At 37.4% G+C, this 72089-nt stretch overlaps 4 protein-coding genes across 4 annotated transcripts; 3 read left to right on the top strand and 1 right to left on the bottom strand.

Annotated features, from left to right (window-relative positions):
- Nucleotides 1–7247: 7247 nt before the first annotated feature.
- On the top strand, nt 7248–19872 carry LOC113064667 (calcium/calmodulin-dependent protein kinase type 1D-like). Its single transcript, XM_026235535.1, has 14 exons — nt 7248–9205; nt 9610–9738; nt 10935–11036; nt 13621–13746; nt 16582–16656; nt 16744–16882; nt 16960–17083; nt 17169–17244; nt 17323–17435; nt 17617–17695; nt 18404–18491; nt 18566–18873; nt 19165–19268; nt 19350–19872. Exons 3-13 carry the CDS (start codon nt 10951–10953, stop codon nt 19235–19237), a joined length of 1287 nt encoding a protein of 428 aa, XP_026091320.1. The 5' UTR covers nt 7248–9205; nt 9610–9738; nt 10935–10950; the 3' UTR covers nt 19238–19268; nt 19350–19872.
- A 10904-nt stretch (nt 19873–30776) lies between these two features.
- On the bottom strand, nt 30777–37576 carry LOC113064525 (formin-like protein 7; the record flags this gene model as incomplete). Its single annotated transcript, XM_026235387.1, has 4 exons — nt 37408–37576; nt 35659–35747; nt 32906–32993; nt 30777–32728 (listed from the first exon to the last, which is right to left on the bottom strand). Coding segments are annotated over exons 1-4 (2208 nt in total), but the record flags the coding sequence as incomplete, so codon positions are not given.
- A 1848-nt stretch (nt 37577–39424) lies between these two features.
- Nucleotides 39425–44330, top strand: LOC113064679 (guanylyl cyclase-activating protein 1-like). Its single transcript, XM_026235555.1, has 6 exons — nt 39425–39698; nt 39777–39994; nt 41231–41594; nt 43320–43469; nt 43769–43859; nt 43941–44330. The coding sequence occupies exons 3-6, from the start codon at nt 41397–41399 to the stop codon at nt 44078–44080; spliced, it is 579 nt and encodes a 192-aa protein (XP_026091340.1). The 5' UTR covers nt 39425–39698; nt 39777–39994; nt 41231–41396; the 3' UTR covers nt 44081–44330.
- Nucleotides 44331–46799: 2469 nt separating this feature from the next.
- LOC113064657 (GTPase IMAP family member 8-like) lies at nt 46800–62168 on the top strand. Its single transcript, XM_026235520.1, has 6 exons — nt 46800–46832; nt 47334–47381; nt 52121–52810; nt 54049–54720; nt 57899–58531; nt 60723–62168. Exons 1-6 carry the CDS (start codon nt 46823–46825, stop codon nt 61850–61852), a joined length of 3183 nt encoding a protein of 1060 aa, XP_026091305.1. The 5' UTR covers nt 46800–46822; the 3' UTR covers nt 61853–62168.
- Nucleotides 62169–72089: the final 9921 nt, after the last annotated feature.

The raw sequence follows: 72089 nt of genomic DNA, 5'->3' as shown, positions 1-72089 counted from the left end.
AGCTATTGTTTTACTCGTTTAAAGAAATGTTACAATTATAAAAAAATGAAAGGAAAACTGTGAAGGGAACATAATTACATTTTAAAACCGACTTCTAATTTTTTCACAAACATTTGGTTATTTCTGAACTTTTCCACCATTTTAAAGATTTTTCTAAATACAAATTCAGACACAAATAATTCTGAGATTACTACAGATATTGGCTCCTTTGCACACCTCTATTATTACTCTTACCTTCATGATTCTGCCAGTCGACCCTAGTCGTCTGATCTGATTGATTTTTTTAAAGATGGAGTCTCATGAACCGAATAACATCCCTCTTGCCTGGTGTTAAAGGGTTTATTACTCACCCTCATGTCGTTCTACACCTGTAAGACCTTCGTTCATCCTCGGAACACAGATTAAGACATTTTAGATTAAATCCGATGGCTCAGAGGCCTCTATAGACAGCAACGTCACTGAACTTGAATCTTTTGTTTCGAATCAGTGATTCGGAGCACCAAGGTCATGTGATTTCAGCAGTTTGGCATTTTGACACGCGATTCAAATCACTGATTTAAAACAAAAGATTTGAAGCAGTGTTTTGAAATCGCCCATCACTAAATATTGTAAAAGTCGTTATTGTATTTTTTTAGGCGCACAAAAAGATTAATTCGTCGCTCTACATTATTACGTTTGAACCACTGAACTCACATGAACTGTTTTAAATGTTTTAATACCTTTATGGATCTTGAGAAGTTCAGTGACGTTGCTGTCTATAGAGCCCTCACTGAGCCATCGGATTTAATCAAAAATAACTTATGTTTTCCGAAGATGATGATATAGAACGGGGTGGCGAGCAGAGTTCAGATCCAATCCTAATTAAAACTCGCCTGTCTGTAGCTTTCTAGTAACCCTTCAGACCTTGATTATCTTGTTCAGGTGTGTTTGATTAGGGCTGAAGAAAAACTCTCAGGACGGATGTTCACTAGCGTTACCCCTGTTAACATCAACGCCGCGGGCACTTCTTCTAAACTAACGTTAACGCTATTACTCACATTTTGGTTTGCATAAAAAAAAGAAGATTTTTCACTTACAAGATATTTATGATGAACTTTACAGACAGCGTCGGGAGGCGAAGGCGCCCTCAAAGTTGTTCAGAGAACTGAAAGAGTTCTTCACTAAATGGCAGTTTGTGGTTGTTTTTCGTGGTCATTTTGTATTACTGTATTTAAATTTACAATAACATGTCGCAGAGTACATTGAAAGAGTACTGTACACATACACTAGTAAAATGTTGAGTATAAACCTTAAATATCGAAGTAAAGGTCAGCTATTCTAAACTAACATTAAATCTATTAGCTAGAATATCTGTATGGGATTTTGGGTGGCGCTATGGCGTATGGTGAAGAGTAGACGTGTCCTCCACTAGCTCCGAGGCAAATTGACTTTTATATTAATTTTGTTGTACCTTTTTCAATATAACTTTTTGCGATTGCTTTTACTGTAGTAAGAAGACAGTTTAAACGAATTATTTCAACCTAGGCATTACAAGATGATAAACACTCAACAGAAACAGGACACACAAAGAGGAGGCCGCAAAACAGCGCCTCCGCCTGATTCTGAAACACCGGAACAGGAGAGCAGCGCGATCTACTAGGACTGGAAGAAAAACCGTTACTTGATCGTTTTCAGCGCTCTCTGCGGAACAAACCAGCGACCGGATCCCAACCTTGAGCGTTTATCATTCGGGTTGCATTTTTGTTTGTTCGTAAAACTATTCTACGACGAGCAGGCGAGTCTTCCCCACTCCTTTACAAGGACAAACGGATCTCTGTTTTCCCAGACTTCACATCCTCTGTCACCAAGAAGCGTTCTGCCTTTTCTGCAGTAAAATGGAGTCTGCGCTCCTTTCTGGAGGTCAAGTTTGGTCTTCTATACCCCGCCACACTTAAAATCACTATGCCGGATGGCACTTTGTGGTGTTTTGAAGACCCCTCTTTGGCCAGTGACTTTGTTAAAAAGATCTGTAAGTAGAGTGGTCAGTGTGAGTCCAGGATCAGTCTAATGATTGCAGGTAGATAATATTAGGTCATTTGTTCTGTAATACTGGCCCTGGGTTATCTACAGTTGTTTATGGCTATGCGTAGGTATATGGATATACACATATATATATATTACCCGCCCCCTCCCTTTTTTTGGTGTATCAGTTGTTAATGCTTAAACAGATAAAATCTATGTTATTTTGGTTTCATTGAATGTATAGAGCAATTTGTCTGGGTTAATTTGGATTATGTGACCTTCACAACTCTATAGGTACATTTTGTTCAGCTTTATTTTATTTATTAAGTCAATTTTCTCTCCGGTAGCACTATTCATTTTAGCTTAGATCTATTGCGGAGCGTTCTATGCCTTTAGTTAAGGATTGATTATCTTTTATTGGATAATAGATTTCTTCCATGTCTCAATTCTACCTCTTGCTCATATGAACCAATGGTTATCTCAGACCATTCTCCTGTTGCACTCAACATTAGGTTTAAAGGCTTGGTTCGATCACGCTACCCTTGGCGTCTTAATACGTGCTTACTGTCAGACAAAAAATTTGTTGATATGATATCCAGCCAAATTGATTTGTTGAGTACTAACAGGACCTCTGATGTGTCTGCGTCTGTCTTATGGGAGATGTTGAAAGCTTACATTAGAGGTCAAATCATCTCTTACATGAATTATGATAGAAGGCGGAGGAGGGAGAGAGTGGTCACTCTAACCAATCGCATTGCCCAATTGGACGCAGTGTTTGCCATTTCTCCGAGTCCTGAGTTGTATAAGGAACGCTTCAGCTCAGTCAGAATTTAATACATTGGCTGCGGACCGCGCTGTTGAGCTGTTACTTAAGACTAGTAGCACATACTTTGAACAGGGGGAAAAAGCTGCTAGAATGTTGGCTCATCAATTACGGCAGACTATGTCCTCTCGTCAGATTCCTGAAATTGCAACATCCTCAGCAGTTCAGTCAGTGTAATGTCTGAGTACATGAATTACTCCGGGATATTGGTTTATTTGAACTCATAGGAAGTGTCAGCCACATTAAAAAAGTTAACAGCTTAAGTCATTTGTGGATTAATTCGTATTGGAGATGCGAAACGTTTAAAACTATTCAGTTCGATTTGGTGAACTGTTTAAAAAAGATCTGGTTACATTCGCGAACCGGATATCCAGACTGCTTTGTTTTGAACTCTCTCACAACAGAAATGGAAGAGAAGACAATGCGGAATAAAGTCGTAGTTTTTGCTATTTTTGGACCAAAATGTATTTTCAATGCTTCAACAAATTCTAACTGACCCTCTGATGTCACATGGACTACTTTGATGATGTGTTTCTTACCTTTCTGGACATGGACAGTAGACCGTACACACAGCTTCAATGGAGGGACTGAGAGCTCTCGGACTAAATCTAAAATATTTTAAACTGTGTTCAGAAGATAAACGGAGGTCTTACTGGTTTGGAATGATATGAGGGTGAGTTATTAATGACATCATTTAGATTTTTGGGTGAACTATCCCTTTAAATACGGGACAAACTGCGGCCTGTATAGCTTTCATAATGCTTCTTTGATGCCTTAAATACAGGATGATTCCATGTAATATGGAACAGTTGGCAACCTTAATTAACAGCAATAATTAAGTGCATACTTTTAGGTTAAATTAATTTGCTTTTTTAATTCAACCATTAACAAATTGCCAACAAAACGTTTACAAGGCTATTAAAAACACTCCTCTACACATAATGTGATTAAAATCCCAAACTCTCATAAAGAAGAGTTCAAATCTATAGCTAGCTTACCTCTTATAGTTAGCCTCTGTTAGCTCACGGTTGTGATGCTAATGGACTTATTCCCATGACACTGAACCATTTCTGTAAAGTAAATATTCAACAGTAGCGTGTCAATTACATGTAAGAAAGTGTCAGTAAAAGTTGTATGTATTATTTGTGTAATGTTAGGGACTAAACTTACCTGAAAGAAGTAAAAACAACCGTTAGAGAGGAGGAAGTTTGCTACTTGTCAGTTGAGCTGCCGCCCCGTTTCCATGGTAACTCCCTCCACTCCAGTTTAAATGCGCCTCGAATGTTCAACGCGCGCGGATCAAACACATTACACAGCGTTTACATATAAACTTGTCCAGACACTTGATAACATATTGTTTAAGTTGATAGTAGGCCTAAACTGAATTAGAACATAGGATCTATTTAATATAATATAATATAATAATAGCTTTAAAAATGGTAAACAGTGTAGAAACTAAACGCATTGCTGCACTACAAAAACACATTGATTCAAAGTTATTTGAGGCATGAATATAATTTCACAAATAGTCTATGTAAACACACACAGGCAGTCTATGTATTTTCAAAATATATTTCAATATATTTAACAGTGCTTCACATATGTGTGAATATATGACCTTTTCGTATGGGAAGTGCCATGACAAGTCTCAGTTAGTCTAGTACAGAACACATAGACAGATTTTTTTTTTTTTTTTTTTTAAATATGAAAGGCAAGAAAAGAAGGAAAAGTGCTAGTATTAGCTGGTTAAGTGCTGGTGAAAAAGATGAGTCTTTAGATGTTTCTTGAAAATGAGTAAAGAGATTGGGAGGTCATTCCACCAGCTGGACACAGTCCAGGAAAAGATCCGTGAGAGTGATTGTGAACTTCTTTGGGATGGCACCACAAGGAGTCGTTCACTTGCAGAGCGCAAACTTCTGGAGGACACATAAGATTTAACCAGTGAGTTTAGGCATGTTCACAACGTTTCACAATAACTTTGATATTGTCAAATATATTTACCTGAAAACTGAATGCAAAATAAATCACACAATATTTTCACTTTACAGTTCAGTAACAGTGGAGTTGGAAACAAAGTGGACAACACTATTCATTAAACATTTATTAAATGTATTCAGATGAAAGTTTACATTTCACAAATTATTCATAAGCAGTGTTTTCAGAGCCCCCAGTTACACTGTTTTAATCAGAACACTAACATTACAGTGTAGAAAAACAAGTCAAATCAAATTAAGTACATTTTTATTAAACGAAGTACAATCAAAACCTATCACAAAAGGTCAAAGCATCTCTAGCAGAAGTGACAGTGCAATGTAGCAGATGAACAATTTCTTACCAATGTTTCAAGAATAAACTGGATCCTCGATGACTCTACAAGGGGAAAGAAGAAATGGTTTACTGAAAAGTTCTTAAAAAGCAGGATTTCATTTTATACCATTTCTTTAAACCATTGGTTCTCAAACTTTCTATACCAAGTACCACTTCAGAAAATATTTGTTATTAAATATTAAGTTCCACCATAATGACCAACATTAAATTTCAGCAGCGTAGTAGGCCAAACTACATTTGCACTTACATGTTCCAGAAAACGCTTTTTTATTAGAATAAAAACATATATAACACACCTAATGCATGGGATTCATATCAGGAAAATGTGGAAAAATCTCTAAAAGACAGACATTAACACATAACTTACCAGCAAGACAGTAGGTGAGCATCTAATCATCTGTGATAAAGCGGGTTCGCGAATCATTTGAGTCAGTTCGGGAGTTCTTAGCAGGATCGCGAATCATTTGACTCAGTCTGGGAGTTCATAGCGCATTCGCGAACAGGGCCGTGCAGAGACCTTTGGAGGGGCAGGTGCTCAAAGTATAAAAGGGGCACATGGAACAAGGCTTTAAATGGAGCTGTTCAAAATATCAATACAGCAATAAATTGTGATAAATTCCTTGCTGATTCACGTATAGATATGGATGATTATGTATTGATACAGCAGCAAATGCTGTGATGCAGTTTTGAAAAAGAAACAATATAGAAGACTATTTTAATTTTAAAATAATAATAGCTCTGGGATTAGAAACTGAAGTCTTAAATTGTCCCAACCTGATGGCTTTTTCTTCTCTGTTCCACAGAATAATTAAGAACAGCGGTTATAGTAAAAACTATTGAAAACACTTGTGCCTCTTTCTCACCAGCCTCTGTCTCCTGCCTTACTGTTCCCCGCTCTCTTTCTGTCACTCGTGCCTCTAAATTTCCCTCTTTTTCTTCCTCTATCTCCATCTCCTCATCTGATCTATTATTTTCCTCTCTCTGTCCAACTAGGAACAAGGCTCAATTTACTATTTCAGCATTAATCTATTATTTTAACCATCACTACGACTCTTGCACCTAATCAATAAGTCCACCTTAAATATTGATACAAAACATAAAAAAACTGATACACTGGAATATAGTAATTAATATTATTATTATTACTGTTGTAGTTTTTATTGTCTAAAATTGAACACCTTTGCAATGTAAACAAATGACAGGCTACATTTGTTATTCATATCCTTCACACTGTACTTTGATGTCAGGTATATTATGCATTTTTCATTGACATTGATATTTTTACATTTATTTCCAGAGAGATATTGAGTTTACAGGCTAAAGTGGTCTTGTTGGCGTAAACACTGTTGCTATTTTAGAAAAAAAAAATATTTGCGTCACATTTAAAATATAATTATATAATTAATTTCTGAATTGTTTTTATTTTTATAATGATAATTCAGAGAATGAGAAAATCTGAATAAGCCTTACCAGTGTTGTGATAATTATTTTTAAGGCACTCAACGTAATAAATAAATAAGTACTGTTATATAATAAAAGTTTAGTCAAATAACATAAAGACCAGACCCATCAAACAGCTCGCTAGTGTTACTTCCACACACAGAAATATAAACAACATATCTGCATGTTCTCACATCACATCGTCCTTGTAAAATAATAATAAGGAAATAAACATCAAAATCACTTCGCTGAGAATGAATTATTATTAATAAATTGTACTAATATTATGATTGTGAATTGGGCAGGCATTCACAAAAGGGAATGTTTACAAAAAAAATCGGTTATCACTTAAGGTGCAAAGGAGCAGGTTCTCAAGTGAACCGGTTCTTTTGGACCATTCGATCAAATAAACCGGTTGAAAAAAAACAAAACCGGTTCTTTTGTGCTCGATGTGATGTCATTCGCGATGACTACCCTTCATTCAAGCCTTCGGTTAACATTAGCACAGAATTAGTTCAGAATCAATCACCAAAAGAATCAGTTCAGACGCTCTGTGTGTCGGTCTGCTTCACACTGAATCACACATGCACAGTATCATCAGCTCCTCGGTTCACGAATCAGACGCGTCTGACAGAAACGGTTCTCGGTTCAGTGTACGAATAAATGTCGAAAAAATTATTTATTGTTGTGCGTAGTTTGAAGAGAAACATTTTTTAATCTTTATCCCGTATATAAATATTTTTATAATCAGCAAGAGGGTGGGGGGGTTAATGGGGGGTCAAGGTGTTTTTTGGCACCTTTTGTGACCCCCCAAGTAAAATCCACCAGAAAGGATTGGTTTAGGTCAAAATGAGCATTCTGTGGTGACTAAATCACCAATGAAGAGATATTTTCTGTCTTTGGTGGTTTGGACTGAGAGTAATGGACTGGGTTTCCATCTGATGGCAGTATTTACACTCACTGATTCACTCATAACTGAGCACAGCAGATCAACTTAACTGGATTACAGTGTTCCGTTCACTGAAAGCTTTGTGAATGTGGCTCCATACCTGTGTCCTTAATAAAGATTAATGACACTAATAACAGAGACGTTGAGAAGCTTCTGAAATGTGCAGTGTTGCTCATTTCACACTGCTTTTATTTTCTTTGGTTTGTTCTTGTAATGAATATACTGGACATCTCAGTGAGAGATATTAATATTTATTAAGGGAACTTAATGCAGTTTATGAATGAAAACATCCATCTAATTGAATAATAGCGGTATCAAATGAACCTGATCTGGGTTAGATTAAACTCTCATCATCATTCTGCTGAAGTTCTGAATAAACATTTGCAGACATTTGCTAATGGGTTTTCACTGGCTTCTTGAAATAAATCACAGCTGTTCAGTTTCCTGTCCTGTGTATCTCAGGGCTTCTTAATCCCGCCCACATCCTGCTGAGTAGCCAATCACAGCTCAGCATGAGAAACGAGATCAGGAAGTGCTCTCTGTTTTCTGGGAAGCTAATTTTAACCGGATTAAACCTGCTCACAGGAGCTGAAATAGTTTTTAAACTAACTTCTACTGCTGATAAAGACTTTGGGAAATCTGTATCAGTGAACTATATTGATCATCTTTAGGGGAAATATTTATCTGACTTAATATATATGCAAATTATTATCTTTAGGATAAATATTTATTAGTGAATTTTTGTTGTTGTTGTTGTTGATTTAATGGTTTTATTGTAAATGTTTTTTTTTGTATTTAATATTTTTAAGTCTGTATTTCTTTTGACTTTGAAAAACAACATGCACGACAGAAAATAATGCAAATATAATAATTATTATTATTTGTTTTGAAGTATTGAAACTGTGTGTAGAGTCTGATTTCATAATCAACTTATAGACTTTACCAAACAATGCACAATGCAGTCAAATTTTATTAATTTAATTAAGAATAACAATATTATTTTTAATAATTATATTCAATTATAATATGATTATGTAGATCATGTTTTAATTGTTTAGATTTTATGGTTTTTAAAACTTTTTCATCTTTGAAAAACACTGTGGAGCATCACAGAAAATATATTGCATGAATTACATTACACTTATTTTAATTATGTTATATAGGATTATATGTTTATAAAACAATTGTTTTCCAAAATATTTGAAGTAGGTCTATTGAATCGGAATCAGAAAAGAAGATAAATTAATTGAATTTAAATAATGTTTTTAAAAATGTTAAGTGGTTGTAATAATTGGTATAATTAAGAATAAAAGGATTTAATCTATTCCTCAAAAAGAAGAGTTTCTGTTATATAACGATTATTATTGAGCTCCTGTGTAATAGCAGATGGTGATGTGTGTGTCTGTATTGTGAGGATATACTGTGAAGGCACACACCACAGCAGCTGTGAAGTGATCTGGTGATGTAACACAGCATGTGCTGAGACTCATGTGTCTTCATGTGCTTCACTAACACTCTCTGTGTCCACTTCTGACACTTTATTATCAACAGATATGAGCTAACAGAGGATAAACACACTCAGCATGAACTCATGCATGATGCAAAACTATATTAGATTATAAAAACAATCACTGAAAAGATTCAGTGCTCACCTGGTCACACAGGTGAGTCACACACACACACACACAGGCGCGCGCGCAGTAATCAATAATGTGCATGTTATAACATTTTTGCATTTACTCGAACATTTGCATTTACCGAACTTTTAGATGCTTTTGATTGTTTAATTTTCTGATATCAACAACATAATCTATTAACTAAATGAGTGATTCTATTCATTCAATTATTATTATTTTACATGGAAAGCGCGCACACACATATCAACGCATTGCATTTTTGCAATTGTAAAACAGTCGGAAATGCTGGAGTAAATTAACTAAATACAAAGAACTTCCCAAAGTTGGTTTTTCATCATAAAACACAAAGATCCTCATTGTTTGCGTCTTTAACTTCAAGCGATGCTCTTGGTATTTGTTTTTTATTATTATTATTTTTTTATTAAGCGCAGCTCTTGTGCTTTGTTTGTAATCCGGCGGGTGACGTCACGCGCCTCGGCCCCGCCCCGCCCCCGGAGCGCGAGAGCATGCAGGTAGACAGACGCTCGACAGGTGCGACTCACAGCTCCTGAGCGCTTCAGGTAAGACACTTCTTCACATTCATTCACATTCATTCACATAATCACTGATGCTTCTGGCTACTTCTGAACTCAGTATCTCGACTGTTGTGAATATTTTGACAGTTACACGTTAAAGTTTAATGTAAATGATAATCATTAATAAATATATAATAACGAGCAGACCGATAGTTGTTCAGTCTTGAATAGGCTCTATATGAAAATACATCAGTTAAAGTTTATTACTGTCCTTTATTATTGAAATCCGCGGTAACCATTTAACTGTTTAACGTCACATAATGAAACAATATCTGTTAATGTTATTAAGTAAAGTTATTGTGATATTGGTAGCACTTTGCATTAAGGTCTCATTTGTGTACATGAGTTAATGCATTAGCTACACTGTAAAAAAAAAAAAAGTAGTTTACAAGTACTGATTTCGTTTTTTGTTGCTTTAATTTCATGTTTAATTCAATTCAAACGTTTCCTTAATTAGTTGCAATCATTAATTGTTGCTTGACATTTCTTTGTAATTAATTGTGAATTGTGAAATGTACCAGCATCTTCTAAGTGAAAATGTTTATTTTTTAAATCTATTTTATGCAATATTTATTTTTAAATTATTGAATTATTGATATTTGTTACTGTCAGTTATATTGAAAAAAGGTAACCTAAAAAAACTAAATTAAAAATATTATTTAGCATCACTGAACAAACTTAAATAACTTTTAGGTTTTACCAACAATTTTTAAGGGTTAAATAAATACTTTTATAGGTAACAACAGCAGGATACAACTTTTTACAGTTTGGTGAAAATAATTTTATGATTTTAATATTGTATTATTTAATGTTGAATTAAGAGTAATACATGCTGTAAAAACATTCTTTAATGTTAGTTCATGTTAACTTATATAGTTAACTAATGTGAACAAATGAAACCTTTTTGTAAAGTGTTACCGTGAAATACCACTAAAGCATTTTTAGTTTAGTTCGTTTGAACAGAAACTTTTTCTACAGTGATTTGATTTAATGAGTAGCTGTTGATCATGAGTCAGTTTTTCTTCAGATCTCAGTGTGAGAGTTAATGCAATAACCTACATAGAGAGGTCAGAGGTCAGAGATTAACGCGCGCTTCTCATTTATATAAGAGTCGAGTCAGACTTCTGCAGGATTAGGAGCGTGAAGACACACATGTGCTGAATAAGATGTGTCTTCTGCAGGAATCAGATTGTGACGATGGGTCGGAAGGAGATCGACTGCAGCTGGAAGAAAATCACCAGCAACATCAAGGACATATTCGACTTCAAGGAAGTTCTGGGCTCGTAAGTACCGAACACGCTGATGTTTTCTGAGCAGATGTAGTGTGCTGAGTCAGAAGTCAGAAGCTTGAGCGCTATTACAGGATCAGCAGCTTTAGCTCTCAGAGGACACACATGTCTTCCACAGCACTGAGAGACACACAGATTAACGGATTGAGGCCCAGGGCCATCTTCATCAATGAAGCCCTTCATCCTCTGGCTCCTATTGAGAAATACCTGCAGGAGCCGGTTTGCAGTGAGACAGAGTATTACAGGCCACTGATGGGCGTTGTGAGGTGTTATGAAGCTTCATGAAGCATTATGAGAGGAGACCAAGTCTTCTGAAATCTAATGAAGCGTTACAAAGCTTTCTGAACTGTTATTAGGCTGTGAGAGGGACCGTTATCTCTATGAAGGGTTATGAAGGGTTATGAAGCATTATAACGTGTTATGAAGCTTAATACATTGTAATAATGCAAGGGAACTGAAATGTGTTATAAAGCATTGTAAAGTGAGCCGGTAGGAGGCATTGTGAAGTGTTATGAAGCATTATGAGACGTAATGAAGATTTATGGAGCATTATGAGTTGTTAGGAAGCATTATAAGCTCTTTGAAATATTATGAAGCTTTACGATGCACTTTTATCTCTTATGACACATTATGAAGGGTTATTAAACATTATGAGGCACTATGAAACTTTATGAAATTTAATGAAGCTTTATGGAGCACTTCATTGTTTTACGATGCATTGTAAGGCAATACAGAACAATTAAATGAGGCTCTGTAATAGGGCTATGCAGCTTTATGAAGCATTATGAGATGTTATAAAGCTTAAGGGAACACGTTAAAGTATTAGAAAACATTATAAAGCATTATAAAGTTTTATACAAACGTAAGCTCTTCTGATATATTTTATGAAGGGTAGTGAAGCATTATGGAGCACTGTAAGACATTAGGAAGCTTTGTAAGATTGTACTGAACTACTGTGATGCATTGTGAATTAAATTGATCTTTATTGGGGGATATGAAGCATTTCAAAGCAGTGTATGAAGCTTCATGGAACTCTATAAGATGTAAAAAAAAAGATTTGTAAGGCATAATGAATCATTATGAAGCAGTGCTGTGAAAGTTTTATGAACCAAACTGTTCCGAAATGTTATAAAGCTTTAAGAAGCACTGTAAGATCTTATGGCACTTTGTTGAGGGCTATGAAGCATTATGAGGTTGTTATGAAGCTTTATGAAATATGAGGCACTAAAAGGTGTTTTAAGAAGCATTTTATTGCATTGCTGAACCATTAAATGAGATATCGTGAAGTGTTATGAAGCTTTGAGTCATTACAAAGAATTATAAAGTGGTCCAATGTAGCTATGCTATGAAGCTTAAAGAGACAATATAATGTCACTTTATGAAGGGTTATGATGCTTTATAGAGCACTATAAGGGGTTAAGAAGCTTCACAAGGCATAATGAACCACTATAAAGCAATACAAAGTATTAAGAAACTATTTAAAGCATAATAAGTTGTTATGAAGCATTTCAAAGTGTATTGAAACTTTATGGAGCATTATGAAATGGTGTGAAACAATATGAGGCATCATAAACTCATATGAAGTTGTATGAAGTGTTTTGGAATATTATGAGGTGCTAAAATAATCTGGAGTATTATGAAGGCAGTATGAGGCGTTACAAATCTTTGTGAGGAATAGAGATGAATTAATGGGTGAATCTTTACGAGGCATTATAAAGCGTTATACAGCTTTATGAGATATTGTTTGACTTTATGAGTCATGAAGGGTTTTGAATGATCTGTAAGTTGATATTCAGAGATGTTTGTCAGTAGTTTGTTGACTGTGTCAGTGTCAGTGCGTCTCTCTCTCTGTTAATCTTCATCTGCCCGTGAATGAGACACAGACATCAGAGAACATCCTGACACTGCTCAATTAAAGGATTACTGAGCGGTGAATGCAAGTGGGTTTACTGAGCTACACCACAGGGACATATTTGCATTCAGAAGAGAACTAAATCTTACGAGTCTTTGCTAGTTCTGTTAAGGTTATAGACCGATTTCTGTAAAATTGTCAGAACTTCTAGAATTAGTGCCTTCTGGACACATTTATGTTGATTACAGCACGTTTGGAGAATCACCCACTCATCAGTTAGCAATGGCCAAACTGAGACTAGTGTAATAATCTCTGCTGTAGGAGTCTGTGTTCACACATAGATGGGTTGAGAATGTGCCAAGCATGGTGAGAACATGTTGCTAAGCTGTTCTGGGTGGTTGCTAGGGTGTTCTGGATTAAAGGCATTGTGGGTAATCAGTCATGAGGGGCAGCACTGGGCCTCTTATATAACACACACTAATCCTCCTCCTAAGAGAGTTATTCATGGGACAGGTGGACTCAAGATGGACAGGGTGGGTTCAAGTCTTCACTGTAACAGGCTGGACACACACAGCACGGCCTTGTGCCGATGGATTAGCACTGATCTCCATGCACTGAACTTAAAGCTCACTGGGAAGCCAACATTTAGAGCTTCACATACTGCAGAAAAGATTCTGTTGTTGTTTATGGGGTTACATTTTAATATCCCTTTAACTGTTTCTGCAGGGGCTCGTTTTCTGAAGTCTACCTGGTGAGAGAGAGAAAGACCGGGGATTTCTATGCCCTGAAGTGCGTGAAGAAAAAACAGCTGCACCACTCGAACCTCGAGAACGAGATCAAAGTGCTGAAGAGGTACAAGAAAACACCACAGACCAGTAGCACTGACACTACAGACCACTAAGAAAAACAGTACAGACCTGTAAAATAAACACTCAAATCACAAACATAGTCATCACAGGTCATTGTCACGGAAAGCACAGACGATAAACATAAAGACCACACCCCAATATCACCAACACTACACACCATAAACATCACAGACTATTAAAATAAACACTCAGATCACAAATATAATCACAAACACTACAGACCATAAATAACACAGACCATTAACATAAACACCACCGACCAATAACACCCACACTACACACCACGAACACCACAGACCACAAACACGACAGACCATAAACACCAAAGACTGTGAAACACACTACAGACTGGCTACAGACCGTAAACATAAACATCGTTCACAACAAAACAGACATGATCACAGACTACTACCACAAAAGACTACTGACATAAAAACATTGATGCAAACACCACAGACCATAAACACGACAGACCACAAACACCACAGACCACGAACACCACAGACCACGAACACGACAGACCACGAACACGACGGACCACGAACACGACGGACCACGAACACGACGGACCACGAACACGACGGACCACGAACACCACATACCACGAACACCACGGACCACGAACACCACGGACCACGAACACCACGGACCACGAACACCACGGACCACGAACACCACATACCACGAACACCACGGACCACGAACACGACAGACCACGAACACGACAGACCACGAACACGACGAACACGACAGACCACGAACACGACGAACATGACAGACCACGAACACGACAGACCACGAACACGACGAACACGACAGACCACGAACACGACAGACCACGAACACGACAGACCACGAACACGACAGACCACGAACACGACAGACCACGAACACGACGAACACGACAGACCACGAACACGACGAACACGACAGACCACGAACACGACAGACCACGAACACGACAGACCACGAACACGACAGACCACGAACACGACGAACACGACAGACCACGAACACGACAGACCACGAACACGACAGACCACGAACACGACAGACCACGAACACGACAGACCACGAACACGACAGACCACGAACACGACAGACCACGAACACGACGAACACGACAGACCACGAACACGACAGACCACGAACACGACGAACACGACAGACCACGAACACGACAGACCACGAACACGACGAACACGACAGACCACGAACACGACAGACCACGAACACGACAGACCACGACAGACCACGAACACGACAGACCACGAACACGACAGACCACGAACACGACAGACCACGAACACGACGAACACGACAGACCACGAACACGACAGACCACGAACACGACAGACCACGAACACGACAGACCACGAACACGACAGACCACGAACACGACAGACCACGAACACGACGAACACGACAGACCACGAACACGACGGACCACGAACACGACATACAACTAACACCACGGACCGCGAACACCACAGACCGCGAACATCACTACAACTAACACCACAGACCACGAACACCACAGACCATCAACGCAAACTCTTCATAACCCTAATACCGTATTCTGGACAAATGTGGGCAAAATAATTTTGATTTATTTTTAAAAAAACTTCCCTGTATCTGAGCGGTACAAGACTTGGTTACTTTTCCTAAGTTTGCCTCCTGAACACACACAAATTGTTTTGACTCAATTCTACAATGTTAAGTGGGTGAAAAAAAACCTCCTTAATCTTGTATTTGGGTCAAAAATGGGCACCCATAGAAATGAATGGGAAAAACTGTAATTTAGAGCATTCTTCTTGTTTTTTGTAAAAATAAATTAATAGATCCAATACAACGCATATCTAACATACACACAAATGAAGGGCTGATCCTGTACAACATTCTCATCATGGCAAAAACTCACACTCATATACACACACACACACACACACAAACAATGCATTCAGTGAGCCTATGACAGAGCTGGGCTAATGTCTGACCATGTTTTTTGGTATGATCCAATCATCCACCTGGCTCATCACCCTCTCTCTCTCTCACACACACTCACAGACACACACACACACTAACACACACACTACACACAGACACACACACTAACACACACACAAACACACACACACAAACACATAAATGATAAATGATCTACTACTTTGTCTTTTCCTTATAGCATGGTCATATTTATCTAAGCATATTTAGGCATCTTTGTATAGTCTCACCTAACAAATATATATATTTTTTAAATTACAATTTTAACTTGTGATAGTCAAAAACTTGAGAGGTCAAATTCATTTTATGCAGTGGTTCATAGAGTTCAGCCTATATATGCAGCCATTAAGTACTATAGCTATCTAGTGGCTATTGATATTGTTTTTTGTTAATTTAATACCAAAATGAGACACCAGGTGACAGCAAAGTCACTTCATCTTTAGGTTTTAGCTCTAAGAACTTATTGAAATATTTTAATGTAGTTAAAAAAATAAAATAAAATAAAACATAAAAATAAGCATAATTTACATAGAAAATATGGTACTTTTTGAGGTAAATAAATTCAAAAATAAAAAAGCACCATAAATAGATAGACAAAACTTTATCGAAGACAGTGATATAACATTTATAATAAATAAAAAATAGGATCACACCTGAGTCCTCTGTGCCCACATTTGTCCACAATTACAGGATTAAGGGCTATAAAGTGAATACGGTTTGAGGGTTAAACACCACAGACAACAGCCCCTAAAACTACTGACAAAACACTACAAACCAGCATTAAACACCAAGTCTCTCTCTCTCTGTCTTTCAGGATAAAGCATGATAATGTGGTGGGACTGGAAGATTTCTACGAAACGAGGACGCACTATTACCTGGTCATGGAGCTGTACGTGTTTGATAAAGACTGAAATATACACACAAACACAAACCCACACAGCTTTTTAGTGTAATTTTAACGTGTTTTTGTGTGAAGGGTGTCGGGCGGAGAGCTCTTCGACCGTATTCTGGATCGAGGTGTTTACACAGAAAAAGACGCCAGCCGTGTGATCAAACAGGTCCTGGAGGCCGTTTCCTACCTGCATCAGAACAGCATCGTCCACAGAGACCTGAAGGTGAGAGAGGACGATCTTCTAGCAATTCAGCTTTATAATGAAATATCATTAACCGGCGTGGTTTTGTCCATCCGTAGCCTGAGAACCTGCTGTACTACAGTCCAGATGAGAACGCCAAGATCATGATTACTGACTTTGGCCTGTCCAAGATGGCCGATCACGGCGTGATGTCCACAGCCTGTGGAACACCAGGATATGTTGGTATGAATAGTTTTACACAACCAAAACATCATTACATTTCCATTAAGTTGCGTCTAATGTTCACGATTCTGGTGTTTCTCCTCAGCTCCAGAGGTTCTGGCTCAGAAACCGTACAGTAAAGCTGTGGACTGCTGGTCTATCGGTGTCATAACCTACATCTTGTGAGTCTGGGTTCATCTAGACTCTTCTGGGAGACATTCAGTTGTGTTTTTCCTTCAATCACTTATGTTTTTGTTTAGGTTGAGCGGCTACCCACCGTTTTATGAGGAGAACGAAACACGCCTGTTCTCCAAAATCATGAAGGCTGAATACGCCTTCCACTCTCCGTACTGGGACGACATTTCTGAGTCAGGTGCGTCACAGACACTTTGCAGACGCAGAAGCCTCATAAACATGAAAAGACATTACTGCCACCTGGAGGCCATCAGCTGCATTACAACATCAACTCCTGTAGAGATTCTTCAGGCAGAGATTTCTATGCCTGAATAATTGAATAATTGTGATTTAACTCTCTCTACTTTTGATTTTTGCAGCGAAGGACTTCGTCAGGCACATGCTGGAGAAAAACCCTAATAAACGCTTCACCACTGAACAAGCGCTCAGTCATGCATGGTGAGAAACACGACACCACATCTCAGAGATTCTCAGTACTGTTTTACATGAATAAACATGAACAAACAAATGTTTTTATGAACCGATGTAGTGAAGCATGGAAAAAAACAGACTACATTTAATGTTTAAATAATGGTTAAACAAATAAACAACCTATATAATAATATAAATATAATTATGATATAATGATCAATCATAAGCATGCATATTTTGATGAATGAAAATTTATGATTTATGAAAAAGGCTTACTGTATCGTCAATAAACATTCATATGCATGAATAAGAAAACTAATGCATAAAACAGGCAGGTTCATAATCGAGTATACATATTTATGCATTTTTTTTTTTTAAACATTTTTTGACTAATCATTAAATCAAAGTTTATTTATTAAGCATGCGGATTCATAAGTATACAGTTTTATAAATAAACATTTATTTCTAAAATAAGCATGCTGTTTTATGAATAAACATAAGTCACGATGAATCAACATACTTGTGCATGTATAAACAGACTAATATATACAGTAAACGTGCATTAAGATTCACAAATAATTTTATAATAACTTGTGCATAAACACTGATTCATGAAAAAACATTGTATAAGTTGTTAAACTAATGCATAAAAACATGCAGCTTGATAAATAAGTAATCAGATTTCTGAATCAACATGCTGTATGATGAATGAATGTGGCTGGTCTGTGTGTGCAGGATCATTGGAGACACGGCGCACAATAACAACATCATTCAGTCTGTCGGTGAACAGATTCAGAAAACCTTTGCCAAATCCAAGTGGAAGGTGAGAGATGGCAGATCATCTATTCTCTCGTTCTGTGCATGAATTCTGAATTATTGACGGTGCATGTGTTTCAGCGAGTCATTAATGCGACGGTGGTGGTCAGTCACATGCGGCGTCTGCAGCTGGCCCACGCTGACCCTCCGGCCCCCGCTCCACTGATCCAGGTGCTGGACGTCTCGTCCCCTGGCCCGCCCTCGGATGAGCTGGACACCAATGGGAACCCCTCGTGCAGTCACATGACCCTGTCACCTCAAGCTGATGTCAGCAGGGGCCGGGGCCCGCTCAAGGCCTGTAACAGTGAGCCGATGCACGCACTGGTCATCTGTGAGACGGGGCAACACGTGTACTGCTCCGAGTCCGAACTGCCCAGCGCCGCCAACAGGTGCAACCCGCCCCAAATTATATCAGTCTATCAATTGATCTGTTTTTAATTACGTATATCTGTAATTAAGATTCGTCCAACATTTTGGGGCATTTCAAAGAACCGGTAGCAATGCATTCTGGGATAACATTGTCCATGAAGAATGAATATGATGATGCCTTTGTATATAAGTATAAAATTAATGCAAAAAAAAAATGCTTATAAATATTGATATTTTAAAGACTAGAAAATATTTATGTAATTGGTTGATTAATTAAATTATAAAATGATTGTTTTCTCTCTCTGTTTCAGATCAGACAGAGTGACGTGTTGCACAGATGAGCGGGGCCAGTCACTGCAGACTGGGGTTTGCTCTGTGATGTGATGGGCTGATTGACAGCTGTCAGTCAAATGAAGTGAGTAGGGCTCAGGCTGCCGCTTTGAGCGTCCTGTGACAGTGAAGGTGTGTGACATCCCGTCTTCTGTGTCTCTCTCAGATCCTGCGCTCGTAGGATGATCAAGTGTGTGTTCTTCATGGACGTTTCGGGACGTCGGATCCACACGAGTGCCAATCGCACACATGTCTGCGTCTCAGATCTTCATCTCTCACTAGTGAAAGTGTTACTTCTGTCATTTCAAGCAGATTGAGAGTGTCATTTATCTCAGGAATTCAGGACAAGGCAGGTTTATTGTATTATTTTCTGTATATACAGTACATGTACGATAGTTGCATTTGGGCCGATGCCAATGCATCATGGGAAGGGCAGATCACGTGTGCCACTGTTTTACTGCGAGCGACGGCGGGTTTGAGTGTTTTTAATTTCAATCTTATTTTCTTATTTCAAACTCATGCTCACTGTTGTATTCATAATATTTATGTCTTATAAATGCATATAAGATGATTTAATGCGTTATTTAGGGGCTTATTAAGTCGGTATCAGCACAGAGCCCTGCTGTACCCCATAAACACGCTGCTGTATGTCTGTATTAAAATACATAAAATAAAGCTATTTACACACCAGTGTAATGTCGTGGAGAATTAATCTGTGTTTAAATACCATTGTCAGGATGTGTGTGCTGAGCATTATGGGATGGGTGTGTAGTAGACACTACCTTTCAGAGCCTGCATGATTTCTCTGGTGTCCGTCATCAGAGACTCCGCCTCCTTCTGCAGTGCCTGTACTAGGGCTGTCAAGTCATTCAGAATTTTATCTAATAACACAATGTGTCGATTAATTATTCGAATGAATCTCAAATTAATTGCATATCAATCAAAGTCATTATTGTGTTGTGTAAGTGTTAGATTATTGTGTGTTTTTTTTATATAAAACTAAAACTGCCAGTAGGTATTTAATATTTAAATATAATTAAATATTATAAATGTAAATATTATTTGTTTTTCTAATTTACAAAATTACAAATCAATAAATTACACCATATTTTAACAATTTACAATCTGTTGCCATGTTAATTTATACAAATAATTAATAAATATATAAAAAGACACTGAGTTAATATAATAGGTTATATATATTCATTTATGTGTATTAATAAATTAATTACAAATAAATAATTGAATTTTATGATTATTTATTAGTTTATTATTCATTAGTATTTGCGATTAATCCGATCCAAAATAAATGTTTTTGTTTGCATACTATGTTTGTGTACTGTGTATATTTATGAATATATAAATACACACACACATACAGTATATACTTGTGTCAGTTTATATGAGTGTGGGTGTGTGTGAGAGAGAGAGTGTGTGAGAGGGTTTCTCTCACTGTGTGTGTGTGAGAGAGAGAGAGAGAGAGAGAGAGAGTGTGTGTGTGTGTGTGTGTGAGAGAGAGAGAGAGAGAGAGAAAGAGTGTGTGTGTGTGTGTGTGTGTGTGTGAGAGAGTGAGTGTTTGTGTGTGTGTGTTTGTATGTGTGAGAGAGAGAGAGAGAGAGAGAGAGAGAGAGAGTGTGTCAGAGAGAGAGAGAGAGTGTTTCTCTCTCTCTGTGTGTGTGTGTGTGTGTGAGAGCAGATGTTCCTCCTGTGGAATCTGCTGAATGTGTTTGTGTTGTGTCTGCAGCTTCGGTGCTCTTCTGATCCAGTGCTGCACGTTCACACACGTCTGGAACATCACAGCAGGATTTACACAACACATTTAATGGAGCTTATTTTCACCTCCTTGCTTAATTCTGGAAGCAACCACAATCTGAGTGACTCACTGAAGTTGGTGACTAATACAAATGTATGTTTGATCCGATATAATGCGAGTGTGTTCAGATGTCCAGTTAGACGCCGTCTCTTTAAGAACCGTGGGAAAGTCCAGCCTCACAATCACTAACAGCTTGTTTTGCTGGTCGATGTTCTAAATAATCTGATTATTGTTGCCTTTCACTCTGGAATTTCCAGCCTCTCACACTCATGACTGAACTCATATTATGCATTTAGCAGATGCTTTTATCTAAAGCAACTTACAGTTCATTCAGGCTAACATTTTTTACCTAACGTACTTCCCTTTGAATCGAACCCACAACCTTCTGCTGCTAACGCAATGCTCTACAACTTGAGCCACAGGAACATCATGCTTATAATACTAATGTAAGACTCTGATTGGCTTGTGGATGATAACTGGGGTGATGGGTGGTTGACCAGGCATTTCCTAGCTATTGTGGGTGGTTGCTAGCCTGTTGCTAGGGTACCGTGAACGGTCGCCGGGGAGTTGCTAAGATGTTTTATGTTGTTTCCAGGGAGTTACGTGGGTGTTTTAGGTGGTTGTGATTTGCTAATGTGTTTAATGTGGTCACTAAGGTGTTCTGGGTAATCGACAGAGTGTTGCTAGGGTGTTATGGGTGGTTGCTAGGGTGATCTGGGTCATTGCCAGGGAAGTAATAGTGAGTAATGGGTGGTTGCCAGGGCATTGCTAAGAGTATTATTGTTGGTTGCCAGGGAGTTGTTAGGTTATTTTACATGGTTACTAAAGTGTTCTGGGTGGTTGCCAGGGCGTTGCTAAGAGTATCATTGTTTTGTAATGATTCGTATTGTAAAAAGCGCTATACAAATAAACTTGAATTGTTGGTTGCCAGGGCGTTGCTAGGTCATTTTACATGGTTACTAAAGTGTTCTGGGTGCTTGCCAGGGCTTGCTAAGAGTATCATTGTTGGTTGCCAGGGCGTTGCTAGGTTATTTTATGAGGCTACTAAAGTGTTCTGGGTGGTTGCCAGGGCGTTGCTAGGAGTATTATTTTTGGTTGCCAGGGAGTTGTTAGGTTATTTTACGTGGTTAATAAAGTATTCTGGGTCATTGCTAGGATCTTATGGGAGGTTGTGGGTGAAGTTAATGTTTGTTACTAAGTGCTACTGATTGTTGCTAGGGAATTATAATGGGATCTTGCCTTTCTTTCTTTAACATTGCATTTCATAATAAAATAGAACAAAATAGAGCTGAATATGTGACCCAGTGTTTTCAATAAAGCAAATAAAGCATCCTGATCCAGACACAGTGACCATGTTGGACGTGCGTGCGTGTGTGCGTGCGCGTGTGTGTGTGTGTGTGCGTGTGTGCATGTGTGAGGTCAGCTGGAGTCTCTCCCAGCAGCTGATCATGTTCCTCACGTCTCTGTGGTGGATTGAGCTGGGATCTGCTGTATAAAGGCTGAATAACAGAGTCACAGAGCCGAGCTCAGAACTGGACTTCAGCAGGTGAGCAAACACTCACATTGATCAGATGTTTCATGTGTCTGATGATCAGCTGAACCGTGTTCTCTGAACAGATCGGATCATCATGGAGATGGTGAGGGAACTGTTTCCTTTCCTCAGAGAGATGTTGAGGCAGAAGCCGAGTCGCGGTCTCCTGAAGGTCTATCTGGTGGGCTCGCTCCTGGCGGTCCTGGGGTCAGTTTTAGGGCTCCTGGAGCTGGTGTTTCAGCCCTTCAGCTCTGATGACCCGGAGCTCAGCTCTCTGATGACCCGACGGGACGAACACAGACTCTCTGAAACCACGTTCAGAAGCTCTGCTGACCGGATACACGCCGTCTAAAGACACTCCAGACCCGTCCTGCAGGAGGGATGATGTTTATATCGCACCACAGACCAGGTCCGAGGTGGTCTGGTGAGGTTTCAGCATGTTTATCATCACTGTGAGCTCTGTTACATAAGTGTCTGTATATCACATACAGACTGTGAACTTATAAACGCGCTTTAAGGTTTTGTATTTAGAGATGCACCATGACTTAAAGTAGAATATATCAGTATAAGATATTTTACTTAATATTTATTTTCAAACCAATAAAGGACTGAGAACACTTCAACATAGCATGATGCACATTTATGACATTTTTAATTAGCAATAAGATGATTTGTGATTTTAATAACCTACTAAAATGTTATGAAAGTTAATTATTGGCAGAGTGTTTAATGTGTTGTGTGAATAAAACTACTGAAATAAATCAGTGTAAAACTGCATTTAACAGAATGGATTTAAGGTAAAAAATATATATTTCAATGCGTTTTCGTTCTAATTAGTTCGCTCGGAAGAGCATTGAAATATAGATTTTCTCCCACTTCATATTATTTTAATAATCTGTTTTGCGTCCCCTCTCACAAGTTTTTGAGCGAAGTAAGTACTGTGGACACAAGTGAGAAGATCCACTCTGAGAAGAACTACTGCGAAGCTCAAGTGTTTTGTATTATGTTAGAATAACGTGATCCATGTTTTAGGAGATGTGTTGTTTTACAGATCTTTCTTAGGAATATTGTGCTTTTTCTAAAATTAATTCTATGTGTTGTGTTGCTTAAACATCTACCATGTTTTTGACATGCACTACGTTGCTATAATATCGCTATTTTTGAACATTTACCATGCTAATACCATGCGTTCAAAAATCATTTTGTGTTATTTTAGACACAGTGTGGACTGTCTTCGCGAACCCACTACGAACTCCCGAACTGATTCAAATGATTTGCGATTCTGCTTCGAACCCCCGAACTGTCTGAAATGATTTGCTAACCATCTACGAACTCCCGAACTGATTCAAATGATAAGAGAACCTGCTCCGAACTCCCGAACTGATTCAAATGATTCGCGAACCTGCTCCGAACTCCTGAACTGATTCAAATGATTCGCGATCCCCAAACTGACTCAAATGATTCGCGATCCCCAAACTGACTCAAATGATTCGCGATCCCTAAACGGACTCAAATGATTCGCGATCCCCAAACTGACTCAAATGATTCGCGAACCAGCTACGAACTCCCGAACTGACTCAAATGATTAGCGAACCCGCTTTGAACTCCCCAACTGCTCAAATGATTGGCAAACCCGCTCCGAACCGCCGAACTGATTCAAATGATTCGCGAACCCGCTCCGAACTCACGAACTGATTCAAATGATTCGCGATCACTTAACTGACTCAAATGATTCGCTGACCCGCTCTGAAATCCCGAACTAACTCAAATGATTCGCAAACCCGCTCTGAACCGCCGAACTGATTCAAATGATTCGCGAACCCGCTCCGAACTCACGAACTGATTCAAATGATTCGCGATCACTTAACTGACTCAAATGATTCGCTGACCCGCTCTGAAATCCCGAACTGACTCAAATGATTCGCGATCCCACTCCGAACTGACTAAAATGATTCACAATCCCGCTCCGAAAACAGGAGAACTCTTTGACCACAGCTGCTGTGCTTCAAAAGCTCTTGCAGCAGCTCAACACTGGTTTTATCTGAGGTTGTCGGATCACATCAGATTGTGGTTAATCTTGCAGTTCATGACTTATATCTACTCTTCCTCTCCCTGCAGTTTGGTAATATAAAGATTCCTCCTTTGAACTTCTGTGGGTTTTATTGTTCTGGGTCTGAATTTGGGCTCCTGGGGTTTCAAAAAAGAAACATTTTCAATCTCCTAGGTGAACGTTATGACAACACCAGTGTTGTGCTAATTACTTTACAGTTACTAATTACTTAATTCAATTACTTTGTTGATTACTTACACCAAAAAGTAATGCATTACTGTTAAAAGTAACTTTTTAGTTACTTTTTTAAAGAACTTTCTTTAATGTTCCCATTAATGCGCTTTTATGCGTTATGGTCTATACAAACACAAAGTAAAACAGAAAGTAATTTTTAAACACTATTTTGATTAAGTCAGACCAGCACAAACTGAATATTGTATATCACAAGGATTTCTGAAATAAATAACAAAACACCTGAATAATATATTCAGAATCAAAAACTAAAGTGGCTTCTGCATCATAAAAGCTGTTGTGTTGAGCTCTTAAAAATGTTCCTTTCACAGCTTAAGTATGAAAACTATCAACAATGGACAACATAACACAGAACTTTTTGAAATAAATTAATTAATTATTCAGAATCAATTTCGAGAAACATACGTGTGTGTGTTTGTGTGTATATATGCTGTTTAAAAATGAAATCTATGTTATCATGCTAAGGAGCTGACTTAAAGCCGGTGACTCCACAGTAGAGACAGGCTGCATGTTTTCTACAATGTTTCACCTGTATGAGAAAAACATACAGAGAATCACTTAAGACACTTTGCTGTAGACCCATTCCACATAATAATATTCATTAAAACTGTATGTTAACACGTAGGAGCTTGCTGCATGAATCCGTGAGTAGGCTACAGTTTACAAATCCATGGGAACGGATTGCGAAAGTGTGCGCGCAGATTATGAATTTGTGGGTACAGATTCAAAAACCGAGGGTACGGTTTACAAAATCTGAGCACGGATTGGAAATTCATGGGCTAGGATAGGACATTCGAACCAGAAAAACACACCTTACATTTGACTAAAAAGTTTTTGTCTTTATGCTCAACTAAAGTGAAATAATGAGAATATTTCCACTTTGAGAAACTCGTGTTGCTCTCGCCTTAACTCATCATGACTGCCGCACATACTTGAATAAACGGAGACACGCCCACAGTGCGTCTTCGTGTTTACAGTGATTAGCATCCACCAATCCTACAATGCGTCGCTGCTGTAAACAGGTTAGGCTGCACTTCAGTCAAAATTAATAAATAATAAAAAAAAAAAAGTAATGGACAATGCACCATATGGTAACGGAGTTAATTTATTTAAAAAGTAATCCGTTACAGTGTAAGTTACTGTCAAATGGAACTGCGTTACAGTAAGACGTTACTTATAACGCGTTACTGCCCAACACTGGTTAACATACATGGAAAAATAAATCACTGTTTCAAAATGCATGTGTTTTCTGCATGAGTGTGTGTAATGTGCATTATAGAACAAAAATGTCAAGCATCGTCAAGTTTTTTTTACATTATTTGACTCATTAAATTAATAAAATATAAAATCCCGAGGGAAGCGGCGGGAATTAATTTTTATTAGTCAGGTTTTGTCTTCACAACTAAATCACTCTCCACTCAGTTATTTATTATGGTATTATTCATATTATACATATAATTTTACGCTATTATAAATCTATTATATCAGATACCGGTATGTTATTTTACCGTTGTACTTGCTTTTCATATTATTCACTTTACTTTAAGTTCTACATATACTTTTTAATATAACATATCACATTTACTATATTCTACTGTGCACTGTATCAGTTCATATTTTCATTTTCACTGATCCATAGCCTCATCAGTTACATTTTATTATCTGTTGTGGAGTTCATCTGTAGGCTATAGTGCTAGCAAAATGAAAAGCAGACTACAAGTGTGTCACTTTTTGATTTGTATTTACTTGTTTTATTACATTTTCTCAACGATAGTAAATGATTAGTGTTTAAAGATGTATTATTAAGATTTTATCCCATAATTTCAAAGGGAATGAGCTGTGTTCTGACCTGAGACACAAGAAAGAGAGAAAAAAAAGAAAGAAAAATGTTGGGATTGAACACAGAGAAAGCAAGAAAACAACTACATATCATGTAATGTACATTTAAATTAGATTACCTGAATATGTCACAGTTATACTAAATTAACAGATTTGTAAACCGAAAAAATCAACGAAATCAACAAGTGTAACAAATGTGAGCTTTCAATTAATAATTTCCCAAACCTAACTAAATAACTGGAGACAAAGTTTTTTTTAACTGGACGTGGATCAGAAACCTCTGATAAATGTGAACGTTATCGTGTTTTTATTCAGCAAAAACCGCAGGTCCCCCGTTTACTTTCATTTGTTTTAAGGCAGTCTTGCCCTCACTAACATGGCGGACGCGTTGACGTATCGCGGCAATGGATCAAAGCGGCCAATGAGGCGTCTAGGTTTTTATCAAGGGGCAAGGAACTCGAACGGAAGTTGAAGTCGGGTGGGGGCTGCCATCTTTTAGCAGAACTTCACTTGCGTTAGCATTCCCATTGACTCCCATTCATTTTGGCGTCACTTTGACAGCGAATAACTTTACATCTGAGGCGTTTAAAGACTCTGTTTGTCCATTATTTATTTCTAAAGATACACGACAATATATAAAGGGCTCCATTACCTTCTATGTTACATTATGGCCCCGTAGAAACAGTTTTTGTAAAAAATAGGCTAACGATTGCGTCATAACCACTCGGCTCTCTGTCGCATTACCGTACAGACAGGAGGAGAAGCTCGCAGGCAATTAACTTAATATGGCATATTGGCGTTACATTTTAAAATACTATACAAAATAATTAATCAGAATACTTACTCCTGCTCATTCACGCCAAAGAACTCCCAGCTCAAGCTCGCCGTCTCTGCAAGATTAACGATGGCAGTTTGCACGCACAGCTACTAGAAGATTTACATCTGGCAGACAGGTTGCTGACGTCGTCAAGCTTCGTTTGAGTATGCGCGTCAGAAACGGAAGTGCTAAAAAACGCTAAAACTGGGCTTCATTTGTCTCAATTGAGTTCCAATGGGGTCGCTGTGTCCATTTCTTTTACTGTCTATGGTTTTTATATGTCCGTGACCGTCATCAGCTCGAGTAACGGTGAGCAGACAGGAAGTGACGTCACTCGCAGACTCGTTGATTATCAATCTCATTTCTTTATTTTTGTGAGACGTGACTCTTTGCAGCAATTATTGCATTATTATTAATAAAATGTGTGAATTAACAAAATGTACTATTTACTATTATTGCTGCGTACTAATGTTAGCATAAAAATATTTTAAATTACGTTCTTTATTTGCAATATTTTACATATAAACTGTACATGTGTGTATGTATAGTTACATATATACATTTTGATTGAATGTATTAAAATTGAATAGAAATCAATTTAGAATTAGCTAATTTTAAAATATTGCATATATTTGTTATTGAATAATAATGTTATTAAAACAATAACAAAGAAAAGGTTATGTAATTTAAATTTATATTTCCAATATTTAATAATTATATTAAATTAAATAGTATTGATTGAATTTAGTAAAATTATTTGAAAATATGTGGGTTGTATGTATATATATATTTTATATGTAAAAAATATTTGTAGTTTTTACTTTTTTTGTTTATTTTTAATTAATTATTAAAAAATCTCTTTCACTCTCTCTTTCCACACACACACACACACACACACACACACACGGATATTTATGTATGTGTATATATACATTTATTAATATTGATTAAACATAGTTTAAGATTATTTAAAAAACCCTCAACATTAACACTGAATTTTGTATTCATATTCATGTACTATTGTATTTACATTGTTCTCATTGTACTCACTGTTAATGTCCTTAAAAAACATTATTTCCACTGTATATGTTCATAAGAAGATTACCTGGTACACATTCATAATAATGGCCTGGTAATTTGTAATCTAAGTGATGTAGATCCAGAAATGTGTTCATATCTCGAGAGCACCGATAAGAGATCATCACCATCAAATAATGACTCGTGAGTTTAATGCATAATCATAAGAGGATCAAAATACTGCAGAAAATGTGTTTTTTTTAATAACAGAATTGAAAATGAATGCTTTTTTAATTTCATATTTGGGTAAACAGACATATTTCTAAAATTTCCAAGATTTATTGTTCAATAAAGTTTCTGTCATCTATGTATTTATGCTCTTGCATATCTTTATTGCGGTTATATTCTCACTTTCAGGGGTAACAAATGGTTAAATGTCCAAAATAACAATTTAACATGAACAGTCATACAAATAAGTTTGCAGATTAATGAATCACTATTATTGACCTATTGCATATATCACACACTTAAACCTGGAGTTTTCCAGAAAGACCTGTTTGTAGGAGATGCTAGCTTATTTCTTCAAATACACTTTTAACCAGTGTATTCATGCCAATACAAAGTTAGCATTATTTCTTATTTTGATTCTTGCTTCAGATAAAAAAAGTGAAAAGCAGCAAAAGCATTTTTCTTCATTTTGAAGAACCATCAGTAATGTGTTCAAGGCATCGCAACCATTTAATTGAAATTACTTTTTATAAGTTAATAAAAATGCATCATGTTTTGACCTGGAAACAATCCAACACCACTGAAAGAAGCTCTCTTATTGAGATCCATTGAGTTATTTTGTACATTAATGATTAAAGACATTCAAAAATATCATGCAGAAGTTAAAATTTCGAACTGATTAACTGGATGAAACAGGATTTAACTAATGACTTTGATTAAATGAAAAGGTTTGACAATAAAATGTGTTACTGTGTATAGCATATAAAGGCACAGTTGATCCATTGTTCGATTTTGGCAGCTCTAGAAAGTCTGTGATGAAGCTGCGGAGGAAATGTCCAGGTAGAAAGTTACAGTAATACTTTAGCAACAGCAGTAATAAAGCTCCAGACCGGGTGCAAAATGTTAAATATCTGTCAGGTAAGGCACCTCTCTGGAATAATGGATCAGGACGAACCGTCTTTGATAACAGGTGTTATTGGTTGTTTGGCTCCTGGTGTCACAGTGAATGTCATTCCAAACTGCTGTTTGGTTGATTGTCCATTACTAAAAGATAAAGAAGAGTCCCATTATTCTTAAGTAAACATGTTTTCAAAGTTATAAAAGCATAAAGTATTAGAACTTCAAGTAACTTTATTTTGATTCCACACTTTAACCAGTAATTCCTCACTATTGTATAACATATGCTGGATTGAAATGTATTAAGTACATGTTGCATGTTGGTTTGTTTAAGCCTCCAAATAAATAAACTTTAGCCGTTTCATGTACATCAGGGATGGGGAACGTTAGTCCTGGAGGGCCACTGTCCTATAGAGTTTAGCTCCAACCCTAATCAAACACACCTGAACAAGATAAACAATGACTTACAGATCACTAGAAAGCTACAGACAAGTGTGTTTGATTAGGGTTGGACTTAAACTCTGCATGACTGTGACCCTCCAGGACCGACGCTGCCCAGCCCTGATGTACACTGTAAATCATAATTGTCATGGAAACAACTGTTGAATGTTGTTCCAGTATCAGAGGGAGTTTATTTATCTTCCTTGTGATTCATCTCAGCTATGTGCATGTGCTGGGAGGGAGGTGTTGACTGTGATGAAAAAAGTTACGTAATCTTTCTGTACAAAATCTGATGTCACTGAGTCTCCTGTGGATTTCTGTTTCTGGCTCAAAAGAAAAAAATAAATAATTGCAACTATACACGACTTTATACCTCACATTGTGAAGCTTTTATTTTTTCCCGCGTATAAAAGTCCTGTCTGATATTTTCAGTCATGTTTCACTCAAAAAGTACACATTACAGAAGTGAAATGGATTGTGAATACAGTTTCATGTTGACTTTGTCTCTTGTGTTTACTTTGTTTACCTGTTCTGGGATATAGTCGAAGTGGCCAAACTTTGAGCTTTTTTGGCCACTTTGCTTTCTAGCTCCTTCATGTCCAATCCACAGGTTTGCGCCGGCAGGGTGGCACTGCGGTTTGTCATAGGATTGTATTTGGTAACGGGAGACGTGGCCTCGTCATCAGACAGTGGAGAGTTCCAGTCATCTCCGTTAGTCTCCTGTTCCCTGACAGCTGAGAATTTGGGGTCCATCTCTAGCATCTTCTTCTGCAGGATACTGAGAAGTGTCGCCTGGCTAGCAGAGACGGATGGAGGCACTTGTGCAGTGGGTTGAGTAGGTTTAGTTTGAAAAGGTGGTTTGGGTTGAGTTTGGATATTTGGGGGAGGTCCTGGGGCCTTGGGAGGACAGCTAGGTGGTTTAGGTTTGGGCGGAACGAGGGGGCCATTGGTGATAGGTGGAGGTGTTGGAGGTAGAGAGGGTTTGGCAGGTGTTGGAGCAGGAGCAGGGTGGCCTGGCAGAGAGCCATTGGTGATTGGAATAGGTAAGGGTTCAGAAGGCAGAGGGGCAAGTTTTACAGGGGTTGCAGGAGCCGGGTGACTTGGTGGGGGGCAGTTGGTAATTGGAGAAGGTGTAGCAGGTAAGAAGGTTTTAGCAGGTGGAGGGGCACTTTTCACAGGCGGAGCAGGAGCGTGGTGACTTGGTGGGGGAACTGGAGGTTCCTCCTCAGAAACCGTGTTGGCAAATTCAGGAGGTGGAGGAATGAAGACCAAGTCTTCTCCAGATTTCAAATCTTTAACAGGGACACCCAGACCACTAACAGAGCTGCTCATTTGGCTTTGTAGAGGGGTTGAGCTTAGCTCTGGCTTTGAGTAGGACACATGTGGAACGTCGACTTTAGTTGAAAGTGAGGTGAGTGGTTGCGTGTTTGTGGTCGACTTTAATTGTGCATTGGGACTGTCTGGTGTTGGCTCTTGAGGAATTACTGTGAAGGAGTTTGGTTTTTCTACACTAGGTTGGATCACAGAAGTCACTGGCTCTGCTGAGTTGCTGTTCCGTTGGGACAGAACAGTTCTCTGCCTTTCTCTTTCCTTTGCAGCCATCAGCAAGGCGAAAGGTGAGATGGAGGTCTCTTTCTTTACTGAGCCGTCTGCGCCCCGTGTGTTGAGATGTCGGGGGTTCAAGATAGGGCTGTTCTTGCGCGGCCTGCTAGGGGACTCAACTGGGGTCATCACCTGCCTAACATCAGGTATTCTTTTCTCTATTTTGGGTGAGACTTCGATTGGTGCTGGTACCTCAGTGGGGATGTTTTGTGGTGTTACAGGCTCAGGATTGATTTTGGGCTCTACCTTGGCTTGTTCACTTGGAGCTTGTGCCATGTCTGGCTGGTCATCCATTAGCTGAGTGGCAGAACTGTTCCGACGAGCTGGTTTTGTTGGTGGCACGCCTGGTTGGAATGATTCAGCATTTTTCCCACTATTCCCATTTACTACACCAACTGTGTTTCCAGCTGAATCTTCCAGCAGCAGAATGGACTGGACTTTTTTTTCCCTATCTATCTGTCCACTAAGTAGTGTGCTCTTCTGCACCTGGTAGAGTTTAGCTGTGTTCTGAGGGTTGAAGCTAGATGGTGTTTGGCTGGAAGCAACAAGTGGCACAGGAGTTTGGGATTGGACGTCCAGATTAGGTATGGAGTTCACTCGGATGGGTTTTTGAGGTGCTGCTTTCTGAGCTTTTTCAAGAACAGGTGATGTTTTAACAGGAGGTGGTGGTGGGTTGAACTTGGGGCATTCTGGGACATCTTGGACATCAAGGCTAGGGAGGGAACCTCTGAGGCTGGAAGTTTCAGATGGAGGTTTTGGAGGAGGCATTGGAGGAGGTTTGAGGGAGGCCAGGTCCAAATCTGCACTGTAATTGGAACTGGTAAGTGATTGTGGTTTTGGGGGTGCCACTGGAGGGCGATCCAGGCTTGCACAATCTAAAGAGGTGTCCATTTCACCAAAGAACTGTGGTGGGGGAGGGATGAATGATGGAGGAGGTGGGGCTGAAGATGATGGAGGGGGTGGAGGAGCGGAGCTCGGTGGAGGAGGTATAAGTATTTCCCCCTCGAGTAGGTCAGGGACAGAAAGCATCCTTCCATTTAGGAGGTTTGTAGTACTTCCTTTAAAAAGACAATGTTAAAATAAACCACAGGTACATTAAAACACGCACCTCAGCATGTTGAAAACATCATTTTTCTTGCTCCTATTTATAAGTTCTAGTGTTCCCTCGTCAAAGACAAGAAGTTAATAACTATTCCCAGTCATCATGTTTGTTGAGTTCTGTGTTGTGAACTTACCTGTACCGTTTAACTTGGGTTCACTGAAGGGTGGAAGAACCGGTACCATGGGAGTTGGAACTGCAAAGCCATGCGCACTCTCAGGCGACTAGGATTTAAAGAGAAGCACGTGTCAGCTACATCTTGATTAAAGGAGACAGTTAGAAGGCAAGGGAGTCTACAGTAATAACACACCTTTAATTGTAGGAGCCATTGAGTCAGAATTTCTAGGCACCAAACCAACCTGTTTCAGAGAGCTTATGACAATCAAAAAACGTGGGATGAACAGGGTTGGATAATGTCCCAGATGTGTTTCTGTAAATCGAGTGAGACCTATTCTTGGTCACTCCTCACTAAAAACCCCTAAATGTGAATGATTGTTTTGAAACGTTCAGGTTGCTACAACAAATGCACTGAATGTAATTTATCTACAAAATGTAGCACAAACTGTCTGGTAAAAGTCTAATTCAGAAATACTTTGATAATCTTTACTTATAGACAACTTCAGTTGGATTACTATAAAATGACTTGTCTTTCATTCCAGTCCTTTCAGTTCACTGACATGCAAATAGGGACACACCCCTTAAACGTGTGTTTTTGTTCAAGTTTTGCTGTCTTTATGGGATCATCTCCCCAGAAAAAACAACACAATTTTACCAAACCTTTAGGTATGGACCTCCTCACAAAGAAAAACGTCTTCAGTGACCTAACATCATGCAAAAGCATTGGTAAAGTTGTGTATAATGATCAGTGGTACAGTTGGCCTACATTTACATGTTTTCCAGATGCTGTTATTCAAAGCAACTTGCTTCAAAATGGGAGTGGTGTTTGTTCATGCAAAAGTCCCTGCTGTGGTTGATTATTGGCCAAATGATCCCATCTAGAGGTTTTTCACCTGTATTATAGTCCAGAAGGTGAACACTGATTTTCCTTTCTCTTTGGAGCATTACAAGCTGTTTGTGCATAGATAAGATCCCTAAAGGTGCTAAAACTAAAGTATCAAACCCAAAGAGACATTCTTTATAAAGTTAAGACTTGTCCATGCCCTCCTAAAATACCTCATTTAAACTCACCCCCTACATGTTTACATCACTGTGTGGGATAATTTGTGTAACGCTGCAAAAATGAAGAAGGCATAACTTTTAAGGCCGCTCCTTCATCTCAAGCCCGCTGTGTGGGATGCTGTCCATTTCATTGTGAAAACTAAACTACTATGTTTGACCTTACAGTAGAGGACACGACTACAAATCAGTGGTTAAGTTGTATTTCAACACTGTTCCGCAACAGTTCAACATAAATATTCAGATGTGTGCAGCGCATTTTATGGAGGACTGTTTCCTTGACCTGCAGAGTAGCCTACAATGAGTCTACACACAAAGGCTTTTTCTATAAAGTGGGGCAGTTCCAACTTTGCAAGGACAGTCTGGCGCTTCTGACTCCTAGCCTGTAAGTATGTTTTTTTTAATATTTAAAGAATTTGCCACTGACAATTCAAATGCGAGTTTTGAACAGTGTAGAGTAGCCTTTGTTGTTTGCTGTTTATCCGATCACAACATGGTTTTATGTTCACGTGGCATGATACGTAACACGTAAAAAGACAGTATAAGTCATTATAATCAGTATTATGTCACCACAGTATGCTACAAATGCCTCTTTTGTAATGGGTTTTATTGGTTTTATCTCATTTCGCCGGGACACTCGGCTTCACAGTATGGTGAGGGGTGTAACATTTCCGTCACACGCTTGAGGTTTTCAGCCAATCACAATGCAATGGATAGCTGGCCAATCAGAGCACACCTTGCTTTTCAGAATGATAAGCTTTGTAAACATCACTGAGTTTCTGTTAGGTGGTGCATAGAGGAGTAACAATAATGTACATTATGTGGAAAATAATGTTTTTTTAACCTTTAGCCACATAAACATTGGATTACACCAAATACGCAACATAATGTTCTTTTTAGCAATGTCATATGACTCCTTTAACTCTAAAGGTTTAAAACTAACCCTAAATATGAGGTATAATAATAGTAACACTTGCCTTAGCACACACCAATACATAGCGCAAACACGGGATGTGTGTAAATCTGGCTGATCTCTTCTGTACACAAACAAAATGTGTATTCAAAACAGCATCTTCAGGTTTGGATAACTCAACCAGAACAAACCTGCATTTGTGTGACGTCTAAGCACGGAACAACCAGATGAACATGTGAATCATTAATATCCTGATCTCATGAAGTGAATGAAAGAATCGCTCAGGTCTGAACATGTTCAGACTGTTTATTACCAACACCCAAAGGGAGCATGTTTGCTGTGATGTAGGCGTCACCAGGGTGATACAAACCCAAAACTGATGATGATATGTGTGTGTGTACTGGATGATTTCAGCACATTTCTATCAAGACTTGTATTATCAATTAAATAATTAAATGCAAATGTTCATTGGCGTTGCACAAAAATGCATTCAGATTTTGTGTCCATAATTGATGTATACAGTAATTATTTTGTAAGTGATCCCAGCACCCCAGAATTTGTTTACAGGAAAAAGTATCATGGTGGTACTATGGAAGAGTGATAATTTACAAAATGAACCATGGTTTTACCCTGTTTTCTGGAAATGTACCGTGGTTTTAGCCTGTATTTTAGGACATTTGCAAAAGTGAAACCATTACTGCATTGTACCCAGAAAAGTGTTTGAATGCTGTTTTCTATTTAAATTAGAAACCATATCATAGGTGAAGTCTGGTCATGTGATCAACGGGTTTGGGACGTACCATGAAGTGTTTGACAGTTGGACGGGAGCGCACTTTGGCGGTTCCAGATTCTGGGATGGCAGCTGTGTTAAACACCAGCTCCGTGTTATCTGAAAAACAAAGATATGTAATTTACTTAGTTAACATGGTAACTAGCAGTCTGTGTGGTGCATGCAGTGTCACTGCTCAAGAACATGTGACCACCAAAACAGCAGAACAACAGGTTCAAATGCATCCTAATCTCTTCATGACAAGTCAAAGGCCAGTGTCTGGTTCGTCTTATCAAACATTCTTAAAAATCCAAAAATAACTTTCCTAAACACAAACTCCCATTAAAATTAATCTTGTGAGTCAGGATTTGAACTCAAGACCTTGTGTTCCATGTATATGATCATTCAGCACTCTCATAATCTGTTTGGTTATCTTTGTTTGCTCATTAGCGACTTTAAACGCGGTAATGATGTAATTACCAGAGATTCTGCCGCCCTGACTGTCAATCATTACAAACAGGAAGTCTGACCTACATTATGACAGCAGACTTCACAGTGTAATTAAAGTACTAATTTTCCTTCACAAAAATAAGAATGAATGTGTATTTTATATGTTAGTTATGAAAATCTGTAATAGTACAGTACTTTTAAATATACTATTTGTACCAAATTCATGTAACATGATATTTACATGACAACCAAAATACAATAACATTGTATAAGGTCATAAATTTTTTTTTTATTACATATCCAAAACCACTGTAGTACCATGGTAAATGGCCAAAAACATGGTACTACAGTGGTACATGTCCATAATACAATGGTAGTACCATTTTTGTAATGGTATCACTATTGTATATATCCAAAACCACTGTATTTTATAGTACATGTCCATAAATGTGCTACTATCATAGTATACGCCCCAAAACAGGGTATTATCATGGTATGTCCAAAAACATGGTATTACCATAACATACGTTCAAAAACATGGTACTATCATAAGTCCAAAAATGTGGTACTACCATGTTATAATCCAGAAACATGGTGGTATATGTCCAAAGGAACATGGTATTACCATGATATATATATACATATGCATGGTACTATCATGGTATATGTCCAAAAACATTGTGGTATATGTCCAAAGGAACATAGTCCATTACGAAAAGTAACCATGATTTCATTGTAGTAAAAATGTAGTACATGTTTTTTTTTTTTTTTTGGTGTATTGATTACCATTTGTATAAAAACAGTTTTACTATAAATACCACAGTTAAACTATGGTTAGTGTAGCAAAGCCATGGTTAATTTGTGGTTAACATGGTTTAACCATGTTTTTTTTTTTTTTTTTTTTTTTATTTATAGTAAAACCATGGTTAATTTGGGGTATTACTATTAAATACGTCCAAAAACATGGTACTATCATGGTATATGTCTAAACACATGGTACTATTATGGTATTCGTCCAAATAACACCGTCGTAGTTTTCAGTCACTGTAACCGGGCACATCACGGACCTCGGGATTAAAAACACATTATTCGTTTACCGTTTTTCGGGTTTTCTGTTAGAAGATAACTACGTTTTTGCTGCTAACCTGATTTAAAAAAACAAACTAATCCAGAGTCAGTTGCTAATGTTATTCGTGTCCTGGAGAAAGTGTTTAAGTGTGACGCGCTCACGTGCACGCGCGCTCCGTGACAGGCGCAAAGGTCGCGCGACGAACACATTAAACTGATATCATATCTATATAAACTCTGCACCAGAGTGAATCTCTCTTACCCATGTCCCTGATTTCCACATTGGTGTCGAATAGAGATGGATTCTTCCGACCCAGGAAATTGAACGTTCCTTTCTTCATGTTAACGAGTATTTCATCCACAGAGACTGAGATCAGAGTGATTTCATGATTTCATGATTTCAGTGCTATAGCAGCAGCTGACTGTGAGCTCGAAACCGGCACTGATTCAGAGAAACACTGAGGAGGAGGAAATGATCCCACACCTGAACCGGCCCTGACCCCGCCCACTCTGACAGGTGAACACACACACACACACACACACACACACACACACATGCCCTCACTGTTACTCATTCTGCTTTCTATTTAGAAGAATGAAACCCAAATATTTGCTCAGGAATCATCGGCCACATTTACCGTACTAATGTTTGTATAAATCTTTAATTAATAAACTGATTTGAAAAGAGTTTTGCACAAGGACTTTTTAAGCATGACTTATGATATATGTATGTATGTATGTATATATGTATGTATATATATATATATATATATATATATATATATATATATATATATATATATATATATATATATATATATGAATGTATAATTGGTTTAATGGGTAATATCTAGATATTACATTACATTTCATCTATATTAAACAAGTCAAGTTGAATAATAATTTATTTTATTTCAGGTTTTTTGTCGGGGACAGTACACTTCAGTAATGTTCCAGGAACATGAAACATCCAATAAAAAATAACACCATAATAATAATTTATTTAATAATATATAAAATCCAATAGTTTTTATAGTTAATATAATAATTCAAACTGTCAATTATATAATTCATAAACATTAATTATACGTTATTTATGTTATATGTCACATTAAGTCACATATTATCAAAAGCTTTATAAATTATGCAAATTTGCATTTAGTGCTATATATATATATATATATATATATATATATATATATATATATATATATAAATATATAGATATATTAGATTTCGAAGTTTTATAAACTATACATTTTCTGATATTTTCAATGGTTGATATAACTTAGTTTTGGAAACATAATTCGTTTGCATAATAGCAGATATCTTTTTTTTATTTATTTATATGTCGTTTAATGATATTTATCAGAAGTATATTTATTTTAAAATATGTGAAAATGCTGCTGGTGCACAGGTAGGTATCTGTATAACATCATAAAGCATGTATCATATCGTCTTGAAACTTTAAACCATATTGTTATGCATTAAAGATGGATAAAAGTAATCCATTAAATGTATTTCAGATAACTTCATGGTGCTCAGAATCCTTGCACTCCTGAGGAATAAAGCGAATCAGAGAGTCATGAGATGATAAATCCCAGCGAGAGTGAGTGGGGCGTATCCCATGATTCCCGGGACTCAGACCGGTCTGTCCTGTTTCTCCAGGTTGTCATGGCGATTGAAGAATGTTCAGAATGTGTGGCAGTTCCTGCGCTCAGCTGCTTGAGTTTCTCTGGAACGCTTCACACATGCTTCAGATGATTTATGATTGATGAATAACTTCCTCTATGCTTATCCAACATCATTCATTTCATCATGTCAAAACACACTACAGATGGGAAGTTCACACTAAAATAAACATTCTTTCACAATTTATTCAGCCTCAAGTTGTTAAAAACCTGTGTGTGTTTCTGTTGAACACAAAAGAAGATATTTTGAAGAATGTTTGGAACCAAACAGTTGATAGCCATTGACTTCCATAGTATTAGTATTTTTTTCCCCATGTCAGCTGACTGGTCTGTAAATATATTCTGACAGGTTTGGAACAAGAATTTTTGGGAGAACTATCCCAAATCATAATATTTTTGTCATTTTTAAAACTTTCGATAATATAATGCGTAATATATACCTCAACAAACCTTTAAAATGTAAACTTCATAAACATTATATAATTTATATAGCACTAAATAGAAAAAAATATATACATAAATAATCAAAAACAATATATTTTAGACATAATATAATCATTCACTATTTAAAAAGTTACATAATTTATTTATATTTATATTTTAAGCATGAATTAATTGTATAAATTAAAATACTTTGCTACATATAACAAGAATTATATTATTCAGAAATTATAAATTAAAATGCATTTGTGTTCATTTGTGACCTGAGAACTCACGGAGATTCTAGAATGAATGTGTCGTCATGGTTACTCCTCTGTGATGTCATAGCAGACACTGGACTCAGATCAGACTCAGATCAGACGCTGCTGGATAGACAGATATGATGGAGATGCAGAGGGGAACAGAAATCCAGCGGACTCGGGTAAGAACCTAATTTACAGTCAGTGTTTCTCCTCTTGGTTTGAGTTAGTAACTCCTCATGTGTTCATACACTGACCAGGCTTTGGTGGAGATGCGACACTCGGTCATGGCTCCAGAGTCGCCTCCTAACGCTCCTCCTGAGTGTCTCCAGACGCCTGCGGACACCGGCGCAAACTCTCTGAGACCCTTCTACACGGCTCAGAAACCTGCGTGTGGCTTCAGCTTCTCCTGGCACACGGACCACAGACGCAGACACAACGACCTGCAGACCTGCAACCCGGTGATGTGGAGGAGCCAGTGTGTGTCCAAACCACAATAAACCTGCACTCAACCACCACACGCTATCTGTGTCCCTTCACTCTGATTTATATGGTTATACATATAAGATTAAAACCAAAACATGACCATCAGACTGTATTCTGTAAACATTTTATAAGATTGTTACACAAAAACATCAATGCAATATTTGGAGAAACAATATTGGATAGATAGATAGATAGATAGATAGATAGATAGATAGATAGATAGATAGATATAGATAGATAGATAGATATAGATAGATAGATAGATAGATAGATAGATAGATAGATAGATAGATAGATAGACAGACAGATAGATAGAAACAGTCAGACATACAGATAGAGACAGACAGACAGACAGACAGATAGAGAGATAGAGAGACAGACAGATAGATAGATAGACAGATAGATAGATAGAAACAGTCCGACAGACAGAGACAGACAAACAGATTGACAGACAGAGAGATAGAGAGACAGAAACGGATAGACAGATGGACAGACAGATGAACAGACAGATAGAGACAGACAGATGAACAGACAGACAGACAGATAGATAGATAGATAGATAGATAGATAGATAGATAGATAGATAGATAGATAGATAGATAGAAACAGTCCGACAGACAGAGACATACAGACAGACACACAGACGGACAGACAGATAGACAGACAGACGGACAGATGCACGGACAGACAGGCGGACAGACAGACAGACCGGTAGATAGATAGACAGACAGACAGACAGACAGACAGACAGACAGACAGACAGAGAGACAGACAGACAGACAGAGACAGATGGACAGACAGATAGAGACAGAGAGACAGACAGGTAGATAGATAGATAGATAGATAGACAGACAGACAGACAGACAGAGAGACAGAGACAGATGGACAGACAGATAGAGACAGAGAGACAGATACACAGAGAGACAGATAGAGACAGACAGACAGACAGATAGATAGATAGATAGATAGATAGATAGATAGACAGACAGACAGACAGACAGACAGACAGACAGACAGACAGATAGATAGATAGATAGATAGATAGATAGATAGACAGACAGACAGACAGACATGAGAGCTGAATGGTAACCCTGCTCTAAAGTCAAGAGTCAGGTTAATGTCCTGTCTGACTGACTGGCAGAGGTCATGATCTCAGGTCAGTGGGGCAAGCTGACACAATGTATTTAGGATTCCCTGTAATCAGGAGGTAATTCTCTGTATTTTCCAGAGCGGAAAAGAACAGCGGGGAGTGACGTCAGTGGTAATTGGAAGGGACACCCTCACCCTCACACTCGCCCTGTCCTGCACGCTGAGCCCAGCCCGTGTTTCAGTGTGTGTTTGCATGGGGAAGCAGTGAGCGCTCTCTCCTGAAGCTCCGGCACTGCAGAGGCATCATGGGAAACTCGCACGGCATGTCAGTGAAGGAGCTGAGTGCCTGTCATTCCCATCAGTGGTACCGCAAGTTCATGACCGAGTGTCCGTCCGGTCAGCTCACCTTCTACGAGTTCAAGAAGTTCTTCGGTCTGAAGAATCTGTCCGAAAAATCCAACGAATACGTCAAGACCATGTTCAAGACCTTCGACATTAACGACGTAAGACAATCTGTTATGATCTACTACATGTTAATATTATCCTTGTGTTTATTAATTTCAATATTATTTAGAATAACTTCATCATTAATATTCATTAATGATATCACTCTTGTTTTGTTTATTTTTACCCTCAGCTATTATTATTAATAAAGATTCAGAGATTTTAAAATACTTAAATATTTCACTTTAAGTACTTTTGTGTCAAAGTCATTCAATATTTGAGCAGAAGTTGCAGAAAGGTGATTGTTAAGACAAATCTGTATTGTTATCAGGTGAACTGTAATCAGTCCTCATGAATTTAGGACATTATATTAAGCATAAACCTGATTCTTCAGTGCACCCCAAACATAACATAGATGCAGGGTTGAACTCATGAACTCACTGGCCAGCGTTCGTCTCACATCTCTCCTGCTTTGGTTCAGCTGAGGATTGTGGGTAGGGAGATCTGTGTTAATACAGTATATACTCAGATCGAACAGCAAGGTCAGAGATCTTCACTAAGAGCCATCAGAGCCTGTAATCTGGTTAACTCAGGAGTTTTTATACACTGACCGCTCTACTTTATTTCTGATCATGGCTTTCATTAACGTCACAACACTTTCCATGGAAAATACAAGATCATCTACAATATCGGCATCATAGATTAATATCTGTGTTTTGATAAAAGTCAGACTGTTTATACAAAAACTAAATAAATACATAAAATACATAGGCAATGTGTTGACTATTTTTTTTTAATAAGTTTTAACCTGCTAACTGTTAGCATCCTGCTATGCTTCATGCTCTTTCCCCTCATCACCTACTTTAGCATAAATCACATTTTTAATTAGATATCATTCGAATGCTTAAACTCAAAATGAATCTTGTGAAAGTTGCTTTGAAACAGACATTATATTACAATGGAAAGTCACTGTAAATCATTTAAGCATGGGTAAAGAGTCATATTACTACAATATTTTATAATCAAAAAGTTTCCTAGTCTTAACAAAACACTTACTGTTTGAAAGTCTGAGTCTGAAGGTGCCATATTTGGTGATATTTTGTAATATAAATAAATTTATAAAGCTGTGACAGGAAAATGCATCCCTTTTATAGCACATAAACTAAATCTCAAAAGATTTTGATAATTTTTGTAAAATCAACTTCAAATTTGGAACGTAACTTAACTAGACGTGTGACAGATTTTTTATTGAAAATGGTTTATTCCAAAATATTTCACAAAATACTTCTTTTTTTATAAAATAATTGTTTTGTACGGTTTTGTATGGTATAGTTAATTATAATATGGAATTTACAGAAGACATTCTGTGTGGCAATAGTTTATATTCCAAAAAATCTTTTCATGAAGTTCAAGAATCATTGGATGACACTAAAGACTATATTTAAGTCTAATTACCCCCCATCCCAAAAAACAATTGTCATTTTAAATCTTTACCAATCTTTGCCACAGTCCTTCAAACCATTAATTTTACAAATTTATTGGCAAGAACTTTTAAATAATCTCAGAATAATATGTTTTCATTCCTACATACATTTATCTGTTACACTGAATGACGATGTTGCATTATTTCACCCGGATTTTGACATTTTATTTTCACAAGAATTATTCAAAGCCTTAAACTTTAAAAGACACTTTACTTTAATTCAAGTAAATGAAGAGGACACTAGAAACAGAGCATCACTGTTGCCAGTATTATAATTTGATATGTTTTATTATGTGGTCAGGACGGCTGCATTGATTTCATGGAGTACGTGGCCGCTCTGAGTTTGGTTCTGAAGGGTGGTGTTCAGCAGAAGCTGCGCTGGTACTTCAAGCTGTTCGATGTGGATGGCAGCGGATGCATCGACCGCGAGGAGCTGCTGCTCATCTTCAAGGTATATCTGATGACTTCAGAGGCGTCTGAGTTTCTCTTTAGTGTCTCCTGCTGGAGTCACTGAATCCACACTAAACTGTGTAGGCTATAGCTCACCCCAAAATTAAAACTATTTAAACTATCAAAATATCTTCTTACAGGTTTGGTCAGAAATTGTGACATGAAGGAGGAGTTAAATTTTTGGGTGAACTGTCTCTTTAAATCAGTGTCTCATTTGTTTTTCTTTAACGCCACCTGCTGGTGAGACTTATTCCACAGAACTCACTTTTGTCTTTTGTTGTTGATGTTTTTCGGCTCCAGGCCATTGAAGCCATTAACGGAGTAGAGCAGGAGTTTTCCGCTGAGGAACTGACAGACATGGTGTTCAACAAGATTGACGTTAACGGAGACGGTAATCTGTCTATGTATGCTACTTAAATATTGAAATGAAGTGATGTGATTTACATATGTATATGTGTGTGTCTGTGTTCAGGCGAGCTGTCTCTGGACGAGTTCATCGAGGGCATCCAGGCGGACGAGGTTCTGTCGGTGATGCTGACCCAGAGTCTGGATCTGACTCATATCGTCAGTAATATCTACACAGACATGGGCTCTGAGCAGCAGCTCAACTGACCCCAGACCAGCCTGAGATCAGGTGCCAAACCAGAGGACGATCACCAGCGTAAATCAACTCTAAAGCTGCTGATTCAGCATTAAACCCTCAACACATCAGATACTGATAGCATTAATTGTGTACACCTGCATTTCAAAAACCTAATTATTTCCTGTAATCACAGAATAACTGAGACTAGAGCAAACGCTTTATTTAAGTGCACTTATGCATGATTTATTAATGACATTAAAACCTGAGGTTTGAACAAAACCTGTAAAATGCAGTATTTCTTCAACCCTGTGATGCATGTCAGGCAAATAATGTGTCTTGCAAGAACTTGCTTTTAATATTATTCAGTATTATTATTGTAGATATGAAATTTTGTAGTGTGCCTTTGTGATGTTGGATAAAAACTTGAAACGTGAACTTGCTTGGTAAATTGAATTTCAAACGAGGAACATAAATCACTCAGATTTCATTAAAATATCTGTTTTTGTTTCAAAGATAAACGCTAGTCTTATAGAGTTTGGAGCAATGTGATGGTGAATCCCAGCTAACAGATTTTCAAGTTTCCCTGAACGTTATTTTGTTAAGGTTTGTTTTTGGTTATCCAGGAAAGTTAACTGTGAAGGGTATCTGACGATTTAAGATTCGATCAAGAGCATGGTTGAAACACAAGGAGCCGGATCCCACAGAAAGGCTCTATCTGGGTTTCTAGTGCTAGTCAGTTTGAAGCAAACCTAACCAACCAACTCTTTCACAGAAACACTTTCAACATTAACACAGAGGAACACTTTGATCATAACCACTCAGGAAGCAGATGGTCAATCGTGGGGCAAGTAGACTAGATTAATGTTCAAAGAGATGCACAGTATGATCATCACATGTAAATCCAGGATAGTAATCAGGATCACAAGCTCTTTGGATTGACTTCCCCCACTCAGAGGAGAGTACCAGACTGATAGACCTTTAAACCTCACTGGTCTTCACAGAACATATCCTTACATCCACAGATTGGCACCGAAACTGCCTTTCCATGTATGTATGCACCTAAATGACGCTAAAAGGACTCCATATTATGTATGTAACCCACACATTTGACTATCATGTTCTAATCGCTAGCCTATTGTTTATGTATTTTAAATAAGTATTAAATAGTTTATAGGATTATATACATGTTGGGTATGTATGAGTTTGAATCTTCTTGCTTTAAACATTTCTTTTCATCAGATCTTTGTCAAATATATTATTATTTTGGCTTTAGAAATCATGTCAAAATTATACTCTGCAAGAGTGGGAATATTCGGACCATAAGATTACATATGATTTACTGTATGAATTGGGAGGAGAAATATAGCAACACCCCGAGCTAAGACAGAGTCTAATTTGTCAAAACACCAGTTAGTATGTGGCCAACAACCTGCTTTATACACTCAGGAAATCATCAAATTGTGCTTCTATTCTTCTACTACAGTTTATTTTCTTTTCAGTTGAGAGTTTTGTTTACTGCATCAAAACTTCATCCAGTCCACAACTCTGCATCTTCAGCCAAGGCCTGACCACGGGCTTCCCAAGACATCAATTCAACGACTTCTGAACTTTCAGCCAATCAGGAACCTCAGTTACCCCCTTTTCTGCAATGACGACAACAAAGGCAATGCAAGTACCTCCAGATTCTGAACTGGTGCATTTCATATAAATGTTAACTTCATTGAGGAACTCAATGTGAGGGTTAATGAAGTGATTGATGGCTGTTCATTTCTATACAATTGCACATACTGCTGTAAACTTGGGATTTTACATTTTCATTCTCTTAAACTCATTCTTTCCTCACATTCTCTCTCACTGCAACCTGTATGAATGTGTGAATGCATGTGTAATATTAGTTTATATGTCTTAGATTTATCCAATAAAACCTTATTTATATTTGTGTATAGTTTTGTGCAGACAAGTTAATGTCTTAAACTGCCAAATTTCTCTGCTCTGTGGTCATTACACTCACAAAAAACATCAGTAACGTTTTTATTGGAAAGACAGTTTTACAGAGTTCTAGAAATAACCTGATTAGGGAATGTTCTGTGTTATTTTAAAAATAAACACCATGAAACATTCTGAGAATCTTATTTCATGTGTGAGGGGAACGGTCTGTATTTGCTGGGGCAAGGCTTGACAGACTTTGGAAATGTAATTTCGTTCAAACTATTAATTTATATAGATTAGAAGATTAAATGTTATGTGTATATTTTTACCCAGCTTCTGCAAGCATCTCATTCAAGTCCTGTTTATTGTCATACAATGAAAAGCTTTCTTGAATGCCTCTCCACAGACTAGAGATGACACAGAATACACACCCCCTTCCGTGTTAGTGATTTTTAATCCGCTCTTACAGCGCCCTCTGGCGGAATCACGCAGAGACACCATCCTCTTCCAGCAGAGCTTCTGCAGGTGTTCAGTGATGAGGAGAAATCATAGAGATCCTAAGACCAACAATCTGCTTCATCTCTATTAATGACCAGGAGCTGCGACTGCATTTATATATTTATTTATATAAGAGTTTGTATCTGCTTATTCTATTCATCAGAACAATTATAGAAAAAACCGCATCTTCAGTGTTTCATTTCTGGTGAAGGAAAATGAATGCATGCAGCAAGTTTAATTTTAATAAGTATTAAATCACGTATGTTTCCAGTCTCTGCAGGCGGGGCGCAGGTCAGCTCTCTATCAGCGCTTTGCTTTCGATTTCGATTTGTGTTGCTGTGAAAATGGCGTCAGGTAAGAAACAAATTGGATACAAATATATGCCGCAAAGTTTCCTAATATGATTTATGAAGTAGGCGATATATTAAATATTAGCCATTAGTATACAGCTATTTGCTTCGTTTAGTTTATTGAATGATATTACACTGTGCTCTTACGTTTTGGTTTAATCGTGGCACTGAACACCAGGAAGAAACTGAACTTCTGCAGGAGGTCCATTCCTCCTTTATTCGTATCTTTGTTGATCTGTGCCAAAAGCCTGTTTATTTATATTATATGTAGGCTGTGTAGATCATTGCTGTACTTATGAGTTGAAGTGTAATTTTGACACCCTGTAGATGATCTGAGGATGAGGAAAATAACAATTTCACCCATTAAATCAGTGTTAATCTGTATCATCGACACAGGTTTTCATTGCACATGCTTTTTAAAGTAATTCACAATTGATAAACTATCTGTTTTCTCTCTCTCTCTCTCTGTGTGTGTGTGTGTGTGTGTGTGTGATTTTCCTTCTAGCAGCAGCACGTAGACGTAAACATAGTCTAGATCGTGTTCCTCCTTACAGTAAGTAAATGAAACCATTTGCAGTAAGACTAAGATGTGTCAAACATTTATGTTGTAATATTGTTTTAACAATTAAAATAGAGTTCACCCAAAAATATCGATTAGTCTCAATATGTCAAGATTTGATTTTTAATTTATGTCAAATAAAAAAATTGTGAATGTGAATTACTCACATATGTGTCTCGTGGAGAGAGATACAGATTATGATGTAGATCAGTGGTTTTTCAAACAGTTTGATAACAAAGACCCCCAAATATAATAATACCCTTGCAGGAGAAATAATATCTTCATAAATGAGAAAATCATCTATATTTTCCCATGCATACAAATAGGCCTGATTTTGGAAAATAATCTAATTGCAATTGTATTCATTTTTTTTTTACCAATATTGCGATTGAATATGCAATTATTTTTAAAGCTCTTTATGTTCTGTATTATTCATCAAAGACGAGCTAAAATCATTGTATAGTATGACCACCACAATATTAGATAGATTAAACATAAATGTTATTTTCTGTTAGCCAGGCCTATGTTACAATGAAATTAGGTGATGCATGAATTACATTTTTATTAGAGATGTTCCGATACCCTTTTTCTCTTCCCGATACCGATTCCGATACCTGGGTTCAGGGTATCGCCCGATACCGAGTACTGATCCGATACCTTGGTGTGTACTGTATCTGTATATACAGCTGTATATACTACTAGCCCTGTGTAAATTGCTAGAATTATTTTATAGTGTGCTTTAGACTTATCCCTTAATAAAACATGAACAAATACACGTACTGTATTTATTACAGTATTTTTATTATCTGACATGAATTTGACAGTAATATTATTTATTTTCTTAAGCGAAAAAGAACTTCAAATGCAGCCAAAAATCTAACACCGCAAACTAAAAAAGCTATTTTAGTTTTACAATATAACTGTATAAAAAGACTGCAACAAATAACTCTAGGAATATAAAAAAATATGAAGATCTTTGAGTGTCTGTGTTTGATATGACCGTTTTCTCAAATGAAACGGTAAATTCTCATGAAGTGACGGTTTATGCGTTCGTGTCCTCATGACACACAGCAAAGACTACAAAACAGCGAGCTCTCGCGCATCTGTGCCAGTCACCCACAGAGATGTAGATTTTGCGGGAGTAATATTTAAATAGTATTTTGCAGTTTAATATTCACAGACACTAGTATATATTCGGCTACTGTCTGGAGCCCTGCGCTTTGAGTAACACGGAAGCGACTGAACGCAGCTGCGGGGACCGAATATACTCGGGAGTCAGTAACTTACTACCGCTACTACAGAAACACTGGTATCATTACATTTTTTATTTTCAGCACCGACTTGGTAGTGAAGTGCCAGTACTTGTGGCATCCCTAGTCGCTGTCATAACTAAGTCTTGTTTTAGAAAATGGTATCGGATCGGTATATGGGCTCATGTACTCGCCGATGCCGATGCCAGAATATGTTGTGGTATCAGTGATATTTCCGATAATAGCATCGGAATCGGAACAACTCTAATTTTTATTAAACAACTACAATCACAGTAGTATACTGACTGATTTGTTGAACTTCCAACCCTGTTAGCATGTATTAATTATGACAGCATAAAACACTGACAAATACACCTGGTGTAAACATTAATATAAGAATCACACAAACTGAAGATTGCAGAAATATAAAAACAAATCTGTTGCTTTACTACACTACTTTAGGTAGGCTAATTCAAAATCACTGTAATAAACACACGCAAACATGTGGACTGCACTCTTTAAACACTGTGTAATAATTTAACTAAACATTATGAACAATTAATGCAATACACTGATCAGTCTGTGCAGCGCCTCTTCAAAGCCAATGCGACTACGGCCAGTGGTTCAGTGCGCCAAATGGTTCACCAAATTCATTCAAAACATGGATTAAGAAAATAAATGCCGCTTTGGGTTGGTAGGTGATAAACAGTTCTGATTTGTCTTTATATTTTGGTTGGCAAAATTGAGCGAAACAGACAACATAGTGTCTACATTTTAGGGATATTCTCTAGGCTCCATTATGCAGTAAGTTGTTGCTCTGCCTCATGTTAGTCATCAGTCGACTATATGAAACGGCAGATGATCCACAAAGGTCTGGGGCGGTCAAGTGCATTAAAATATTAACACATTAATTTTCTCCATAATTAATTAATCTAATTAATGCGTTAAATTACCAGCCCTACATATTATATATATTATTTTAAGGTTGAAGCCCCTGAAAACCTGTCCAGACACATCTGGGCCTGAATTTCACGTCTTCTGAACCCATACAGTAACTTTGTTTGATGAACAGATTGATGTCATTGTTTGAAAAATATTCCAGTGCATCACAGCTGAGATCTCATTTATGACATCGGAGACGTCAGAGAGCACTTTTGATACAGTAACCTTTGAGCGAGGTGCAAAAAATCTCTCTGTGTGATGCAGTTGAAGCTGTTTCTGTTAGAGTTGGGTCCGAGTCCACCTTTGTCGAGTACGAGTCAAGACCAAGTCCACAAACATCGAGTCCAAGTCCGAGTCCAAGTCCAAAAGGGGCCGAGTTGGACTCAAGTCCGAGTTCTTAAAGGCCGAGTCCGAGTCGAGTCCGCCCGAGTCCAGAAATTAATTAAATTAAAAAAGATTATAAATTGGTATTGTACATTTTTACATTATATTAATATTTTAACCTTTCAACACATTAAACCAATGGCAATATAAAAATGTAAAAAAAAAAAATACCACTGTTACATCTAGTCACAAACAGTTTTTATTTTATGTCAACAGAACTAGTTTCCTATCAAAAAAGGTTTCAAAGGTTTTATTGTGCATGAAAATACAAATACAAATGAACCTATTTTATTATTGTATCACACTATATTGTCCTCCAGTTAAAGATGACATTTCAGTTATTTAATGCCTCTCCCCCACATTTGACAGAGGTAAAGTGCAGCCAATGAGGAGATCCTTAATGATGACATTATGAATTTCTTGTTGTCTTGGAGAACTTGCATCATAAAGTTGCATTGCTTGTTTGGTCAGTTGTGGTCTTGCAAATCCTGCAATGCTGAGCTGTGCAGCATCTGTTGGTTGCTGCTGCTGTCTTTGGTACTCGGTTGCATCGGTTTTCGGATCACCAGTACACTGAACCGAAAACCGTTTCTTTCGGAGGCGTCCGATTTGAGAACAGATGAACTGATGATACTGCGCATGCGTGTAATTTTTCAAGTATTTTGTTAAACATTGGAAAGTGTGATAAAACTAAAAAAAAAAATATATATATATATATATATATATATATATACGTTTTTTGTTAAGATAGGGGCTACATGCCAAAGGGGTTTTCAGGGAAGTTAGACAATAATTAAGACTCTAAAGACTCCATGTTTAATATGAATAAGGGATGATTTATGAAATATCTGTACTGTATTTATAGTTAATGATGACAGATTCACAAACTGAGTTTGTAGTAAACAGAACATGAACACGAGTAACGTTAGAGCAGCTGATGATACTGAACTGCAGCACGTGCCGGTGTCCTGACATTTTATCCTACCCTGTCAAATTTTCCTACCCGGGTTTTGAGCGATTCTCGTTCTCGAGTCAAGAACCGATTGTATCAGTTTTCAGATCATCAGTACACTGAACCGAAAACCGTTTCTTTCAGAGGCGTCCGATTCGAGAACCGAGGAGCTGATGATACTGCGCATTCATGATTCAGCATGAAGCCGAATGACTCACAGCGCGTCTGAACCGAACTGATTCTTTTGGTGATTGATTCTGAACTGATTTTGTGCTAATGTAATGAGTGCGGGTAAACCGAGGGCTTGAATGAACGGCACTCTGACGAAACGTAAGTTCATTTAATAACAAATACATCACAATGGATTATGTATCCGGTGAACTGTTTTTTTTTTTCAACCGGTTTATTGAATCAAACCGTCCGAAAGAACCGGTTCGCGGAAAAGAATCGAACTTCCCATCACTAATCCACATTGATATCCAGCGAGTGGTGCGTGTGTTTCGTCTGCAAGCATGAGACTTCTGCCTGCCGGTGTGGTGCAGTAAAGTGACAGAAGGGGAGACATTCATTCATTTATCATTTCAATTTTATGCTGGTTTTATTGTTACACATGACGTGGACTCGACTGTACTCGGAATATTTTCCGAGTCCAAAATGTTCAAGTCCGTGTCAAGTCCGAGTACAAATTCACCCGAGTGAGTGACAAGTCCGAGTTCATTCAAAATTGGACTCGAGTCCGGACTCGAGTCCGAGTCCAAGTTCGAGTACCCCAACTCTACTGTGTTGTGTCTTTCAAACACAAGAAGATATCTGAATATTTCCAAAGCAGAATTTCAAAGTGTTTACAGAGAGATGATTGAGAGCCTACTGTACTGTTACTGTACTGAAGCAGTGTTAGTGGATCCCTGCTGATCACACGGCTCTATGCAGCGGCCATTCTTTCATTTCTTTTAGTGAACAAAATGTATAAAAGTCCAAGTAATGATCATCCCAATACTATATCAATATACTTCTTGATGACAACTCTTCAGTATGAAACAAATCTACATCTTTCATAGATGTTCTTAAGCTTGTGAAAGCGTTACTTGATCTTGTAATTTTTACTACCAGTGTCTTGTGTTAAATCTGGCAATTCTGTAGAATTAATAAGTGAAGATTGTGCTTTTTAAATTACATTTTGTTTATGTTTATGTGCTCTTTTTCAGTGAGTGATCTGAGGATTGTGCTGATAGGAAAGAATGGATCAGAAAACAGCCGAGTGGGAAACACTTTACTGGGATCAGAAGTGTTTCACAGAGAAGCTGGGTCTTATTCACAGCAGCACAGTGTGAGAATCAGTGGAGCTGTGGAGGAGAGACACATCACAGTTATAAACACTCCTCTCCTGCCTCAGAAGAATCTCTCATACCATCAGACAACACAGAGAGTGAGAGAGTGTGTGTCTCTGTCTGCTCCAGGACCTCATGTGTTCATACTCGTACTGCAGTATAATGACTTCAATGAGAACAACAGACACAGAGTGAAATATCTGCTGAACCTCTTCAGTAAACAAGCCATGAAACACACTATAGTGCTGACTACTGATGAAGAGCCACGCGGATTCATGTCTTATATTACCACAAATAATGCTATTCATGATCTAATGAAGGAGTGTGGAGGAGGACATCTACAGTTTGATACAGTAAACACAAGATGGCGCTCTCAGCTGATCAGAAGAACAGAAGAGATACTCAAGAAAGAACAAGAAGAATTTCTCCTCTGTAACATGTATGAAGATGGAGGTGATGGAGCATCAGTGGATGGAGATCTGAGCAGATCTGAAGCTTCAGACAGAGGAGATGAGAAAGAGAAGAAGGATATCAAAGAGAGCACTGAAACAGCAAGTGATGGAGGAGGTTTGTCAAAGTCTTTTTTCCCAGATAATACATCTAGAAATATGATAATGAAATACTTTGCCCTTCAATAGTTACAGTGTCATAGATACAGGAAATGACTGGGAGAATAATGAGGAGCACTGCTGTGTGACTTACTGTTTATTCTTCTTACTAATCTGTGGTAAAATGTTTGTAAAAATATATTTTTGAATGGAGTATTAAGACACTGACAGAAAACAAAGTATTTTACTTCTATTGCACATTTGTGTGTGTGTGTGTGTGTTTTGTCCTTTTCAGAGCTAGAAGGTAAAATCATCATTCCACTTCTATATTCAGTGGAAAACACAGACAGACAATCATATGTGTTTGTAACAACATGTGGATAAATAATAATAGATTTGTCAGTTTAGGGTGAAGTATTCCTCTAAATGCTGTAGTGTGAGTGCAGACAGTGTTTCTGTGTGTTATAGATCCATAAATAGAGAACTAATTCACCTATAGTGCATTCACCCAAACAATAAGTCAGTGAACTACTGCACTCTAATGATATTCTACAAAAATACGATTTTTGTTGTTGTTGTTTAACTCTTTTCCCTAGCATATTTAAAAAAAAGTTTCCAGTCACTGCCAGCATTTTTGATAATTTGCACAAAATGTTCATGGCTCCCAGAATTTTTTGTTGTATTTATATCTGAAAATGCAATGCATCAAAATAAAGAACTAAGCCTCTACGTAAAAAAACAAAAAATAAAATAAAACAAAGCAAAACTAAACAAAAATTATTCCAGCTTCAAGCATTCCTTATTTATAAATTTTTTATCAAGAATTGAATGTAGGTAAGTTTATTTAAAAAAGCAAAATATTTGCTCAAAAAGCAGTGAAAATCACATTTTTTATCAAATAATACATCTGTTTTATATTCAGGAGGATGATCAAAGCATAGATGCAGTCGATCACTTCCATCCACACAGTCCTTTCCACTTCTGGATCACTCTAACATTAGGCAGTTTTCATTTATATGCTGTTCATTGTTGATCACACTGTTTTTCATATGCATCTGCTTATGTATGAAATCACTCGTTTCTGCATCTTCCTCACATGTGTTTTTGATCCGGAGATTCTGGTCTCATTCAGAAGATGCCTAATAGCGCTTCCAAGTGTTAGCTGTAAAATCTTGTCTTTGGTGTGGAAAGTGTTAAGGATGTTTACATTTGGTATCAAACCTGAACTGACTCTACTGTCTCTAAATCTTGTTTCAGTGACGACTGGAAAAACAAAGCTGAACATTGTGCTGTGTGGAAATAATTCAACACTCAAAAGCTCAGTGTCTAAAATACTTAGAGGGACAATAAATAAACCAAATAAACTTTTCCATCAGAAAGAGATGAGCAATGTGTGTGTGAAGAGAGAGGGGAAGATTCATGGACGGCAGATCAGTGTAATAGAGCTTCCAGTTCTCACTCGTCTCTCAGAGGAGGAAGTGATGCGGGAGACTCTCAGCTGTGTGTCTCTCTGTGATCCTGGAGTTCATCATTTCATCCTCGTTACTCCTGTCACTCCACTTACTGATGAAGACAGAGCAGAAATGGAGAAGATCAAAAATATATTTTACTCACAAGAGCACTTCATGGTGCTTTTCATTACTGAATTCACTGTGGAGAAAAGTGTGGCTGATTCTGTAGCGTCCACAGAATGTCAGAGTGTTGTGAGTCTCTATGGGAGCTGGCACAGTGTGATGGGGTTAAAGGACCAGAGAAACCCAGAACAGATCTTAAAGTTTCTAGATGCTTTAGACCGCATAAAGACTGAACCCTATTCTCTTCAGATGTATATGAGAGCTCCAGAGAGGAGAGTCAGACATGAATTAGAGGAGAAACTGAGAGTGAGAGACAATGAGATCGAAGAGTTACAGAAGAAGATCAAGACACTGGGTGAGTGCATTCATTTTTTTCTTCGTGAGAAGAAAGGTTATTTACAGTACAATACATCTTATATTGGGTGAACCACACATTAATAAATACCCTTAAGCTACACTGTTAAAAATATTCCGTAAAATATACGGTAAAAAACTGGCAGCTGTGGTTGCCAGAATTATACCGTAAAAAATACGGTAAAACCGTTTTTTGTTTAACAGTTTTATACTGTAAAAAATACAGTTACACTGTTGTAGGATTAAAGGTTTTACTTTATATTTACAGTTTAATACCATAATTTAACTGATATAATATTAATATACAAACTTATGGAAGCACTGAAATCTGTTTTGTACCATTGTATTATATTGGTAACCACCAAAAGCAGGTGGTGATGAGAAAGTCACGAGGTGAAACAAAGCCCATCACAAGCAGCTTTTATATAATAAGATACATAGAAGGTGCACGGTGTCATTCACACAAGCACTAAACACCATCATGGTGAGACTCATTAAACTGAAATATGCAATAAACATTAATTTAACAAAATGTTATGTAACATACAAACCTAATAAACATAACAGATAAGAAGAAATTAAGAAGAAACATAGTTATTTCAAAGAAAAAAAATCAAATTCAAACAAAATTTGAAATGCAACGCAGAGAATTCTGGGAAGGTAAGTTTACGGTTTTTCTCTGTAAAGTTTACAGGAAATTACCGTTAACCAGTAAACAGGTTTGTACCGTAGCATTTTCACAGTTTTTTACCGTTGAAATCACAGTCATTTTTTACAGTGTATCTATTTCAAGGAGAAAATTGTTGAATCTCTTGCACCTAATGACAAGTTTGTAATTTCTAGACAGCATCAGACCAGACTAAATGCTGGAATACACTACATGACTTTTGCTCAGATTTACAGTATTGACAAGTTGATATAAGATCACAGATTTCACACAAAATGTCGTAGTTTATGATGGTCACAGACTATAGCTGTGTCCCAATCAGAAGGCTGCATCCTTCGAAGGCCACAAAGGTTAGACCAAGCGTTGTGAAATGTCTATGAAATGTCCAAATAAGCTCACCTTAGCCCCTTTATATACATAATAAATAATAAAAAAACATGTATAAATCACATCTCAGGAAGATGTCAACATATAAACAACTTTAAAGCTTTTTTTTTTTTCAAATTTGTATCGTTTGATATTCGAGTAAGCTGAAACCCAGTACTTACATTTAGATGTGTAATCTGGCATTTTCTCAAAAAATAAATTAAAAATACTGTTGTCATTGCTGCGCAGTGAATGTTGGGATAGCTTGGGCCATGAAGGACCCATCAGTGGTATCCTTCATTACCCGGTACACAAAGGACACATTAGGAAGCTGACTGGGACAGCCTTCATCGCACCGTGGTGACACAATCAGTCTTCAAATCCAGCGTTTGAAGGAAGCCGCCTCTGAATTGGGACGCAGTTTATGAATCTATCCCGTCTGCTTAAATCAAACATATTTTTAGCTGAATTAAGAAAACACATATAATTTTCATTTGTCACACGTCTCCTAGCAACAAGGCGCATGTTTCTGCGTGAGTTTGTGTGATCGGAACAACTTGAAAGTCTGGTAGTGTGTGATCCTCAGTCCTTTAGTGTATGATGGACAGTTTAACTTCGGCACTATTTACAAAGTCGTGACGAATGCCTGGTGTTTAGTAATTACTTCTCTTGTTGTGATGCTCCGGTACCTCTGCTGACAGTTTTAGCTCCTGCATTTTTCTTTCACCTTCAGTCTTCAGATAGTAAAATGTAAGGTTATTGGGGTTCATGTGAGGTTGCTGATTTAGACAGTCCCAAACATCCCACATTGAGCACCTGAAAAACCTATATTCCTTAAAGGGTTAGTTCACCCAAATATTAAAATGACATCATTAATAACTCACCCTCATGTTGTTCCAAACCCATAAGACCTCCATTCATCTTCAGGACACAGTTTAAGATATTTTAGATTTAGTCCGAGAGCTTTCAGTCCCTCCATTGAAGCTGTGTGTACGGTCTACTGTCCATGTCCAGAAAGGGATGCACCTATACCACTATTGGTATCAGGCCAGATACGGCACTCCTGTACTCGTAAAAATGCACTTTTTAGAGCCGATACTACACAGTGTGTGAAAAGAGATGTGTCCAGAAAAAGAAAGACTGACAACAGAGAGTAGAATGAAGTTATTAGAGATTAAGGATTTCTGTGGAGTACATGTAAGTAATTAATATAACATTAAACATTTAATATTCATGCCTGTATAGCTGATGTGCACGAGCTGATAAGCAGAGCATGCTGAGTGGATTGAGTGTGTGGCTGCGCAGATGCGCCAGCTTGTCGAGTGAATATCTCACACAGACATCACTGGGAAGTTTGTAGCTTGGTCGGATATGTCAAAAGCAAGCAAGCAAAACTGTTTACAGGTTTCTAAAGTTATTTGATGGTAAAGAGAGTGAGCGAGCGAAATAGAGAGCACACACTTCTGTTGCATGATCTTGATTGCTTGCTCCATTAGTGCGTGTATTTGGATTAAAACTTAATCATAAATATATAACAAACAAAAATTATTGGGGCATTCACTATAAACAACATTTATTTTAAACGTCAAGCATACAGGATTACAGCAAAAGTGAAACTAGCAGACTGTGTGAAATGCTCTAGGCTGGAAGAGTCTAATGCACCAATGCAAACGTGCACGCACCGCATGTTTATCTTGATCTAGAATTATGTGTTTTATTCATACACGAGGGAACAGTGTGCATGACATAAATTGTATCACCAAAATAGTACAGGCGCACTCGTATAATGAATAAGTTATACTCAGTATTGAGCTGCTGCAATGGAGCAGTTCTAATGTGCCATTAAAATGAACAGTGAAAGTTACAAAAGCTTATACATTTCAGGTGTAATCAAGTGTGGAAATAACTGAAGAAAATATATGTTTGCTAACTGAAGGCAACTAACAGGATTCTTCTTCTTCTTCTTCTCCTTTTTTGTCTGTACCCACGATAAAAAAATAAAAAAAAGACAAATGCTGTGCAAATACCGGTATCGGCAAATACCATAATTGAAACATCGGTATCGGACTTGTTCTGAAAATGTTTAAAATTTAACTTTTTTAAAGTTCAAATCAAATTGTTAATCTAGTTTATTTCTTTGACACAGATCCAGAGGGTGTGAAGCTGAATCTGCTTGTGTGTGGGAGTAATAGAGAATTAAAATCCTTCATATCAAACCTGATCCTGAAGCAGAGCGAGAGAAGATCAGAGCTGATCTCAGAGTGTGTGAGGAGAGACGTGGAGCTTGATGGACGTCTGATCAGTCTGGTGGAGCTTCCAGCTCTGTTCAACACTCAGCTCTCAGAGGAGGAAGTGATGCGTCAGACTCACCGCTGTGTGTCTCTCTGTCATCCTGGAGTTCATGTGTTCATCCTCATCATTCCTGATGCTCCACTTAATAATGAAGACAGAGCAGAAATAGAGGAGATCCAGAAGATGTTCAGCTCAAGAGTCAACAAACACATCATGATCCTCATAAAGCAGAACTCAGAGCATCAGACAGAAGAACTCAATGAAGAAACACAGTCTGTCATTGAGAGATTTGGAGCACGACATCATTTCATCGGCCTGAACACACAAGTGTCTGAGTTGATGGAGAAACTGGAGCAGATGGTTGAGGAAAATAGTGGTGTTCGTTTCTCCACAGAGACATTGATGGAGGCACAGATGGAGAAACTGCAGAAATTAGAAGAAATGAAGAAGAGAGTCCATTCATTAGAGACGTGGTTTCAGTCACAAGGTAATGATCAGACAACATGCATTGATTAATCACTTTTCATGATTGCTGAAGTCTACAAAGATTTCGGAGACAAAACGATAATATAACACTTTATTTTGATAGTCCACTTTAGACATTCTACTAACAGTAATTAACTTTACAACTACATGTCAACTAGCAGTTAGTAGAGTATAAGTAGACTATCTGCTTAATATCTTCTAACCCTTATTGTCAACTTATACTTACCCTAAACCTACCCTAACAGTCTTCTCTGAGAGTTAGTTGACATGAAGTTGCAAATTAATGAGATTTAGTTGATATGTAGTTGACATGTAGTTACAAAGTTACTTATAGTTAGCTGAATGTCTAAACTGGACTGTCGAAATAAAGTGTAACCAACAAAAACATTATATTATGAGTTCAGAAGAAATAATATAATATATCATGTAGTGTTGTCACAATACTGGAATTTCTAACTTCGATATGATACCTTGAAAAATATTGATAATCGATACCATTTTCGATACCACAGAGAAAAAAAACTGACACAATATTACTTTTTTTTATTTAAAGATAAATATAACGTCTCTCTCTCTCTCTATATATATGTCTATATATATATATATATATATACAGTAGGTAGACATCCAAAAGGCCCCTTTTACCGTGGCAGCGGTGTAAAGTGCATTAGCAGCTTTTGACCGCTGAGTGGCGCTTTAACCACAAGTTATCAAACAAGCGCATCAAAGCACAATTTCGCAAATAGACGTCCGTTTTTTCCCGCTGATTTGTTACATTTGACTGCTTCAGTCACGGAAAATGAAATAAAAACACTATAGTTTAAGTATTTAAAATATTAAATATATTTAATATGTAATATCCACAGATGAAAGGTTTGGTATTTATGAAGTTATGTGCATTTCTTAGAACGAATTCGAACGAATATTTATTTAGTTTGAATAATTGTAGCCTACAACATGACAACATATTATTAATTCATAGAAATAATTTAAGCAGTTATTATTATTACACGAATTTGAACAGTTAAAACCTTTTTTTTTTTTTTTTTACTTCAATTTAAATACTATTAAACTAACTTTAAAATCTCAAGGAGTTTATAGGTATAAAGGGTAAAAATGTCCCAGTGCATGTTAAATAGCCTAAATGAGCTTGTGTTAACAATATAATTAGATTTATTTAAATGAACAATTCCTGTATAAAATGGGACAGCAACCTTTATATCAAACATTTTTAAATTGTCCACAGCTGAGCAATGTGGGAGGCAGATCTGCTCCAGAGCATGTGAAGTGAATATGCTGCACAAAGTCATTTTCAGATGCAATAAAAAATAAATAAAAAAAAACCTAGATTGCCTAGATTAGGCCCAGGTTCTGTTCTGAAGTATATAATAATTATAATTACTGTTAAACCAGAGTAACAAATTTTAATGGATTAATCACCTATTTTCATTTTATTTTAGAATACTACTAATAAGAACAGTAACGGATTCATGAATATTAATCAGGTTATCTGCGTTCGGTCAAATGGATTTGCTCAGTAGGTGAGCACCAGCCAATGATTGCCATTTGCGCATTAGTTCCGCCCACTATTAAGGAAAATACAACAAACAGGAAAATACAACAAAGAATATTGTTTAGCGCGTACATGTAGCGCGTCAATTCTGTATGTATGTAAGAGTCTCTCGTTTGCTCTCTCTCTCTCTCTCTCTTTCACTTTGCGCGTGTGAGAGAAAGCGACGACAAGTCGTGCACCTTCACAGTAGAGCTCACTTTACGTCAAACACAGGTACGCTGCGTGTCCATTGGGAACTGCTTTGTCTCTTTATCCACCAATGCTGGTCGTGGGGATGCCACATTCGCCTTCTTTCTATTCACCTTTGCTGTTTAACCAGTGCGAATGAGATGAGACAGGCACTGCGGTCATGTGTGGTGTTTGTCAACACGCCTTTTGAGAGAAGTAAACGTGACAGTTCGGCTAGTATTGGTGTATCGATACTTAGAGAAATTAGTATTGGTACCGTTCAGATATTTTAGTATCGATATTTATTGAAATATCGATATTTTTGAAAACACTAATCTCATGACACTTAATATTCTGATGATATGGATAATTGACAGTCTTCACTTGAAATTAAATATATTGTTTTTAATGTTTCTTTATGGTTTCTATGTTGTTTTAAATCTATCTTTAGATTCAAGAGAAAGAGAAGATGATCTGAGGATTGTGCTGATTGGAAAAACTGGAGTTGGGAAAAGTTCAACTGGAAACACAATTTTAGGAAGAAACACATTTATTTCAGACATTTCTCAAACATCTGTTACTAAAGAGTGTCAGAAAAAGAAGGCTGAAATCAACGGCAGACACATCACTGTGATTGACACTCCAGGACTGTTTGATACTGATCTGACTAATGATGAGATCCAGAGAGAAATCAGCAACTGCATCTCCATGATCCTGCCTGGACCACATGTGTTTCTCTTACTGATTCCACTTGGACGATTTACTCAAGAAGAAGCAAAATCAGTGAAAATCATTCAAGAGATGTTTGGTGAAAACTCATTAATGTACACCATAGTAATCTTCACCAGAGGAGACTTTCTGCTGAACAAAACTATTGATCAGTTTTTGGGAGAACCTGGATCTAGCCTTAAAAATCTGATTGAAGCGTGTGGAAACAGATTCCATGTGTTCAATAATAAAGAGACTAGAGACAGAACACAGGTGACTGATCTACTGAAGAAGATTGACAACATGGTGAAAGAAAATGGAGGAAGTTACTACTCATGTAAGATGTTCAGAGAGATGGAGAGAGAAAATCAAGAAAAACAGATGAAGATCCTGATGGAGAAAGTGGAGCAAGTGAGCAGAGAAAAAGAAGAACTGATGATGAAACATGAAGAAGAGAAAAAGAGGATGAGGATGAAGATGGAGGAAGGACAACATAATTATGAGAAAGAGAGAAAGAGAAGAGAAGAAGGATTTAGAGAGAGAGAAGAACAATATAAAAGAGACATTAAAGACATTGAGGAACAAAAGGGAAATATACGAGAGGAGCTGAAAAGAGAACGAGAGGAGATGAAGAAAGAACGAGAGGAGATGAAGAGAGAAAGAGAGGAATGGAAGAAACAGAAACAAGAAGCACAACAAAGAGAGGAAGAGGAGGAGAATTGGAGAAAGAGAGAACAGGCAATGTGGGATGAATATAATCAGAATCTCAAACAAGAGATAGAGAAAATGAACATGAAGATAGAAAAAATGAACATGAAGATGGAGGAAGAAAGAGAGAATCATGATAAAGAAAGAAAAAGAAGAGGAATTTAAGTGGAGAACAATATCAAATAGACATTAAAGAATGAAAAAGATTTTATATAACACTTTGTAAAATTTACAAAAAAATAATGGTTCCAGAATAAATGTCTCATTTTGGAACAAACTTTAAGTATGTATATTGTTATTTAAGATATGTTTTAAGATGAATTTTAAGCTAATTGCTATATATTTTAGTAAACTGCGTTATAGATGCACTAGATAAGAACAGCCAAACAATGTTCCACAAAACACATTCAGGGCCCTATTTTAACGATCTGAAACGCAAGTGTCAAAGCGCGAAGCGCAAGTAACTTTGTGGGCGGGTCTCGGCGCTGTTGCTATTTTCCCGGCGGGATAAATGGCTCTTGCGCCCGGCGCAAATCTAAAATGGGTTGGTCTGAAGTAGCTTCATTATTCATAGGTGTGGTTTGGGCGTAACGTGAAATAAACCAATCAGAGCGTCATCCAACATTCCCTTTAAAAGCAGGTGCGCAAGTTCCATTATGGATTGCTATTATTATGGCGTATTTACCAGGCGCACGCCAGGAGCGGTTCACAGCCGAGGAGACTGATGTTCTTGTAAGAGCAGTGAAAGACAGAGAAGTTGTGTTGTATGGGGATGGGAGAAACCCACCCAAAATAGCGTCGGTTAAACAGGCGTGGGAGGAAATAGCCACAATTGTTTCATCGATTTTTTTTTTTCCTGGTTCTTGACGGACAAACCAATTTGTCAGATGTCCTTATACATATATGACCTCAAACAGGTCTGATCCTTAATTACTACAATTAGCCTGAATAATTTGTAAGCTAGATTTATGCCTATTTTTTCACATCTTCGTGGCACACCACAATGATTTCCGTCATCTCATGTGTTAATATTTTTTTTAAGTGTAACAATTTATAATTTGCAAAAATAACTGTTGCATCTGTGTAGATTACATGAACAAAGTGTATGCGCGTTGTGCACGCTATACATTATGGTCAAGCATGCGCCCTTAAAATAGCAGAATGAACTACGCGCAACGCGCCACTGACTTTAGACTAGGTTTTTTCTGGTCAGTGGCGCAATTGTTTAATGGAACATCAAAATAGCACCAGGGATTGTTTGCGCCGGAACACGCCTCCTTTTTTGCGCTGAACCGCCCAGGGAGCGCAAGTTCATTCACTAGTTTAGCGACGTGCTTCTGTGGAGGGAAAAGCGCACTTTGCGCGGGTGCAAAATAGGAATGACACATGCGTCGGTGTACAAAGTCAATTGCGCTGGGTGCAAGATAGGGCCCTCAGTGTTGCTTTTTAACTGCTTTAATTGAAGAAAAAAAAAAAAAAAATGTTTTCCTCAGTTTTTCACGTTAGCTTGCAGTTAACGTAACGTTATGTCTGCCTGAGCTAACTTGGGATAAAGAGGCAGTGGAACATAAAAAGTTATTATGCTTCTCTGTTCAACTACAGTTTACTCTGGCTAATTGACATTACTTGCTTGATGATGTTTTCATCATGTCAATCTCCAGAAAATGAGACCACAAATTTGAAAATAAAAACATTTACTTAAATACTATTTCAAAACTCCACTTCAGCAACTGTGTTGATTAACTCATGTTTTCCTCAATATCTCACATTAGTTCGCCGTTAATGTTAAGTTACCAATGACTCCAAATTGCAAGTTAATGCTACTTGGTTTAACTAAAGTTTCTTTTATATCCTACCCGCTACACAAGGAAAAAAGTGTTGTGGAACAGTGATCATTTACAAACTATGTAACGTACCATGTTCTTACCCGGTTTTTAAATTTATTAATTTAGCAGACGCTTTTATCCAAAGCGACTTACAGATAAAGGCAGTGGAAGAAATCAAAAACAACAAAAAGAGCAATGATATATAAGTGCTTTAACAAGTCTCAGTTAGGTTAACTCAGTACACGTACAGTAGCATGGGATTTTAACTAATATAATAAATAAAAAGAAAACATAGAATAATAGTAAAAAAAGAATAGAGAAAGCTAGTGTTAGAGGTCTTTACACACACACACACACACACACAATTGCATAATAAATGAAAAGAAAATAGAATACAAAAAGATTAGAAATGTAGTTAGATATTTTTTAAAGAATATAATTAGAATAGTGAGTGTTAAAGTCTCTAAAGTTAGGGTCAAATAAAGATCAAAGAGATTCAGGACTTAGCTGCTCGGATTGAGTTGGGGAGGTCATTCCACCAGGAGGAACATTTAATTTAAAAGTCCGTAAAAGTGACTTTGTGCTTCTTTGGGATGGCACAATCAAGCGACATTCACTTGCAGAACGCAAGCTTCTAGAGGGCACATAAGTCTGAAGTAACGAATTTAGGTAAATGGGTGCAGAGCCAGTGGTAGTTTTGTAGGCAAACATCAATGCCTTGAATTTTATGCGAGCAGCTATTGGAAGCCAGTGCAAATTGATAAACAGAGGTGTGATGTGTATTCTTTTTGGCTCATTAAAAATTAATCTTGCTGCCGCGTTCTGGATTAATTGTAAATGTTTGATAGAATTGGCTGGAAGACCTGCCAAGAGGGCATTGCAATAGTCCAGCCTGGACAGAACAAGAGCTTGAACAAGGAGTTGTGCAGCATGTTCCCAAAGAAAGGGCTTGATCTTCTTGATGTTGAATAAAGCAAATCTGCAGGATCGGACAGTTTTAGCAATGTGGTCTGAGAAAGTCAGCTGATCATCAATCATAACTCCAAGTTTTTAGGCTGTTTTTGAAGGAGTTATGGTTGATGTGCCTAACTTGATGGTGAAATTGTGATGAAACGATGGGTTTGCTGGAATCACAAGCAGTTCTGTCTTGGCAAGGTTGAGTTGAAGGTGATGGTCCATCATCCAGGAAGAAATGTCTGTTAGACAAGCTGAGATGCGAATAGCTACCGTCGGATTATCAGAATGGAATGAGAGGTAGAGTTGGGTGTCATCAGCATAGCAGTGGTATGAAAAGCCATGTTTCTGAATGACAGAACCTAATGATGCCATGTAGACAGAGAAGAGAAGTGGTCCAAGAACTGAGCCCTGAGGCACCCCAGTAGTTAGATGCTGAGACTTGGACACCTCACCTCTCCACGATACTTTGAAGGACCTATCTGATAAGTAAGACTCAAACCATTGAAGTGTGGTTCCTGAGATGCCATTTGCCAGTAGGGTTGATAGGAGGATCTGGTGGTTAACCGTGTCAAAAGCAGCAGACAGATCAAGCAGGATAAGCACTGAAAATTTGGATTCTGCTCTTGCCTTCAACAACTGAGAGCAAGGCCGTCTCAGTTGAATGTCCACTTCTGAAGCCAGATTGGTTGCTGTCAAGGAGTTGTTGTGTGTGAGAAATGTAGAGACTTAGTTGAACACAGCTCGTTCAAGTGTTTTTGCAATGAAAGGAAGAAGGGAAACTGGTCTGTAGTTCTGGTCTGTAGTTCTCTAAAAGAGATGGGTTGAGGTTGGGTTTCTTAAGTAGTGGAGTTATACATTCCTGTCTAAATGATGAGGGAAAAACACCAGTGTAGAGGGAAGTGTTGATGATGTGAGTGAGTGCAGGTACAACTGCAGGAGAAATGGCTTGAAGGAGATGAGATGGAATAGGATCAAGCGGGCAAGTAGTAGGGTGATTAGAAAGGATGAGTTTTGAGACTTCTGCCTCAGAGAGTGAAGAGAAGGATGTAAATGAGTGTAAGTTTGCTGGTGATATGTGCTTGACTGATTGTGGTGTGGAAAATTGTGCACTAATGTGCTTAATTTTATTAATGAAAAAATGTTGGAAAGTCGTCAGCTATTAGAGATGAAGCAGGAGGTGGAGGAGGAGGACAAAGAAGTGAGGACATTTTTTTTTTAAAAGCATGCAAGAGTTAATTTTGTTATGGTAGTATGTCATTTTAGCACTGGAGACATTAGCAGAGAAGGAAGAGAGGAGTAACTGATACACAATAAGGTCAGTAGTATTTTTGTACTTGCGCCACACCCTTTCAGAAGCTCTAAGCTTAGAACGGTGTTCGTGTAGAACATCAGATAATCAAGGGGCAGAAGGGGTGTTACGGGCTGGCCTGGAAGATAAGGGGCAAACAGTGTCTAAACAAGATGTAAGAGTGGAGCAGAAAGTATCAGTAGCACTGTTAGCACCCAAAGATGCAAACAGTTTAGGGGAAGGAAGTGAAGATGAAACCATTGCAGATAGCCGGGAGGGTGAAAGTGTGCGTAGGTTATGTCAAAAGTTGACATGTGGAGGGGTAAGTGATGTGTCAGGGACCATGTTGAGGTTAAGAGTGAGGAGGAAGTGATCCGACGTGTGCAGTGGAGTAACCAGAACATGATCAGTAGAGCAGTTTCATGTATAAATAAGGTCCAGTTGGTTGCCTGATTTGTGAGTAGCAGTAGTTGACACTCGGTTGAGATCAAAAGAGGCAAGCAGAGTGTGGAAATCAGCATACAGAGGTTTATCTAGGTGGATGTTAAAATCTACAAGCATAACTAGGGGAGTATCATCCTCAGGAAAGGTTCAGAGCAACACATCTAATTCATCCCAAAAGTTACCCAGTGGTCCTGGGGGTCGATAGACAACTACAAAATGTATTTTAAGAGAGTAGGTAATAGAAACTGAATGAGATTCAAAGGAGCTGTTATTACCTAAAGATGGTAAATTTGTACATTTCCAGTCATTAGAGGTGAGACCAGTACCTCCAACTCTTCCAGTCAAATGGGGGGAGTGGGAAAATGAGAAATTATTGGAGAGTGCTGCAGGTCTAGCAGTGTCCTCTGGTTTGATCCAGGTCTCTGTTAGGGCCATGAGATTAAGCTTTGAATGACTAATAATAGAAGTAATGAAATCGGCTTTGTTTACAGCAGACTGGCAATTCCAGAGACCAATAGAAAAAGAAAGTAGTGTATTAGCAGATATAGGCAAAGTGTGCAGGTTGTTAGGATTGTGCTGTCTACATTGTGTGATGTGTGGTTTACGAGTGGTAGTGATAGTAGGGATCTGGAAACACACAGTCACATAGTTTTTAGACATGTAAAATGTTTTTAATCCTTTATTATTTTGCTCTGTGATTTTTGCCTGTTTTTTTTTTTACTATTATTTTTTAACATGTATCATCATTTTAGTCTGTGCTTTTGGACATTTGCAATAGTCATTATTTTTATAAGCTGTATTGCATTTGAAACAGCTACCTTGTAGACAAGAGGGTTAACAAAGTACATATCCAAAAAACAAAATTTTGTATACATTTTAAGTAAACCTAAACTCTGGTTAAATCTGTCTATAATTTAATCAAGTCAAGTCACCTTTATTATATAGTGCTTTAAACAAAAAATATTGTGTCAAAGCAACTGAACAACATTAATTAGAAAAACAGTGTGTCAATAATGCAAAATGACAGTTCATCATTGAATTCAGTGATGTCATCATTCAGCTAAGTTCAGTTTAAACAGGGTCTGTGCAATCATTTGCAATCAAGTCAATTATATCTCTGTAAATTAAGTGACCCCAACTAAGCAAGCCAGAGGCAACAGCGGCAAGGAACCGAAACTCCATCGGTGACAGAATGGAGAAAAAATCCTTGGGAGAAATCAGATTGTGCAGTATTAAATCTAGAGCACTATTACCAACAATTAGAACTCTATCTGCAGCCGGCACTAACTTGGGTATATTCATTATCTCTCTAAGTTATATCCGAGTTAGTGCTGGCTGCAGATAGAGTTTTAATTGTTGGTTAATTTAATATCCATGTTGATAATGAAAAAGATGCATTGGGATCAGCATTTATAGAAATTCTGAACTCTATTGGTGTTAGACAACACGTTTCAGGACCTACTCATTGCCGAAATCATACTCTAGATTTAATACTGTCACATGGAATTTGATGTTGATAGAGTTGAAATTATGCAGCCAAGCAATGATATCTCAGATCATTATTTAGTTTTTTGCAAACTTTTGAGCAGCTAAAATTGTAAATTCTACTTCTTGTTACAAATATGGAAGAACCATCACTTCTACCACAAAAGACTGCTTTGTAAGTAATCTTCCTGATGTATCCGAATTCCTTAGCATATCCAAAACCTCAGAACAACTTGATGATGTAACAGAAACTATTGACTCTCTCTTTTCTAGCACTTTAAATACAGTTGCTCCTTTACGCTTAAGGAAGGTTAAGGAAAACAGTTTGACACCATGGTATAATGAGCATACTCGCACCCTAAAGAGAGCAGCCCGAAAAATGGAGCGCAGCTGGAGGAAAACAAAACTAGAGGTATTTCGTATTGCTTGGCGCAATGGTAACCTATCCTACAGAAAAGCATTAAAAACTGCTAGATGTGATGACTTTTCATCTCTTTTATAATAAAACAAATATAACCCCAGGTATATAGTCAGTCAATACAGTGGCTAAATTAACGAAAAATAAAGCATCAACAAGTGTAGGACATTTCCCAACATCACAGCAGTAATGACTTTATGAACTACTTTACTTCTAAAATTGATAATATTAGACATAAAATTGGTCACAAAACGTTGGACTTTTGGTAGTTCCTAGGATAGCAAAGTCCACTAAAGGAGGTAGAGATTTTTCACATTTGGCTCCCAAACTCTGGAATAGACTTCCTGATAATGTTCGGGGTTCAGACACACTCTCTCTTTTTAAATCTAGATTAAAAACACATCTCTTTCGCCAAGCATTCGAAAAATGTATCTCATAATTTGTGACTGCAGTTGTATCTGATCAAATGTACATTACTATTCTTTAGCTTGGTTTAAACTAATTAATTTTACTTGGTTGAAACAGCAGCTATGCTAATGATGTCTCTATTTGTTTCTCTGTTTCTGCTGGGATCTTCATCCCGTGGTAACTAGGATTTACACAAGCTCCAGTCTGGATCCAGAACACCTGAGAAGAGATGATGCTGACCCTCAGAGGACCTCAGATGATGCTAACCCTGAATCAACAAACAGAACTAACAAACTTTGCTATAAGTTTGTTCGTAACATATAATAATTGTTGTTAATAGTGTTCATAATCTGTTTGATTGTCGTTAATTTATTTTTCCGTACATTTCTGCATTGTACATTAACTGAGTCACCACTGATAAGCTAAATTTATTTTTAGGAAAAACATGAGCTGCTTTGCAACGATGTGTAGCATTGAAAAACACCATACAAATAAACTTGAACTGAAAATTTAATTGAATAAATCTTACAGCTATTCATATTCCCTTGCATAATTTGTATATAGCACATCTGTACATACAGTGTAGTGTTTACTGTCTCTTTGTCTATTGTTTTACGTATTTATTTTTACTCACTTATTTTTGAACAACTTGATGATGTAACTTAAAAAAAAAAATAGCCTGAATGCACTGTAAATCGCTTTGGATAAAGGTGTCTTAAAAATGTAATGTAAATGGTAGGCTATTTTATTTATCTTGTTTGGTGTGTTAAATATTTCACTGCACTCTTACACTTACGTTTAAAAGTGGCACTGAACACCAAAGAGATTCTAAACTTTTTTTTTTTTTTTTTAACTCAAATTTATGTGAGGCTTCCTCTATTCATCTGAAATTCTTTACACTTATCTTTTTGATTTGCTTATTTATTAATATTTTTATGGAGGCTATAGATGTTTACGTATAAGTTGAAGTGTAATTTTTCACACACTGTAGATGTTCTGAAGATAAGGAAAAAAATAATTCACCTACTTGTGTTGATTTGTGTATAATCAGCACACTGTTCTATACTCAATTTCTGATTAGTAATAGCAAACACCATCACAGTTTTTCAGTGCACAAATTCTTGATAATTTATAATGGTTAAACCATCTGTTCTCTGTGTGTGTGTGTGTGTGTGTGTGTGTGTGTATGTGTGTGTTATTTATTTATATACTTATTTTTCCACCAACAAAAGCACACAGAAGTCCAGAATCTGACCGTCATAACAGTAAGTACATCAAATCACTGAGAGTAATATTATGGTGTGTCAACTTGAAACATTTGTGTGTCAGTCAATGGTGCTCTCAGCTGGCAGGGAATAGTAAGATTGAAAAGTATTAATGGTGGTTTACTGGTAAACTGGCAATGTTCCTGTGCATATTGGGTACTGGTCTTCAAGTGCCTACACATTAAAGATAAAAATATATGCAGGACAATTTTTTTTAAAATAAGAATTGTTCAATGTTCAATTTAGCTTTTGCTTGCGTACCTCCTGAGGGTGGTTGCGACATTGGACGATGTTGCATCAGGTCTAAGGTTTTGCCTTGAAGATGTTGCCCCCTCCATCAGCACCAAATCTTTTTTCTGCAAACAGAAAATAAAAATATGATGTTGTACTAATACGATTCTAGGCTGTTTGGAGTAGTCAAAAATAAAAACACCCCTTAGAAGTCAGGGACATATTGAAATGTAGAAGTTAGTTAATTAAAAGGTCTTCAAAGCAAAGTCTTTGCAAGGCTACAGTGGTACTAGCTGACAAGTCCTGAATATCAGTCCTTACTGTTGAAGTAATAGGTTTGGCAATTGTCACTGAACAGGTCTTAAAGATAGTACAAAAAAAGCTGTTATTAAAATGCCCAATATACAGTTCTCTAGACTAGGGTGAAGTCAGAATCTACAGACAATGGTCCCAAATCATTGTATTTTAGAAAACTGAATGGCAGACTACAGTTGTGAAGTGCCGCAAATAGACTTGAGTGTGCATACGGTCATAATTTATTAATCAAAACCCGCCAAATTAGCTAGTTATTTGATGTGCGTTACTCACCTTACTTCACTGGAGCTATAATAATCTATAATCTCTGAAATTATTTTCCTGATGCTTTACTATTGGGGGCTCTGGCAGTTAGCTATACTGTTGGCTAATCAAATCTTGTCAATCTGCAACTTCAACTGAGAGTGACCAATAGAAAAAGGCCCTTCATCCTGGTGAGTTGAGACCGCTCACTGAGAGACAGCTTCACTTACAAGTAAAACTTTTCAACTCGCAAACAAAAGATTTAGACCCCTTAAAAAAAGACGCCAGAGAAGAGAGCAAAATTTGTGGTTTCGCGAAGAAAAACAACAATTTCAAAGATTTATGTACCTCAAATATTTTTTAATCAATTTCTTTATTTTTGAGCCTTATGAATACTTTTATTTGCAATATTTTATTTTGTAATTACAAAATAATTTGTTTTACTTTTAAACACAGAATGTTTGATTGGATAATAAAGACCCAAAAATCATTCCGTAGGTTGGGTGCATTGCTCAAGGGTCTCACCTCAGTCGTGGTATTGAAGCCACCCACAATCCCTGCCAGAATTACTTAAACATGCGACCTTTGGGTTACAAGCCTAACTCTCTAACCATTTGGCCATGACTGATTTTAGAATGCCTAGTCATAAGTCTCCAGGTTATTTTGGTGAAAGTAACGGACTATAAATCAGATGCAGTAATATTGTAACTAATTACTTTCAAATGGAGCCTGTCCTCCAACAAAAAACGTCCACATATGTCGTTTGTGTTAGCACCTTATTACAACCTATATTTACGTTAAGTGCATTCTAGCGGGCAAAAATTAATGACAATATCATGTTGCGTCTGTCCTCATGAAATGACGTATAACGTCATTACCAATCAAAGTGCACGTTTATTTAAATGTAATGTGTGTACTTTTTACACCGATCTCACAGTAATTCGTACATATTTTACTAGGTGGCTTTATTCGTTACAATAACCACACCTAACCCCACCCCTAAACCTAACCCTCCCAGAAATCATCCAAAAATTAGATTTATATACATATGCATTTTATGAGCATTTGAGTTCTCTGGGTTCGAACCCATGATAGTATGATTACATTTCATCATATAACGCAATACTCTACCACGAAACCTGAATTACAGCGCAAATAAAATAGTAGAAAAACTTAATATGAAAATTACCTTTTGCCAACAGAGGCGCAATTGTAGTTTATGCTCTGATGGATCATATTTCAGGGATTTGGAAAAACAACCTATACGACGTATTGGTTGGAGGACAGGTCGATATTTATGCTTAAAAACAAGCAATACATTTGTTACAAAGTTTAATGCAGAGTTCTTATCATAGTGTGTTATTACGTGTGTGGTTCAGGTATTGTGACGGTTGGGTTATGGGAAAAACACAAGGAGAAGGTAGGATCCAATTGCAGGTGAGGTTTATTGCACAAACAGGTAAATACAAAATAAAACTGTCTAGAGAGACAAACCAAACAAAAGGGAACCGGATGAAACGGA

This window comes from Carassius auratus, chromosome 47, assembly GCF_003368295.1.
Source record: "Carassius auratus strain Wakin chromosome 47, ASM336829v1, whole genome shotgun sequence".
Taxonomy (NCBI): Eukaryota; Metazoa; Chordata; class Actinopteri; order Cypriniformes; family Cyprinidae; genus Carassius; species Carassius auratus.
This window is presented reverse-complemented; position numbering and strand designations above follow the sequence as displayed.

Bases quoted from the DNA above. Each gene is read 5' to 3' on its own strand.
- LOC113064679 (XM_026235555.1), top strand. From the start codon at position 41,397: ATGGGAAACTCGCACGGCATGTCAGTGAAGGAGCTGAGTGCCTGTCAT. The intron at 41,595-43,319 runs GTAAGACAATCT...TTATGTGGTCAG, and splicing joins AGACCTTCGACATTAACGAC to GACGGCTGCATTGATTTCAT. The intron at 43,860-43,940 runs GTAATCTGTCTA...GTCTGTGTTCAG, and splicing joins GATTGACGTTAACGGAGACG to GCGAGCTGTCTCTGGACGAG.
- LOC113064657 (XM_026235520.1), top strand. The intron at 54,721-57,898 runs GTGAGTGCATTC...TCTTTGACACAG, and splicing joins GAAGAAGATCAAGACACTGG to ATCCAGAGGGTGTGAAGCTG. The intron at 58,532-60,722 runs GTAATGATCAGA...ATCTATCTTTAG, and splicing joins GACGTGGTTTCAGTCACAAG to ATTCAAGAGAAAGAGAAGAT.
- LOC113064667 (XM_026235535.1), top strand. From the start codon at position 10,951: ATGGGTCGGAAGGAGATCGACTGCAGCTGGAAGAAAATCACCAGCAAC. The intron at 17,245-17,322 runs GTGAGTCTGGGT...GTTTTTGTTTAG, and splicing joins GGTGTCATAACCTACATCTT to GTTGAGCGGCTACCCACCGT. The intron at 18,492-18,565 runs GTGAGAGATGGC...CATGTGTTTCAG, and splicing joins TTGCCAAATCCAAGTGGAAG to CGAGTCATTAATGCGACGGT.